Raw genomic sequence first — 59,855 nt, 5'->3', positions numbered from 1 at the left:
TTTCCTCCAAATCAAAAACTCATCTCTCATTCCTTACAATTCATTCATTAAAGCTTATTACAAATTTCATCACTTTCATAAAGCTATAAACTTGTACCACGCAATCTTAAAAACTGGTCGTGAACCTGATAAATGCACATTTAACTATGTTTTAAGGGCTATGTTAACAATTGTCCTAATGACACTTATTGAGGATACCAAAATTAGTAAATTTGTATTGAATTCAACAATTTTTTAACTTTTAAAAAGTTAAATTTATCACTTTTCACCATTTTCAAATACAATGTTTCTATTCTTTTGCTCTTAACCAATATCTTAAAGGCACTCTTTAGCATTTCCTTTGTTTTAAAGGTTTGTACTGGTGCTTTAGATTTTAATGAGGGTGTGAATATTTACAAAGATATAGTTTTTAATGGGTTGGAATGTGATTTGTTTCCAATCCATGACATTTGAAGCAAAACAAAACATAATAGTAAAACATCAAAAATACTATTACACACTATATCATGCATAGATATTAGATACTAATATGGTCTCCGTTACAGGTACAAAATACCAAAAATTTTAAAAATTAAAAGTACGTATAGGTTGATATAAAACATCAAAAACCAAATAAACTTTTGGTGATATCACACCACAAAAAAAAGCGTCAATTTCACTAATTTTTTTTAATGAATTACTACTATTATTGTTTTAAAAACATATGTTACGGAAAAAATAATTAATAATGAAAATTAATATAGTATTATTCGTATTTCAACTATGTGTTTAACTAGACTTCTATCATCATGCTTCAAATGTTTACCTTTTCTATCTATCCCCGTAATGCTTTGTTTAGAAGTTTGGGGAGCGGGGGGAAAGAGAGCTTTGTAGAGGGGAAAATAGAGCTTTGGGGAGTCGAAAATATAAAGAAATATTGAGAAAAAAAATCTTTACATTTTTTGAAAGAACAATTTTTTAGAGAATGATAAAATAAAGCTTATGATTAAACATGATCAGTTATTTGTTTTGATTTTTCATACAAAAATTAGTTTTCTTGGATTGAAAACAAATACTAATTTCTTTATCCTCTAAGTTTATGGAGTTTTGAATCATGTTTTAGTTAAAAATACTCTCTTTGATAATTATGCTTGATAGTAGTTACTTATTGATAAACTACTATTTATTATCAATAAGTAACTACTATCATCAATGCCATATTAAGTAACTACTATCATCAATGCCATATTGGCAATGAATAAGTGACTTATGCTATTCCAAACCACGACATTTGAAGCAAATTAATGAATTTTGTTCCCATAATATTATTGAATTTTATTGATTTTGTTCTCATGATATTATGGGATTTATTATATCCTTTGATATTGTTTTTCAAGCTTAAATTTTATCAATATGTGTACATAAGTATTTTAACCATTAAAATTGATAGTATGTTATTTTGAAAATAGTAGTATATCAATATGTATATTTATTTGAATTTTATGGATTTTTTCCATAATACTATGGAGTTTATTCTATCTAAAAACTCTATCACCATTGTTTTATGGGAAATGCTAACTTGTGCTCTTAAGGCATAAGTTAAGAAATTAAAGATGGAAATATTTTATTGGAAATTGTGTATTTTATATTTGAAAAATTTAAAATCTTGTCTTTTCAAGACAAAATTTATGTTTTAATTCTACTTTTAGCTTTTTAACTTGTGTCATAATGGCACAAGTTAGCATGACCCTTATTTTATTGGTAGTGTTGTGATCATGGCTTTGAATGTTTTTTTGTCAGAGTTTATAATGGATCTAGGGGTTCCAATATCACTTAAAATGCCAGCTCACCTACTCTTTTGGTGTGGTTCGGGTGTACTAAAAAAAATGGACCATCTTTTTAGTGAATGCAACAATGCTCAGATTAGGTTATGCAAACTGTGCTCTATGATTACCTTACCAAAGAATAATGTGACTGAATCGCAAGCAGCTATTAATACAATTACTCTGCCAGACAATTTCCAGCTTGATGAACTAGATTTGGACTTTGAATTAGGGTAGAGTGTTACCTTACCTTGTCTTATCATATTATTAACAAAAAATTATATACAGTTGATACATAGTTGGATGTGTATTAGGTCTTCTGAGGATTTACATACTTTGAGGAGTGAAAACATTACTCTTAAAGATCAAAATCATGTTAATATGCAGGATAATTACGTCACTATACGTTTCGATGAGGTGAATGCACTTTCATGTGCTTTCAATCCTCTTCACCTTGTATAACATGTTTTTTTTCTTCTACTAATTGTGTTGTATTTTAGAAGGATAATAACACACAAGTACTACCTGAGTCAGTACTAGTTGAGGGGCATAAGCTTTGTTGGTTTAGTTTTTATTTTTTTATTTTATGTCTTTTTGCCTTTAATAATAACGATAAAACCCCTAATAGATATCTTACTTGCAGTATGCCTTTAGAAAATATAAATTACAATGATTACCACGCACCCTTTTTAGCTGCTCAAGGATACCAAAATTGCCTCAATAACCACACCAACCCCTTTTCTCTTAACAAAAAAACACATGTTTTTTAAATAAATCGTAAGCCAACACGCCACTAATGCATATTTTTTTAGATACAACCTTTTTGGATAACATAAAGATAGCAGGGGCTACACGTAGGGCCAATTATACAAAAGTGAAAATTTGTCTTGTACATAACAATTACATACATTACTTATTGAGTAAGGCACCACAATGCATAACCCCAACCAAATGAAATACTAATAGCCAAGAATTTGATATTGTGCTCATTTATAAGTACAATGTACTTACAAATCTAAATTAGCGCAGCTGCAACCAATCAACTGAAAGCTTAATCAACATATATATTGTTAGGATTAATATGGTTGATATTTGAAAGAATTAAGATGGTCCCTTTGTAATCATCCAACACAAGCTAATCACGTCTACTTTGTAGGCATTAATTAGGATGGGTTAGCTGACTAAACACTTCCCTCTTGGAAAGGGATAACATGGAACAGGCTTATCTGGAGAAAACCAAAACTGGGGCCATTAAAGATTCCCTATAATAATAACATGTGTGAATCCATGCAAATGATTTATTCAAAAAACGCAAGATACAAACGATTTCTTAAAAAAAATGCAAGATATAGCTGTTGCAAGTTTGCCATTCTGCACAATAATGGATTATTGTAAACTAGGGGTTGCATGCATGCAAAATAGACCTGGAATGAGTTTAAGTATATACCATATGCTTGTAACTTGTTCAATAATGATATGCAACAGAGTGGTGAGAGTTAAAAGTTCAGGTTCACAGTATGCAGTTGTCATACCCCAACATAGCGATGCCACTACTCAGTCCACACGAACAGAACTTCTCCGATGATCGGTGCTAGCCAATTCCAATGGAGATTCAAAGAGAACAAGGTTTAGAGAACGACGGCTAGGGTTTCACAACTTTTTGTGAATTAGGTTAAGCACACAAAACTTCACCACAAGAGTTCTATTTATAGAACCACTTGTGTGGTCAACAAGCTAAACACTTATGTACACAGTACCTTATGGTGCACCATAGTTCACTTAAACACACCGTACCTTACGGTGGACCGCGTTTCTCTATAGATTATTGGCAATAATATTAAATCACATATTTAATACAATGAGAGGTATCTAGCAACACATCACTACTACCCAAGTGACGAGAATGTCGTGTGATATGACGAAACCTTTCTGTGATAATGATCATGTGTATAATTACCTTTTTGCCCTCGTGTCTATATTGGACACAAGGCATAGTATGTCACCCTTGTCTAGTTCAATATTGGGCCCGTAGACACTTCTCCTGTTATGTATGAGGGGAAAATTCCATTTAGGTCACTCATGTCCCTCGGCATGATTCGTAGAGTACCCATCAACCAACTTTATAGTCATCCAATTACAGACAACGTTTGAATGGTGATAAAGCACTCGACTCCAACATCTAGGGTACATAGTAATTTCAGGTCAAATGGTGGAATACACCACTATCACTATGAGAATATCATATGACACTTTCATAACTTTAACTATGTAGTATTCTCATGGTGGGTCAATCCAATATAAATATTACTCCTAATATTTATATCTATGTGAAGACTTGATAACCCTTTATCCAGGATCTGTAATATGTGATCATCAATCTATCCACATAAGAGTCTCTATGCTTTAATGATATCCCACTTTATAATAAATCATGACTACAGATACTTTAAGAATAATGTCCTTATGTTTAATGGGGTCTCACAATTAAGATATACTTAATGTTCCATTAAACGGACTAACTATTCTAGGGACTTTGTTGTTTTGAAACAAAACAAAATCAACAAATAAATGTCTTATTATTATATATTCACAATTTATATTTATATCAATATCATGATACAAAACCAAACCCATCAATATAGATTGGTTATTAGGGCTTACTCCAACACATACATACACACACACATTCATTCAAGTTTTAACTACGCAAAATAAACCGAAAATTAACCAAAATGTCATAAAATAACGCAAATGCGCAAATTTAAACAATTTTTTACACATTTCCGCAAAAGTGTCATGAAAACATCCAAATATATACAAATTCCAGGAAAACACAAAAAAAAAAACCTCATCCTCCTGTGGACTATGACTCCTACTCCTCCTCCGCGGAACCGGCACCTCCTGCAAAATGCTATACTTGGATCGAATGCCCTCCATAATGCCAGCAACGACAGGATTTGAAAACGCATTAGGATGCCCCATTGCACTCTCCACTCTGTCTATGATGTTACAAATGATCTATAATGGGTCGGGAGGCAGTCTGGCCCACGACTGCTCAACAATAACCTCCTCGTATGGAGGGATATGAGCTGTGTAGTCAGCAACAGACGCAAGGGCGAACATAATAGGATGGGATACACAGTAGAACCATTTTATGTACCCCACCTCATGCTTCCACACCCGTCCTCCGGAACCGAATCACCCCTTTCCTGCTAGTTAAGGACATGAACAACAAAATCCATGAGGGCCATAACCACATCCGCTGGTGCAAGATCCCCAACCGTCGTAGGAGGTCTGGGCTTAGTCGTACTGCCTCAGAACCCGTTCTGGCAAGTGACGGAACATCCTGCCTTTGCCGACCATGATCCATCAGGAGTACTAGAATATGTCCCAAAAGGCATCAAGTCTCGCCGAGACTCGTACGACCTCCAGATGACATTAGCATGCTCCATCAAATCAATTATGCATCTAAAGTGTCCAGGATCAGAAAAGCCCCTGATAGGTTTCCACCTACCCACAAGCGGGTCAGCACGCTCGTACTCTGGTTCAAGCTTCCTCGGAGCAAGCTGCTTGAAGTGCGTCATAACCCATCCCTGCAAACACAAACATACAAATTTATACCAGCACAAGTATCATACAAACAACTATTCATTTATGATACACTAATAAATAAAAAAATAATATTACCATAAGCAAGGTCATGTAACCACCAACGACCAGTCGCCCAACCTGTCCAAATCCTGAAGCGAAAGAAAGCAAGTGTTTTCCCGCCCCATGACCAGTCGCCCAACCTGTCCAAATCCTGAAGCGAAAGAAGCCATAGCAGATTAACGTTTATGCTGTTCTTGCCTGCAAAAATGGTGTAGCCAAGCAAGATCAACAAAAACGCCTTTATGCAGGGGGTCCTAACAACACTCTACTCCTCTACCTCCTCTTTATCAGCAGAGTCCTGCAACTGATTACACCTATTTAACAGTCTTTCGTAACACCTCTTCAGTTTAGTGTAACTAACATACCCACCACACTGTTTTTTCACCTTAGCCATAGCCCCCGCCTCTGTAAAACATAGGCCCTCCTGCATCAACTCTATGCGCTACTCATGAGATAACTCATCCTCCTCAATGAGTCTCCCAGTGATGGGGATGTCTAGAGGACACGCCACATCATCTAGTGTGACGGTCATCTCCCAATCAGGAAGATGGAAGCTGTTGGTGTTCTCATGCCATCTCTCTGACAAGGTACAAATGTGCATGTGAGTGATGTTGTCGTACCCAGTCTTAAGGAAGGGGCAAGACTGGAATTATTCATCGACACTCGAAACCAGTCATTTGCTTCTCCCGACACCGGCACTGTCAAGTTAATAAGATTAAGCTTCTTCCCGTGCGAGACACTGGTTACCGTATGCGACTTTTGAAACTGAAATATAAAAAAAAAATCACTAAAAAAATAATAAGTAAAATAAACATTAAACTTTTAAAAAAACAAACAACAACACCGTTAAAAAAATAATAAGTAAAATAAACATGAAATATTCTAACATAAATTTTAATTCTAAAATGAGGCTCGTAATTTAACTTCTTACGCGTCAATTTAAATGAGCGCGCGTAATTTAAATGAACACGCGTAATTTAAGTCAATTTAAATTGTTTTAACATAAAAATTTAAATCATAAAAAGTAACATATCATTAAAATAAAATAAAGAAATTATATTTACTTCGGGATCGACCTATAGCCTACATGCCACATGTTTACCGAACTTCGGTAGAAGCGACAACTCATAAGGCCCTCCAGGAAAGCCCTGAGGTCTGGCCTCGAACTCCATCATCTGCTCCTCCTGAGCCTCATCCTCCTGATGAGTCATTAATTAGCTAGTTTTAGGATAATATTTAGTTTCGTTTTATTTAGATTTGGTTTTATTTTATTACAATATTATTTCCTTTTTGAATTATATTACTTCAATTGCATATATTTATATTTCAGGAATGAATATTGGATGGATTGAGTCTTGGAGCAAAAGAAATGAGTCTGGAGCTGATTCAGAGCGAAAATACGAAGATTCGGGAACAAAAATATAAATCCCCCAAGTCAGAAGCTTGGCACGGCCCGTGCCAACATGTGGCACGGCCGTGCCACCCCCCAGAATGCCTTTTGCTGCTTTTGCTTAGGACTTAAGCTACTCTGTTTTAGTTTTTACCAAAAAGCCCATGTAGTTGCTTGGATTTTAAGTCGAATGTAAACTATAAATAGAGTAGTCTCCCATCACAAATATTCATCTTTATTTCTTGGAATTCAATAGTGTCAATTGTTTTCTTAATAAAGTTTTTTTTATTTCTTTACTTTCTTGTTATTTATTTTATGCTTTCTCTCTTCCTCTCTATGTCTACGATGAGCATGAGCGAGTAGACTTCTTTGTCTTGAGATTGTTGGATAAGTCTAATGACGTAATCCGAATCAAACCAAGCCTTAAACCTTAATTCTATGTAACCCTATAATTTCTAATCTAAATTCACCGTTTTAAACATGAATTAACCATTATCAAACTGTGGAAGCAAACGTGGAGGGTTTGATAATTGTTAATTCATCATCTCAAATATCAATTCATAAAGCGAACGCGGAGCTTTGATATTCGAACAAGTGAATTTAGACAAGGATTGCGAAACATGAGAATAGTCTAGGAAACCTTGAGACATATAAAGTTTCGATCTTCAAGGATTCCAAAGGCAATCACCCATGAGAATAGGTGTGGTTGTTGGAGGAACACACTCACTGACTTCGAGAGAAGCTTTGATACGCTAAAGAGAAACTTGTCTTTAGAAATTAGGACTAACGTAAAATTATAAGTTTAAGGGTTGGTTTGAGAAGGATTCGTCATTACGATGAACCAATAATCCCAAGGCTCCTTTTATTATTATATTTACTTTCAATCAACTGAAACCACCTACTTTATAATCTTTCTTCTCTTCTAATCACTCTCTAAAAGTTAATTGAATTAAACAACCCCCTAGCGGAACGATACTCTCTTTTATTACTACTTCGATAGACCGTGCACTTGCGGTTTATCCTATCACCTCCTTCTAGTGAGCCTGCTCATACTGAGGCTGATACGCATCATAAAGATGCTGATGCTGATACTACGTCGGGTCCACTATCTGGGATGCACCCGCCTGTGACGATGATTCCTTTGCATCATCAGCCCTACCAAACCTTGTGCCCCCACCTATCCGTCGACCAACCTGAGGAGGGCGTTGTTCATCCTTTTCTCTCTGTGCACTACTTGTAGCGGACTCCCTCCCTCCCCTAACTCTGCCAGGCCTCTGAGACATATCAACACAACATTTCAAAAAGCAAAAAATCAATGATTTTTTTTCATACGGACATTGTGTTATTTCTAACTATTCAACAACAACAGTTAAATTTCGACAGTGTCATTTCAATCCATAAACTACCACATTGCAGTGAAACATACTATACTCAACATTAACAAACCAATTTCTAACTAATTTCATCATTAACAATCTAAAAAACAAACAAATTTTCATTGAGACATTTTATCAAACACCTAAAGTTCAACACAATTTCTAACAATTCCTAAACTCTAACCTTACTCTAACCTACCACATTTCAATCAAACCTTCTCTAATCAACATCTAAACAATAATTTATAACATAATTCATCAAAAAAACTAACATGCAAACCAAATTGATATCAACCTAAAATTCAAAATTTCTCCAAAAATACCAAAATTTAAACCAAAAAAGGGCAATGCAAATACTTACTTGATTTTGTGGGAGAAATTGAGTTTGAAAGACGCAAGAATGACGAAAATCGCACTTGAAGAGAAAAAATCGCACTTTGGGAAATTTTTGAAATGTTTTGTAAGAGACTGTTATGTTTCTGACTTGACTTTGTTATAACAGTATGCAGCGTGACTTAAGTCACGATGGGCTTATAACCTGCGTGAGTTAACTCACGCTGAAAATACCTAACGTGACTTAAGTCATGCAGGGGTACTTTCGTCAATTCAGTTGGGAGTGTGTGTTTTTTGTTGTGAGAAGAGCAATTTTTCAAAAAAATATTTACTTCATACAAAGTGATTTGTAATGTGTTTGCCAACAAAATCAATAGTTTTCTCCTTACAATCAATTTTGTCGGTAATAAAACTATATGGGAAGAAACATCAGAAATTGCAAAAGACAATCTTATTATTTAGGTTGAGTATAAATCAACCTTACAAAATCTGCTTGTTAAGAAAGAAGTGACCAAACTTTATAATCACTATGTTGGAGGATGCAATGAAGACAACCTAAATACAACAATAAGACAGTTAGGGATGGACCGCAATGAAAACATAAATTCCTTCAATAAACAAATCCTCCTCACACGTAAAGTAGTTTTAGTCATGAGGGTATTTTAAACATTGATAAAAAAGAAGCAAAATGTTGATTAAAAGAAAACAAAACCCATAATTTTCGACCATAACAAGTATGCACATTTTCTCGCACAAACATGAGTACCAAAAAGAAATGTACTACTCTCTCTATCTCAGTTTAATTGTCACATATTTTTTCCGTTTCAAAATATTTATCACTTTAAAATATCATTACGCATTTATTTATCTCTTTTCATAAATATACAATTATTAATTAAATTTCATTATTAACTATTCCAATAATTATAATTAATAAAAAAAAGTATTTTAAAAATCACGTACACCACAAAAACAATAATTAAAATGAGACGGTGTAATCCGTCAATATATAATTACTATTAATGGAAGTAGTCTGTTAAATATATAATTAGTGTTATGACACTATTAGAAAGAGAAGTAGAGAGAATAGAGAGAAGAAAGAAGATTATATTATTCTCTTGTTGTTATGTACAATTATATTACAACGGAAGTAGTCTCTTAAATATATAATTAGTGTTATGACACTATTAGAAAGAGAAGTAGAGAAAATAGAGAGAAGAAAGAAGATTATGTTATTCTTTTGTTGTTATGTACAATTATATTACATTTGATCTCTATTTATGCAGAAGTATAATAATGTGACTTAAGAGTTAGGTACCGGTGGTGTGTGACTTGGAATATAAGTAATATATGGTGTCAATATAAGTACAAGGGTTCGTCGACATTCATTTATTCATAACAATTAGATTATTTTGGAGAATATGTTTGTACATTGTTGTCAAAATCCCGACTTAAATTCTAAAATTCAGGATTTTACGATTTTCTTCACCTTCAACGACTCAAATTCACAGTAGAATCCCAAAATAAGCAAAATTCATCAATTTTGATTACGATTTTACGATTTCATGCAAAATCCCAAGATTTTAAAGGGTTTTGAAAAATCTCGTCCATTTTTTGTAGTCATTTATGTATAAGTATTTTGTAGATTATAAACTGAGTGACTATATACAATTTATAACATATATTTAACATTATTTTGTTTTGATAAAACCCATTGATTTTGATTGCGATTTACAATTTCTTATATCGATTTAACAAAAGTAGTTGAGTAAAATTCCTCGATTTTAATTGCTATGAGTCCCGATTTTGATATTCCCTCTTGACAGTAAAGTTTGACAATCTAGGTTTGTACTATTGTTTGTTTCAGAAACACCACACCCTAGATTCAAATTACAAAGCTATGATGATGTTTCAGAAATTCCAGAAACCATACATTCATTAGTCTACACTTACGAACGCTTACTGTGATTTCCTTACAAAATGAGATTGAGAAACATCATGAATATTACATTATTAACATTCAAACATTCAAATTCACTTCACACTCACCATCACTACCTTAAACTCATTAATTCATGCAAACACATAAACCCTCTTCTCCAAATCCACACCCATTTCCTCCAAATCAAAAACCCATCTCTCATTCTATACAATTCACTCATCAAAGCTTATTCCAAATTTCATCACTTCCATAAAGCTATAAACTTGTACCAGACAATCATAAAAACTGGACTTAAACCTGATAAATACACATTTAACTTTGTTTTAAAGGCTTGTACTAGTAGTTTAGATTTTCATGAAGGTGTGAATATTTATAAAGATATAGTTTTTAATGGGTTAGAATGTGATGTGTTTATTGGGACTAGTCTTATTGATATGTTCTGTAAAATGGGTGATTTAGATAATGCACGGAACGTGTTTGATAAAATGCCGGTGAAAGATGGTGTTTGTTGGAATGCGATGATTTCGGGTTTGTCGCAGAGTTTGAATTCTGTTGAGGCGTTGGAGATGTTTTGGAGAATGCAGATGGAGGGTGTGGAGGTTGATTCGGTTAGTATCTTGAATGTGTCTCCGGCTGTTTCTAGGTTGGGGGATGTTCGTTGTTGTAAGTCTATTCACGGTTATGTGGTTAGGAGAAGTATTTGTGGCGTGGTTTCGAATTCGTTGATTGGTATGTATTGTAAATGTGGCGAGGTATATTTGGCTCGGCGGGTTTTTGACCAGATGGGGGTTAGGGATGATGTTTCTTGGGCGACGATGATGGCTGGATATGTGAAAAATGGATGTTACTTTGAGGGTCTTCAGTTGCTTGATAAAATGAGGCGTGATAATGTTAAGATGAATAAGGTAGCCGTTGTAAATGCTCTTTTGGTAATTGCGGAGACGAGAAACCTAGAGAAAGGAAAGGAAATTCATAACCGTGTTTTACAGATGGGGTTAATGTCAGATATTGTTGTTGCTACGCCTATAGTGTGCATGTATGCAAAATGCGGCGAGTTGAAAAAGGCTAGAGAATTGTTTTTGAGCCTTGAAGGAAGAGATTTGGTTGCTTGGTCTGCTTTTTTATCGGCTCTTGTTGAAGCTGGATATCCTGGAGAAGCATTGTCTATATTCCAAGTGATGCAGTATGAAGGATTGAAACCAGATAAAGCGATTCTGTCAATACTTGTTTCAGCTTGTGCAGAAATTTCAAATATCGGATTAGGTAAGATTATGCACTGCTATGCCATTAAAGCAGATATGGAGTCCGATATCTCTATGGTAACAACCCTTGTCTCAATGTACACTAGATTTGAATTATTTACTTATGCTATGACACTATTCAACAGAATGCAAAATAAAGATGTTGTGGTCTGGAATACTTTGATAAACGGGTTTACCAAATATGGTGACCCACATCTTGCATTGGAAATGTTCAATAGATTACAATTAAGTGGGATTCAACCAGATAGTGGAACCATGGTTGGTTTGGTTTCAGCTTGTGCCATTTTGGATGACCTAGATCTAGGAACATGTTTTCATGGATGTATTGAAAAGAGTGGTTTTGAATCTGACAACCATGTAAAAGTTGCTCTAATGGACATGTATGCCAAATGTGGGAGCCTTTGCTCAGTCGAACACTTGTTTCGCTTAACCAAGCATGTAAAAGACGAGGTATCTTGGAATGTGATGATTGCAGGGTATCTGCATAATGGATATGCTAATGAAGCAATTTCCATTTTTCTCCGGATGAAATTAGAAAATGTTAGGCCCAATTTAGTCAGTTTTGTGACCGTCCTTCCTGCTGCATCGTATTTGTCAGTACCAAGAGAGGCTATGGCTTTTCATACTTGCATAATCCGAATGGGATTTCTATCCAGTACTCTTGTTGGAAACAGTCTCATAGATATGTATGCTAAATGTGGACAACTCGGCTATTCTGAGAAATGTTTTCATGAAATGGAAAACAAAGACACTATATCATGGAACACAATGCTTTCGGCATATGCTATGCATGGTCAAGGTGAACTTGCTGTCGCTCTTTTTTCAATAATGCAAGAGAGTAATGTCCGTGTTGATTCAGTTTCCTACATCAGTGTATTATCTGCTTGTAGACATTCTGGTTTAATTCAAGAAGGAAGGGACATTTTCGCTTCCATGCGTGAAAAGCACCATGTTGAACCCAGTATGGAACATTATGCCTGCATGGTTGATCTTTTGGGCGGTGCTGGTTTATTTGATGAAGTTTCGAGTTTACTTAATAAAATGACAACAGAACCTGATGCTCGAGTTTGGGGCGCCCTTCTGGGAGCATGTAAAATTCATTCAAATGTCACATTAGGAGAGGTTGCCGTGCATCACCTCCTTAAACTTGAACCGAGAAACGCAGTTCATTATGTAGTTTTGTCAGATATTTATGCTCAATGTGGTAGGTGGAATGATGCGAGAAGGACAAGATCACATATAAACGACCATGGGTTGAAGAAAATTCCAGGATATAGCTGGGTTGGAGCTCACAAAAATGGTTCATTGCTTTCTTGCTAGTGACAAAGCTGACAAACACATATGCGTGCCTGATAATGATCTGAATACGGTATCAGATGTCGATAAACAAAACGAAGGAATTTTTTCTTTAAAAACCTTTTTACAATTAGAAATGGAAAAGAAGCCTACAAGAATCACCATGTCGAGTAATCATGAATCAGCGAGTGAGTTGACCAAATCTGCTTCCAAGAAAGCTTTTGATAATTCTTCAGCAGATAACAACTTTGGGAATGAATTGGTAAATGAAGCTATTGGCAGGTGGTCCTGGTCGCAAACTTTCTGAGCAGAAATACAGGAGAATACTGCCACTGTTTTGAACGTTGGTCAGATTTTACACCTCTTAAATGAGAACGAGATGGAAGGTGCTAGTATTATAATTTTAGTTTTTTTTTTACAAATATAATTTTATTTTATTGTTTCTCAAAGTTTAAATTATTTACTTGGAATGCTTCGTGAATCTGTGTTTATAAATTGTTTATTGCAGCCTATTTTGGAAAATATACGACTATCAAGAGATAGAAAATTACAAGAAATAAAAAAGTTTAATTTTCTAACCTTTTTTTCAGCGTACCATTGTTTGTTTACACCTGTATTAACTTGATGGTGTTTGGCACCTGAGCATTCAAGTTACTTGTTTTTTTAGTTCAATTCATGGATTCAAACAATCTTTGTTTGTTATTTAAGTACCTTCTTCAGTGATAATTGATATGATATTTCTTTTATTTGATAGAAGGAAGGGTTCTGAATAATTGAGTTTTATGACTGATTAATCCAGTGTGAATGGACAGTGCTCCTGTGAAATTCTTCTATACTTTTTCTTCCCAATTGCTTTTGAATAAAGAATTATAATCATTCTTTTGCAATCTTCTTTCTTATGATTGCTCATACTATTCTGTTCTGGGATTTCTTTCCTACTCAAAGAAAGGATCCTAATACTATTATGAGTTAAACATTTTAGGATGCTAGGTCCAATGTCTGATCATACATGATATTTGAAATCACGCAGGTGTTTGCAGAACTTAATGACCTTCATGAGAAAAATGCATCTACTGGATTGGAGTCACCAACACTGCTAATAATAGCAAAAGTTGTTGAGTTATCACCATTTTGGCCAATTCCTACAAAACAAGAATCATCTTTGATGTCGCTTTTGAGCTACAATAAGAGTGATAGTTGGAAAGTAATTCGAGTGCGGAAATACAGTCTTTAAATCTTTCAACTCCTTGATTAGAACCATTTGAAATTGACTCTCAATGACACCACCACAAAAGATAACGATTTTTGGGGGCATGACTTTGTTTAACTTCTCATAATGTGTAACAAGGTCAAGGAAAACTTCTCCAAAATTCAAAATTATCTCCATTCGATGCTCTTGAGCGTAAACACATGCTGCATAGCGATTTGCAGCTGGCCAGGTAGTAGTGGCAAATACCGCTTAAATTATGTGTCTGGTCACAGCGATTTGCAGCTGGCCAGTGTTTTATCTTGGTTTTCGGGTGTCAAACATTGATTACGTTTGAACCTTTTAAACCGGTGATATCTTATTTTTTCTTGGGAAGGGAAAAAGTAAGCAAAACCCTTGAGAATCGAGGTCCGGGAGTTGTTTTCGCTACGGGAAGGTGTTAGACACCCATAACGACTATAGTATCCTATAGGAACCGTCTTTAATTTCTACGCGTGCGCTTTATTTTTAAATGCTATTTTGAAAGATGATATTTAAACCTAAGAGTTTCTAAGTGAAGAATTGGAGGGAGAAGAATGTTTTTGGATTTTTATTTTAGTTGAATTGAAGGAATTTTGTTCCTTGCCTACGTACCCGTTTAAGGGATCAAATCCACCGTAGTTCTCTTCCAAAAATGTTTTTGTTTTTGTTGGTTGATTTTAAGTTTGAAAATGGAATTTGAAGAATAGAAAGAGGCCTCAAGGGCATAAGATTGTGAAATTGTGAGGTTGGAATTAGTTATTTGCAAAAACAAGTCAAAGTATGATTAAAGTTTGTTGAAATTTGATTAAGAAAATGAAATGAAAAATCAATGGGGTTTTGACCCCAAGGTTTATTGTAAAAAAGATTTGAGTGAAGTTTGTTCATATTTTTGGAAAATGATTTTTCTAAGTATAAATCCTAGGCATACATCTAAACATACAATCCTAAACATACATCTAAACATGCATATTCTAACTACATAGTGATGTGTGTGCATGTGTAGGTGCTTGTGTCGGTGTACATCATTAGAGTCCATTGTCCTTTACATCATACCCTAGATACATTCTATGGCCTCTTTGCCAAGAAAATTAAAAGTGTATAAAGGAAAAATATTACAAAACTCCTAAGTGTTTACATTCTAACTTTGGTACAAATTAAGTTGAAAGAAAGAAATAGAGATGAATATGGGATGAAATGAAGATGCTTATGAAATGATGAAACATGAAATGAAAAGAGTTAGTAGCACATGACAATATCAAAGGAAATAAAGCAAGAGAAACACTAGAATATAAAGGATAGAAAATGAGTGCAAACATGGCTAAAATTTGTTCATAGGATGCAAGAACCATATGACCTATAATTCTCACATTCCAATACATTTTTAAAGGTTTAGAAACAAGTCTTGGAATGGGAATTAAGGCAACATGATTTACTTGGCTTTTTAGAACAAATTTCAAGCATATTTGCATTATTTATTTACTCAAGTGACTTGTAAACTAAGTAATCTATCAAGATTCACAATCATGCAACAATATTAAACACAAACAGTGGTTAAAACCCCATAGAATCAAATGGCATAGGTCACCAATGTTCATCAAGCAATTGGAATTAAAATCAAACAAATTTCTATTCATTTTTTAGCATAAAATACCTCAACATAGTAGGAAAATTAACACCTTATTTTTGACTAATTTTAACATGTGAAAATTGTCACAAAATGCTACAAAACTATCAAGAAACCTATATGAATTTTTTGGGAATTTTTTAAAGGTTTTTTGGACTAAAAAGGTTCAAGAAAATTACTAATTCTAACAAAAATAAAGAAAAAATGCCTCAAGTATTTTTCACAGGCTTTAGCACAAAAAAAGGTCGCAAAAATGTTAAGGAAAATATCAATAACACATAGAAAAAGATTCAAAGATTTTTGTGAAGAAAATTGGACAGGTAAGGGTGCAAACAGCAAGAAACAGCACAAACATGCAGGAAAGGGGGGTGCATACAGCAACGCACACAGCATGGGCCTAAGGGGAACGAAAATGGGCTACAGAGGCTGGGTATGGGTCGGTTATGGTTCAACCCATGGGTTGAACCGGTTTGAGGGCATATATATAGCCTGAACCGGTCCAAACTCCCATTTTAACCCTCCTTTTCTCTCTCTAAAGCTTAAAATACTCTCCCTTCTCTCTAGGACTTGCAGATCGGAGAAGAAGGTGGAACGGCGGCCGGACGTTGCTCCGACGCGGTGGTTGGCCATGGCCGCCGCCGTGTCGGAGCTTAAACTCCATTTTTTTTGAAAATTTTTTATACCGGCCTCTTCCTCTTCTCCTCCTCGTTACGGATTCATGCTTAAATTTCACACATCAAGCTTCATATGGCCTAGATCTACAGAAAATGCAAAGAATCAAAACGAGACAAATGAAGAGTGAAATGATGCTTGTTACCTTGTTTCTGAATGCTGGAAGGTTTCAGGACGTTAATCTTTGCTTGATTCATTCACGTTTCGCTCTTTTCTTTCCTTCGACTTGTTTTCAGATTCTTCTTTCACGATCTGGACTTGTTGTTGCGATGTTGTTGCGGTTTGTGATGAAACCCTAGGGTTTTGGATTGATTTTGTTTCGGTCTTTGATGGAAACGGTTTGATCTTGACGAATCTGCTCCCGTTGGACTTGATTCGTTCTTGACACTGGTTTTCTTGATCCTTTCTTCTCTGATTCACCGCAAACTTCGAATTCCTCTTCTTCTCTGATCTAACGCGCCTCTGTGATCGGTGCTGGAGTTTGTTACGCTTCGTAACGAATTCGCACCTTGAATTGCAGGATTGGTGCTGTTCTTGCTCGATGATGATGATGATTCTGAGAGCCTCTGCGAATTTCGTCGAACCTTCGTGATTTTCAATTGAATTCGGTTAGAATTCGTCGAATTTGGAATCTGTTTTGACGAAATGCTTGCTGAAATGGATTTGTTATGGTTGAATTGGTGAAAATTGATGTGAAATTGAACTGATTCTGAGGATTTTGTGGTGATCTTGGTGCGGTTAGGGTTGAAGATGAAGATGAATCTTCATCTTGTTCTTGCTGGTTTTTGCAGATTTTCCTTTTTGATCTGAATGAAGGAGAGAGAGAAAAGAAAAAGTTGTTAGTGCTGAGTTGTTAGAGAGTGAATGGTCCCCTTGACCTTTTGACTGTGATGTGGCTTATATAGCTGATGACTGTACTGCCTGGACCAATGACAAACTGCCATGTGGCGTAACTAACTCTTGGACAAATAAAAGACTGACATGTGGCACTGGACTATGACTTGGACAAAAAATGGACTAAAATGCAATTTTTTTTTTTAGGAAAATAAAAATAAAATAAATTAAAATTGGTAATTGGAAAATAACGTAAAGTGAAACGATTAAAATTGACAGAACGGACTAAAACGAACCAATGGCCTAAATGAGGTACTTTAAAGTACCTCTCTGCCGAAATTTCGTGTGAAATGACCAAAATGCCCCTGGGGATAAAACGACTAAAAATGACTCAGATACGAATTAAAAAAAAATGGATTTTTAACAAGGAATTGAAGCAAAGACTCATTCAAGCAAAATTAACAGACTCAGAGACAATTTTTAGGATTTAAACAGGGCTTTAACACATGAAAAGACTAAAATGCCCCTAGGGGCAAAACTGACTCAAAATGACTTCAAATGCAATTTTAAAATGGATTTTGACATAGAATGAAACAGAGACTTATTCACACTACTTGAAAGGACTCAAACAAAATTTTGAAAGACTGAGAGAAATTTGACATAGGAAATGACTAAAATACCCTTGCATGTGAATTTTGCAAATAACATTGAAATAAAATGCAGAGAAAGATGCAATTGATCAGAGACAGTTCAGATGACTCAAGATGCAAGAAAAGAAGAATTGAGCAAGTATTTTTAGGTCCAAAATTAGGGTATAACAGCTGCCCCTATTTAAGTTTCTTTGTCCGGAGAGTCAAGAGACGAAGTCTTAGAGTTGACGGGACGAAGATACTTAAATATTAACATTTGCACTGCTTTTGGACATAAAAATACGCTTTCAGATTTTCAAAAGAATGAATGCCATGCAATACTTTGATTATGAATGCAAGACAAGCACATGGAGTCTACGGAACATGCCATGTCACTAGGGATTTAGGTGGACATTGACAGGGTAGACAATCCAGGGGATAGAAAATAAGGTACAAGTTGTTCTTTGGGTCGAACTAGCCACTTGACCGAGGAATACAAAACAAGAGATAGGTACAAGCTGTTCTTTTGGCTCGAACTTGGCACTTGACCGGAAACATAGACATATAGGCAGATACAAGCGGTTCTTTGGATCGAACTTGACACTTGATTGAAGATACAAACAGATAGGCAGACACAAACTGTTCTTTTGGATTGAACTGGCTGTTTGGCTGGAGACGTAGACAAAAGGGTTGATACAAGCTGTTTCTTTGGATCGAACTTGCTTGTTGGATTATCACCACGTCATGTGGGAAGGTGCAGACTGTTCTCTTAGATCGAACTTGTCGTTTGACCGATAACAAGGCATAAGCTGGGTACAAACTGTTCTTCATATTGAACTTGCCGTCTGACTGATAACAAAGCATGAGCTGGGTACAAACTGTTCTTTTGATCGAACTTGTCGTTTGTCCGACAGCATAGGTATATAAGCAGGTACAAGTGGTTCTTTTTGGATCGAACCTGGCACTTGACCAGTAACAAGATACAACTTGAAAGTCTGGTTTAACAAGATACCAATTGAGGGTAAATTGTCATTGACTTGATTTGAGGGTAGACATGACCATTTTTGTTGGCCCAAGAGTAAATTGAGAGTGAATTGACATTGATTTGAATTGCAAATTGACATTGAAAGAGAAATTAAAAGTTGAAATTGAGCAGAGACATAGACATAGACATTGGATTGAGAGTTGCAATTGAAAGAGACATTGGAAGTTGGAATTGGATTGAGACATAGACATTGACATTGAATTGGAGAGTTGCAATTGACTTTGAGATTGGATTGGAGTTGAATTGAAAATTGACATTGACATTGACATTGACATTGGATATTGACATTGACATTGACATTGGATATTGACATTGACATTGACATTGACATTGACATTGGATATTGTCATTGGAATTGAAATTAGAGATTGACATTGAAATTGGAATTGAAATTGGAGATTGGAAATTGCTTCGAATTTGACATTGAATTGAAATTGAGATTGGAAATTGCTTCGAATTTGACATTTGAAATTGAATTGAACTTGACAGTTGAAATTGAGATTGACAGTTGCAATTGAAATTGAAATTGGCATGGAATTTGACAGTTGACAGTTGGATATGCAACATGTATGTATGGTATAGCAAGATTGTTGGATGTATGAGCACATAAGATGCATGATTATGCATGTATGAATGCTTGAAATGCATGATTGGTTTGTAGTTTAGCAGAGAAGTTTCACAAAGGCAGACGAAACATTGGAAGATTGGGCACGTAGTGGCTCGTGCTGCAACATATTCACAGGGGAAAACCTCTTTGGAAAGACCGTCGTTTGAGAGACGTATCAAAACCATGGCTGAGGGCAATAAAACTTGTAAAGGAGGAACTCTTGGAAGATTCCTGGATCGAGGTCGCCGTTGCTAGGCGTGTCAGTGCTGGGTAAACATTGGATGTTCGCATCTATGGTCAATGCTTTTTCAATATTTCATTCTTTCATTTTTCATTTTCAAACCCCATTTTTGCCTGAACCGCCCTTTCGGGTTTTCGATTCACCGGGGAATAAATATTCTTTTCATTGCCCCATTTTTGCCTGAATTGCCTTCATAGGTTGTCAATCAGCGGGGTGCTCATTTTTGCCTAAGCCGCCCTTTCGGGTTTTCAACTTAGCGAGCTTTTTATTTTCATTTTTTCATTTTTTCACTTTCATTCTGTTTTTTTCATTCTTGCCATTGACCACAGATCATCCTGGGGAGTAACCTGCTTGTAACATGTATTGAAATAGACATTGACACTCATTTATTCATGCATGTTTCATTGAAATGTACCTTATTGCTCAGGTTTGCTTTCAAAATAGACAGGAAAAGGTTTTTCAATTTTCAAAAATGTTTGTTTCAGACATCGACATTATCAAATAGAAAGAAAATGTTTTGTACATAGCATTGAAAGTAGCAAGAAAATAGAGTTTCAAACAATAGAAAGGCTCAAATTGATGTAGAAGAGTGAAAGTCAGCCAAAGGCGTGACTTCACGGATTTACAAAGCTTGGAAAATGGTAATTTTATTGGTTGGTGATACATTGAACACGATGACCGCTACATTTCATAGAAATTTTGAATTCACCAGTACAGAAGCCTCTGATGAAGACGATCATTGACAGTTGCAGATGCCCCAAGGGGTGATGGTGATTTGCCAGATATAGTTACCTGTCTTTTATTGACCTCATTTTTGCATGAACCGCCCTTTCGGGTTTTCGGCTCATCGAGGCGCTCATTCTTGCCTGAGTTGCGTACAACCTCAGCGAGCTTTTTCATTTTCATTTTTTTTGTCCCTAACTTTTGCCTGGATCGCCCTTTCGGGTTTTCGATCCACCGGGAAGCGCATTTTTGCCTAGGCCGCCCTTTCGGGTTTTCAACCTACCACGCTGTTCTTTTCTTTCTAGACAAAGTATTTCTTGACTATATCGGCATTAACAGGATTTGGGAGTTCAACACCATCCATGTGTGTAAGAATCAAAGCACCACCAGAGAAAGCCTTCTTGACAACATAAGGACCTTCGTAGTTAGGTGTCCACTTGCCCCTTGGGTCGGGTTGCTGACTTACCCTTCTTTTCAATACAAGTTCGCCTTCCTTGAATTCTCGAGGTCGGACTTTCTTGTCAAAAGCATTCTTCATTCGCACTTGATACAACTGTCCATGAGCCATAGCATCCATACGTCTCTCTTCAATCAGATTCAATTGATCATACCTACTTTGACACCATTCAGCCTCAGTCAACTTTGCTTCCATGATTACTCGAAGAGATGGGATCTCCACTTCCAGAGGGAGAACTGCTTCCATGCCATACACAAGAGAGAAGGGAGTTGCCCCGGTTGAACTGCGCACCGTAGTACGGTAACCATGCAAGGCAAACGGTAGCATTTCATGCCAGTCTTTGTAAGTAGTGACCATCTTCTGAACAATCTTCTTGATGTTCTTGTTAGCGGCCTCAACTGCACCATTCATCTGAGGTCTATAAGGAGAAGAGTTGTGATGTTCAATTTTGAATTCTTCACATAAAGCTTGCATCATGCTATTGTTCAGATTGGAACCATTATCAGTGATGATTTTGTTGGGAACACCATATCGACAGATGATGTTATTCTTGATAAACTTGACAACCACTTGTTTGGTCACATTTGCATAGGAAGCAGCTTCAACCCACTTGGTGAAATAATCAATTGCCACTAGAATGAAACGATGTCCATTGGAAGCTTTTGGTTCAATTCTCCCGATCATGTCAATGCCCCACATAGAGAAAGGCCATGGGGAAGATATAACATTGAGAGCATGTGGAGGCACATGAATCTTGTCAGCATAAATTTGACATTTGTGGCATCTCTTGGCGTGTTTGTGGCAATCACGTTCCATAGTTATCCAGTAATAACCGGCTCTTAACAGCTTCCTTGACATGGTGTGACCCGAAGCATGGGTCCCAAAAGTACCATCATGTACATCATGCATTAACTTCTCAGCTTCTTGTTTATCAACACATCTCAACAAGACCATGTCATAGTTCCTCTTGTATAGGATTTCTCCGTCCAGAAGGAATCTGCTAGCCCATCGTCTCAAAGTTTTTTTATCCCTGTTGGAAGCACCAGGTGGATATTCACGATTCTGCAAGAATTGCTTGATGTTGTAGTACCAAGGCTTTTTACCATTCGCATCTCCATCAGCTTGATCCGGCATATTTTCAATAGTAAACACATGAGCGGGTCTATCAAGACGCTGCACTTTGATTACGGGCACATCATTCCAGTGATTGACACGAAACATGGAAGACAGAGTAGCAAGAGCATCAGCCATTTGATTTTCATCCCGAGGGATATGGTGCAGCTCAACCTTGGTAAAGTATGTCAACAGACGTCTTGCATAGTCACGGTATGGGATCAGCTTCTCATGATGAGTCTCCCATTCACCCTTTATCTGGTTAATAACAAGTGCAGAATCTCCATAGATGTCAAGGTGCTTAATTCTCAGATCAAGGGCTTCTTCAATGCCCAAGATGCATGCTTCATATTCAGCTATGTTGTTCGTGCATTCAAAAGTTATTCGAGCGGTGAAAGGAATGCGGTGCCCCTGCGGAGTTACAATGATGGCTCCAATTCCTTTACCATAAACATTAACAGCTCCATCAAACACCAATCCCCATTTGCTATTGGGATCTGGCCCTTCATTGATCAGGGGTTCTTCACAGTCTTTTGCTTTCAGATACATAATCTCTTCATCAGGGAAATCAAACTTAATTGGCTGGTAATCATCAAGAGGTTGACAAGCAAGATGCTCAGCAAGGACACTTCCTTTGATTGCTTTCTGAGCTTTGTACACAATATCATATTCAGACAACAACATTTGCCAACGCGCAATCTTTCCAGTAACAGCAGGCTTTTCAAAGATGTATTTGATTGGATCCATTCGGGATATCAACCAAGTTGTATGGTTCACCATATAATGACGCAAGCGTTTGGCAGCCCAGGCTAAAGCACAACATGTCTTTTCAAGCATTGTATACCGAGTCTCACAGTCGGTGAACTTCTTGCTCAGATAGTAGATGGCATGCTCTTTCTTACCAGTCTCATCTTGCTGACCGAGAACACAGCCCACTGAATCATCTAACACTGACAGATACATAATCAAAGGCCTTCCTTCCACTGGTGGGACAAGGATAGGTGGTTCCAACAGGTACTCTTTAATGCTATCAAAAGCTTCTTGGCATTCATCATTCCATACAACAGGCTGATTCTTTCTGAGCAATTTGAAAATTGGTCCACAGGTAGTAGTCATGTGAGATATGAATCTTGAAATATAATTCAGACGTCCGAGGAAACCTCTGACTTGCTTCTCAGTTTGAGGGGCCGGCATTTCTCTGATGGCTCGGACTTTGTCAGGGTCAACTTCAATGCCTCTTTGACTGACAATGAAGCCTAGCAACTTTCCAGATCGTACACCGAATGTGCACTTGTTAGGATTCAACCGCAGCTTGTACTTTCTCAGTCTTTCAAACATCTTTTTCAAATACACAACATGCTGCTCCTCATCACTTGACTTCACAATCATATCATCAACATATACTTCAATCTCTTTGTGAATCATATCATGAAACAGAGTTGTCATACCTCTTTGATAGGTAGCACCAGCATTTATCAAGCCAAACGGCATCACTTTATAACAGAACGTTCCCCACGGAGTGATGAAGGACGTCTTTTCTCTATCTTCAGGAGACATTCGTATCTGATTATAACCAGAGAAACCATCCATGAAAGAGAACACTTTGGATTGAGCAGTACTGTTAACAAGCACATCAATATGAGGTAATGGGAAGTTATCTTTCGGACTGGCTTTGTTCAGGTCTCTGTAATCAACACACATTCGGACTTTCCCATCTTTCTTTGGTACTGGTACGATGTTGGCAATCCACTCAGGGTATTCAGCTGTCATGAGGAAACCCGCATCAATTTGCTTTTGCACCTCAGCCTTTATCTTAAGAGCCATGTCTGGACGAGATCTTCTCAATTTCTGTTTGACAGGAGGACATTCAGGTCTTGTCGGTATCCGATGTTCCACAATCTTGGGATCTAGACCCGGCATATCTTCATAGGACCATGCAAAGACATCTGGATAATCATGGAGAAGCTGAGTGATCTTTCTTTTCACTTCTGGCTCCAGTGCGGCACCAATCTTGATCTCTCGCTTGTTTTCTTCAGTACCCAGGTTGACGAGTTCAATCTCTTCCTGATGAGGCTGAATGGCTCTTCTTTCTTGCTCCAGCAGTCGAGTGATCTCATATGGTATCTCTTCATCATCCTCATCCTCATCTTCAGCTTCATATACAGGGAATTCAAAATTTGGAGGAACCATAGGGTCACTGTGTTCAACGGGTTTATTATGGTTCAATCTGCATAATATGATTGGGATGATTTGAGAAAAATGTTTTTTATGCAGATTTTTGAAATTAATAAGAAAAGTATAGATGTTTTGGTTTTTTCTGGCATTACCATTATTTCCAAGAAAAAGGCACTAAAAAGTAAAAAACAAAGAGTCGTGAGAAAGACGACAACTTTTATTGATAACGGCAATGCCGAAACAAACATGCCCTTACAATGATATCACTTTCGCCTTGGGCGGAGCGAAAGGATTGTTATTTTGAAAACGAAAAACATGAGCAACAAAACACATTACATGGAAGCATGCATGACTAAGGGAACATCAACGGCTTCCCAATTTCTCACAGTGCCTCCTGGTATAACAAATGTAGGCACATGGCTTCTTTCAGCAGCATCTTCAGCAATAGCATTGATGAACCCAGCACTGTAGAAAGTTCCTGTTGAAACACCCGATGTTGGGGAGAATCCAAGGCCTTCTTTGCGCTTATTTTCCAAGATCTGAATTACCTTGCCCCAGCCGGCAGCTTGCCCTTCCCGAACAGCCTTCTGGGCATCTTTCAGTGAAGCCATGCTAGTACCAGCCCTCCGGGGCTCTGCGCACTCGACAGTCAAGCCTTGAAACGATGTCCCTTCAGCGGACCCTGCTTCAACACAAGAGAACGATGATACTTGGCTAACTAGATATGCTTCCTCACCATGCACAGTGATAATCTTACCATTCCTCATGAACTTGAGCTTCTGATGCAAAGTGGAAGTTACTGCTCCAGCGTCATGGATCCATGGTCTTCCGAGGAGACAACTGTAGGAAGCATTGATGTCCATGACTTGGAAGGTAATCTGAAATGTTTCGGGACCAATGGTAATTGGCAAGTCCACTTCCCCGAGAACATCCTTGCGGGATCCATCAAAAGCTTTAACCAGATAGCTGCTACCCCTCAGAGAAATTCCCTGATGGCTCAATTGCCTTAGTGTGGATTCAGGCATTACATTCAGAGACGATCCAGTGTCTACCAATACGTTGGATATCATATCAGACCCACAGTGCACCGAGATATGTAGAGCCAAGTTGTGGCGTTTCCCTGCTTTGGGGAGCTCATCATCACCGAACCCCAAGCTGTTGCAGGCAATAATATTACTTACTATCCCATCAAATTGATCCACAGAGACTTCGTGGTCAACATAAGCTTGCTCCAGTATCTTCATTAACACCTTCCTGTGAGCTTCTGAGCTCATAAGTAGAGACAAGATGGATATCTTTGATGGGGTTTGTAGCAGCTGGTCAACAATCTTATAGTCACTTTTCTTGATAAGCCTCAGGATTTCGTCCAGATTGGACTCTTCAATAGATTGGCCTGCTGGGCCGGGATTCTTGTCAACAGGAGGAGCAATTGGTGGAGTTATTGTGGCAATAGGTGTCACCACCTTCTTTTGAAACAAGGGTGGACGAACTTTTCCACTTCTCAGAGTTGTAATTTCACCGGCAACATTGTCAACTGTAGCTGGGGATACCAGAGGCACCTCCATCCCGTTTTCAATCATGGTTGCATTGTATTTGTAGGGAATTGCTTTGGTAGAGGTATAAGATACCGGACCAGGTAGCCTGATCACCAAAGGCTCAACATTCTTTGCCTGAGATACACTTTCGACAGGAGAGTCATGGAACACTGGTACAATCACACATACATCACTGGTAATCAAGTACTTGTCATCCATCAGACTCTGGATATCGTCTTGCACAACACAACAACCCATAGGATTCCGAAGACATTCTGAACAAGAAGCATGATCATGTTTGAACAGAGAAGCCTGGCAAAGTTTGACATGTAATGGCACCAAAGGAGTAACGACATTGCGGACATCCAACATGGGATCCTCTTGAGGAACGGGAACCCCTTCAAAGGCCTCAATCATGTTAACAGCAGCATGGTTTGGAAGCGGATTGTCAAGGACATGAGGAACACTGTTCTCGAAAGTCAAACGTCCTTTTTCTATCAGGTCTTTCACGATATATTTCAGAGCAAAGCAACCTTCGACATCATGGCCTTGAGCACCCTGATGGAATTCACATGTTAGGTCCTGATGGAACCTGGGAGGCAATGGATTAGGCGGAGGCTTGCCTGGTCTAGTAACACAGTGTCCCTTAGCCAATAGAGTTGGGAGCAGCTCACCATACCGCATTGGTATTGTTGGAAAAGAAGGTTTGGGTCGGGGACCCTGTTGTTGCTGCCGTTGCTGTTGAGTAGGAGGCTGTTGTTGTGTTTGCTGAGGGATAGCATTGACGGGCATTGGTGGTTGACCCGGTGGTAGAGGATATTGCTGATAAAATGGTGGGAAGAAAGGGTGTTGAGAGTATTGCATGTAGTGATAAGGTAGAGGTAATTGTGTAGCAGCTGCAGATGGGTTACCAGACACCATTCCTACGTCAGATTCTTTCCTCTTGTGATGACCGTTACCGTACTTCTTTGGTGCACTGTTTGAAGATTCACCCTTTTCAAGGACAATAATCCCATCTCGGACAGCCTCTTCTAGGCGAGTTCCCATTGTAACCATATCAGAGAAGTTGTTCGGAGCAGAGACTATCATTCTCTCCTTATATTCCTTCTTTAGAGTCTTCAGGAATGTCTGCGTTAATTCTTCCTCATCAAGTCGAGGAGAAACACGGGCAGCTGCCCCTCTCCACCTCTGAGCGTATTCACGGAAGGTCTCATCTGATTTCTGAGATAGGGCTTTGAGAGAGTCCCTGTTTGGCCTCAGACGGGTATTGAACTCATATTGACCTTCGAAAGCAGCAGCGAGTTCCTCAAAGGTATGGATGTTATCTTTGCTCAGACTAGTGTACCAATCTGCTGCATCATCTGTCAAGCTACTCTGAAAGCAGTGGATCATCAGTGCATCATTGTCGGCGTAGTTAGCCATCTTTCGGACATACCGGATAACATGGTTATGTGGGCAAGAAGTCCCATTGTACTTGTCAAATTCTGGCTCTTTGAATTTCTTAGGAACCTCAAATCGGGATACCAAGCATAGATCACGAGCTTTAGCAGGAGCACCATTGTTTCCTCGGCTAGCCTTGACCTCACGGAGTTCTCCAGCCAACTCCCTTAACTGTCTCTTCATAGCTTCTATTGCGGGATCTTGTCCACGCGGAGTATCAACATCAATCACCTGCTGCACAGTGTGTACAATAGGGTCGGTAACAACAGTGGTTACTTGAGGCATAGCAGTAGACACAGGAACCTGTCCTTGACCAGCAACACCAGAGACACCAGCAGCAGTATTAGGAGAATAGTAAGCTGAGAGGCCATAGGGACGGCCGTTGGGCATAACAAAACGAGCATCAGTAGCCACAGTAGATAGCGGGATAGAGGGAATCACCTCAGCAGTAACTGGAATAGAAGTGGCTGGCTGTTCTTGTGAGGCCATCATAGCGGACATAGCGTCATGAGCCTTGGCCAAGTCTTCTTTCATAGCGGCCAATTCGGCACGGAGCTGAGCATTTTCTTCTTCAAAGTTAGCCATCATCCTTCTCTTGTGAAATCTTGTCTGATGAATTCTATCTGGTTGGTAGACTTTGCGAACACGAGCCACTTTTCAGACTGCGGCGGACAAAACCAGGAGGCAATGAGCACGAGAGAAGTTCTTTGTGGCCAATGAATGCATATGATGCATGAAATGTGTTAATGCATATGCAAAAAGACTCTTTTTGTGTTACCGAAGGGTTTTAGACAAATTATAAACTTGTAAACATTACTAAACAACAATTAACATAAACGGGAATCAAACAACTAACATATAGTTTTACAAGACAGTTTCAACATAAACAAATGGAAATAACAACAGGAAATGGAAATCCTCAAGCATAGGAAGTGGAAGCGTCGTCCTCAGAGTCGGACTCATAGCTGCAGTATCGCGCGTAGAAGTCACGGGCACCCCTAGCCCTCTTAGAGTCTCTCATAAGCAACCTATCTTTCTCTTCAATCTCTCTCTTAGCCTTAGCTAACTCTTTCTTCAGTGTCAAGACCTCATGAGTCTTCTGCTCATCCTTTCCATCCAAAGTCATGATCAAGTTCTCAGCCTCATAGTATCTAGCTCTCCACTGATGCTTCTCCCGACTCTCCATAGCTAGATGTTCCTGATACATCTCCTGGGTAGGTGGGAGTAGAGGCAAAGGCATGGTAGGAACAGATGCAGACACATATCTCATAGAGGGGTAAGGCATACCAATCTCCTCAGCTTGGTTTATCACCCACTGTGTATAGGCCTCATGAGCAATACCGGACCTTACACCCATATGCTTCACTTCTTTCTTCCGAAGCTTAGTCCAAGCTTCCATGAAATCCTCTATAATTCCCGTGGGAGCATTGGAGTAGTGAAAGAAGTAGGGAGCTGTAGCAAGATTGATGGGCTTATCTTTCATCGGGAAACCAAATTGTCGCAAAGCAAGTTCCGGGTTATAGTTAATTCCATCCCGGGTACCAAGAAGAGGTACATTAAGAAACTTTCCACCACCAAAGATAATTTCTTTAACCCTAGAAGCGGGAGTGAGCCAAACCACTTCATTAGGAGTGAGAGCCATAATCCTTTGTGAAATAGACCAATTCTCCGGATTGTCGTGGAAAGACTTCGGAAGGTGCGAAATAAACCACCTATAGAGGAGAGGCACACAACAAAGAATGTATCCACGACCCTTGCCAGAACGATCATGAATAGCATGGTATGTGTCAGCTAGCAAAGTAGGAACCGGATTCTTGGAGCAGAAGATAATAATAGCATTCATGTCCACGAAGCCATCAAGATTCGGAAAGAGAATAAGCCCATAGATGAGAAGTGCAAGAATAGCCTCAAGAGTGTCCTGACAAGTGGTATTGAGGTTGGCTTTCCAAAGGAGATACCCTGAAGTGAACCCTCGGATGCGTGCCTTAGTGACAAGATTCTTGGAGACATCGGTGGTCTTGAGATAGAGATCCTTAGCAATAACCAATGGAGTAGGAGGATTTTCAGGTCCTGAGAAAGGTATCCCCTTAGCAATAGATAAACCCATCAAGGAAGAATAAGCCTCTAGAGTAGGCACCAACTGAAAGTCGGGGAAAGTAAAGCACCGATACTTCGGATCATAGAATTGCACTAGAGTGTGCACAAGCTTCTCATCCACATTAGTATGAAGAATAGGAAGTAAAGCCCCGTAACGACGTCGGAAACCAGTCGGATCCTCAATCTTGAGTGCCAAATCTCTCAAACTAGCCAAATCCACTTCCTTAAACTTGTAAGACTTAGTCATCTTCGTTCCTACAATGTTTACGAATTCAACTTGTCTAAGCCCTTCGATAACAATGCATGACAAAAGTTTTATGCATGTATGCATGTATGCATGAATGCATGATTATGTTCAAGTTCGGAGAAAACATGGTGGGTTGAAGTTCAAAGTCGAGGAGTCATGGGTGGACACGGTGTCCGGTGAATCTAGGGCTTTAGGAAATAGTAACCGGGTTCTAAAAAGGTTCCCAAGTTGCAACCTCTCCGACGTATCTCATGATGTCACGAGACAACACTCGCTCCATGATTATACGTGGAAGGTCTAACTTGAGTGTAGTATCGCGTGACGACTAAAACTCGAGACAACACTCGGTTTAGCCTCCGCACTACATCCTAGAAAAATGGCCATGGATGGGTTTGGTTATCTACAGTTCATAGCATCATAGAACAATTAGAAGTAAAGTGCCTAAACGCGACAACACGCGCCGACAACATCACCCCTAAAATGCCTCAGCTATGTGGGATTGATCGCATAATCCAAAACACGAGGCAACCCCCGGAATGGATTGTCGATTATATCCCTCCTAAATCCTAAGTTCACTCAGCCCGGGTGCAGGACTTTTGATATTCTCACCCCACACGTTTGCAAGAAATTAAACATTTATTCACATAGGAAAGCAAGTAAAGGAAGCAAGTAAAAATACAAGCGCAAGCGTAAAAATAAAGACTAGGCGTAACTCTCGAATTCTCCCCAGTGAAGTCGCCAGCTGTTTTATCTTGGTTTTCGGGTGTCAAACATTGATTACGTTTGAACCTTTTAAACCGGTGATATCTTATTTTTTCTTGGGAAGGGAAAAAGTAAGCAAAACCCTTGAGAATCGAGGTCCGGGAGTTGTTTTCGCTACGGGAAGGTGTTAGGCACCCATAACGACTATAGTATCCTATAGGAACCGTCTTTAATTTCTACGCGTGCGCTTTATTTTTAAATGCTATTTTGAAAGATGATATTTAAACCTAAGAGTTTCTAAGTGAAGAATTGGAGGGAGAAGAATGTTTTTGGATTTTTATTTTAGTTGAATTGAAGGAATTTTGTTCCTTGCCTACGTACCCGTTTAAGGGATCAAATCCACCGTAGTTCTCTTCCAAAAATGTTTTTGTTTTTGTTGGTTGATTTTAAGTTTGAAAATGGAATTTGAAGAATAGAAAGAGGCCTCAAGGGCATAAGATTGTGAAATTGTGAGGTTGGAATTAGTTATTTGCAAAAACAAGTCAAAGTATGATTAAAGTTTGTTGAAATTTGATTAAGAAAATGAAATGAAAAATCAATGGGGTTTTGACCCCAAGGTTTATTGTAAAAAAGATTTGAGTGAAGTTTGTTCATATTTTTGGAAAATGATTTTTCTAAGTATAAATCCTAGGCATACATCTAAACATACAATCCTAAACATACATCTAAACATGCATATTCTAACTACATAGTGATGTGTGTGCATGTGTAGGTGTTTGTGTCGGTGTACATCATTAGAGTCCATTGTCCTTTACATCATACCCTAGATACATTCTATGGCCTCTTTGCCAAGAAAATTAAAAGTGTATAAAGGAAAAATATTACAAAACTCCTAAGTGTTTACATTCTAACTTTGGTACAAATTAAGTTGAAAGAAAGAAATAGAGATGAATATGGGATGAAATGAAGATGCTTATGAAATGATGAAACATGAAATGAAAAGAGTTAGTAGCACATGACAATATCAAAGGAAATAAAGCAAGAGAAACACTAGAATATAAAGGATAGAAAATGAGTGCAAACATGGCTAAAATTTGTTCATAGGATGCAAGAACCATATGACCTATAATTCTCACATTCCAATACATTTTTAAAGGTTTAGAAACAAGTCTTGGAATGGGAATTAAGGCAACATGATTTACTTGGCTTTTTAGAACAAATTTCAAGCATATTTGCATTATTTATTTACTCAAGTGACTTGTAAACTAAGTAATCTATCAAGATTCACAATCATGCAACAATATTAAACACAAACAGTGGTTAAAACCCCATAGAATCAAATGGCATAGGTCACCAATGTTCATCAAGCAATTGGAATTAAAATCAAACAAATTTCTATTCATTTTTTAGCATAAAATACCTCAACATAGTAGGAAAATTAACACCTTATTTTTGACTAATTTTAACATGTGAAAATTGTCACAAAATGCTACAAAACTATCAAGAAACCTATATGAATTTTTTGGGAATTTTTTAAAGGTTTTTTGGACTAAAAAGGTTCAAGAAAATTACTAATTCTAACAAAAATAAAGAAAAAATGCCTCAAGTATTTTTCACAGGCTTTAGCACAAAAAAAGGTCACAAAAATGTTAAGGAAAATATCAATAACACATAGAAAAAGATTCAAAGATTTTTGTGAAGAAAATTGGACAGGTAAGGGTGCAAACAGCAAGAAACAGCACAAACATGCAGGAAAGGGGGGTGCATACAGCAACGCACACAGCATGGGCCTAAGGGGAACGAAAATGGGCTACAGAGGCTGGGTATGGGTCGGTTATGGTTCAACCCATGGGTTGAACCGGTTTGAGGGCATATATATAGCCTGAACCGGTCCAAACTCCCATTTTAACCCTCCTTTTCTCTCTCTAAAGCTTAAAATACTCTCCCTTCTCTCTAGGACTTGCAGATCGGAGAAGAAGGTGGAACGGCGGCCGGACGTTGCTCCGACGCGGTGGTTGGCCATGGCCGCCGCCGTGTCGGAGCTTAAACTCCATTTTTTTTGAAAATTTTTTATACCGGCCTCTTCCTCTTCTCCTCCTCGTTACGGATTCATGCTTAAATTTCACACATCAAGCTTCATATGGCCTAGATCTACAGAAAATGCAAAGAATCAAAACGAGACAAATGAAGAGTGAAATGATGCTTGTTACCTTGTTTCTGAATGCTGGAAGGTTTCAGGACGTTAATCTTTGCTTGATTCATTCACGTTTCGCTCTTTTCTTTCCTTCGACTTGTTTTCAGATTCTTCTTTCACGATCTGGACTTGTTGTTGCGATGTTGTTGCGGTTTGTGATGAAACCCTAGGGTTTTGGATTGATTTTGTTTCGGTCTTTGATGGAAACGGTTTGATCTTGACGAATCTGCTCCCGTTGGACTTGATTCGTTCTTGACACTGGTTTTCTTGATCCTTTCTTCTCTGATTCACCGCAAACTTCGAATTCCTCTTCTTCTCTGATCTAACGCGCCTCTGTGATCGGTGCTGGAGTTTGTTACGCTTCGTAACGAATTCGCACCTTGAATTGCAGGATTGGTGCTGTTCTTGCTCGATGATGATGATGATTCTGAGAGCCTCTGCGAATTTCGTCGAACCTTCGTGATTTTCAATTGAATTCGGTTAGAATTCGTCGAATTTGGAATCTGTTTTGACGAAATGCTTGCTGAAATGGATTTGTTATGGTTGAATTGGTGAAAATTGATGTGAAATTGAACTGATTCTGAGGATTTTGTGGTGATCTTGGTGCGGTTAGGGTTGAAGATGAAGATGAATCTTCATCTTGTTCTTGCTGGTTTTTGCAGATTTTCCTTTTTGATCTGAATGAAGGAGAGAGAGAAAAGAAAAAGTTGTTAGTGCTGAGTTGTTAGAGAGTGAATGGTCCCCTTGACCTTTTGACTGTGATGTGGCTTATATAGCTGATGACTGTACTGCCTGGACCAATGACAAACTGCCATGTGGCGTAACTAACTCTTGGACAAATAAAAGACTGACATGTGGCACTGGACTATGACTTGGACAAAAAATGGACTAAAATGCAATTTTTTTTTTAGGAAAATAAAAATAAAATGAATTAAAATTGGTAATTGGAAAATAACGTAAAGTGAAACGATTAAAATTGACAGAACGGACTAAAACGAACCAATGGCCTAAATGAGGTACTTTAAAGTACCTCTCTGCCGAAATTTCGTGTGAAATGACCAAAATGCCCCTGGGGCTAAAACGACTAAAAATGACTCAGATACGAATTAAAAAAAAAAATGGATTTTTAACAAGGAATTGAAGCAAAGACTCATTCAAGCAAAATTAACAGACTCAGAGACAATTTTTAGGATTTAAACAGGGCTTTAACACATGAAAAGACTAAAATGCCCCTAGGGGCAAAACTGACTCAAAATGACTTCAAATGCAATTTTAAAATGGATTTTGACATAGAATGAAACAGAGACTTATTCACACTACTTGAAAGGACTCAAACAAAATTTTGAAAGACTGAGAGAAATTTGACATAGGAAATGACTAAAATACCCTTGCATGTGAATTTTGCAAATAACATTGAAATAAAATGCAGAGAAAGATGCAATTGATCAGAGACAGTTCAGATGACTCAAGATGCAAGAAAAGAAGAATTGAGCAAGTATTTTTAGGTCCAAAATTAGGGTATAACAGCCAGGTATTAGTAGTGGCACAGCGATTTGTCATGGAAGTGTCGATGTTCATTCAAAAATTGTGAAGAATACCACCACTGTCAAAAAAGATTCAATGAGGCATCTGTCTCTAACAAATTTAAAAATAAAGCTAGGGCTTGGGACATAATCAATGGTATACCCACAAGAATATAAATTATTAATTGTTAACATGAAACAACTTCATTATATAGGGATGTCAGTGGGTATAAAAATCTCTTATAGTTTGATACGAAGGTTTATGCTCAGTTTTAATGAATGACATTATCATCATCATTACATAGTTTTATACCCGGTGCAAGAAATCTCTATAGCACTAATACTTTTGATCGAAAGAATGTCATGTGTTCGATACGGACATCGATGCATGTGATCACATTGAGTTAAATCCTTTTCTTAAATTACCACGATGTCGATGTGTGTGCTTCATAGATAGAAATTAATATCTTTAGACTATAGTAGCATTTTTCTTTATATCAACAAGGTTGTTATACCTTGAAGTGAATGAGTTTGAATTTGGGTTGATGGTTGTTGTATTACATAGTGATAGGAGGAGACATTGAAGATGAACATGTGTGGTTGAATGAGGAAGAGGGAGTTGGCCTCTGTTGGATTAAATGGGAGCAAATGAAGTAAATGAATGAGTAACTTACGTAGTGGCAACAATGTGAGGGAACCAATTTAGAGAGTGTTCTTAACAACATGATAAAGAAGTAATGAATCTTTCTTTTGACAATAAGAAGGGAAGAATCTTGGTCCAAAATGCACTCATTGTGCCGATTAAAAAGAGTAAGAAGTGACGGTTAGAAGAATTTTTGGCAACAATGTGAAGCACTTTAAAGAGTGTCGTTGACAACATTCACACATTTTGCCAAGAATCCATTTTTTGATGGTAAGAGGTAGACAAATTTTGTCAAAGTAAAAAAAGAGAAGTAAAGAATGATATGAGAGGAAGGTGTGAGTTAGACACTATTTTTTTTTTATTTTTATTTTTTATACTTTTTTTTTGGTAGTGGCCGGGGTTTGAACACCGGACCTTGCATATTTTATTTTTTTTATACTTTTTGACATGAGTCAAATTTTTTAAATGAGATCCCATTTCAAAAAATAGCTCTAACGATGATAGTGTCCAACATTTAAACATTCAACAGTCTAAAAATTTGAATAATGTTTGACTTAAAAAAAACTAAAAACAACTTCAATATCTATAGTTACGTCTAGCATGGGTCTAGGTCTAATTTTCACCTTGCAATCCTTAACCTCAGTCTGATGCCATGTTAGATGAGTTTAGATATGATCCCAAAAGGTAAGAGTGTCCAATCACATTACACATCCAATAGTCCGAGAACTTGAGCAATGTGAAACTCCAAACAAACTACAAACAACATCAATACCAACTTCAATAAATTAAACATATACAATATATTTGATCATCAAATTAATAGATAAATAACTTTTTCTTTTAAAAAAAATACTATTTCATATCATTTATATAATTATAACAACTAAATATTATTTACCAAATGTGTCAACAAAGTAAAATTTATTTATTTTTTTCTAATTTTTTTATGACTTATAATAGTGAATATTTATCTTTCAAAAAAAAAAATAGTGAATATTTAATATTTTATGATAAAACGTAAAAAATGAGTATAATACTTATAAACAATGAAAATATGTTTTTATTTATGATATTTTTCCTTAAAATATAGCAGACGTAAATATCTTTTGATTCATAAAAAACATTGTTAATCTATTGATTTGTAGATCAAATATATCAAAACACTCTGATCCCCCCGCTTATGGTTGGTTATTGTCCTCTACTTTGTTTATTTTATTTTATATTTTATTTTCTAACAACATATATAAATTAGAAGGGTTTAATACACACGATCAATCAAAACATTTTAAATTGTCACGTCAATTAAATTATTGCTTTGTTTTTAATTGACGTGACAATTTAAAATATTTTGATTGACTGTGTGTGCAAAATTGTTTTGGACTGTCAACCCGCCACAATTAAACTCAGATTAGAAATAGCATTTTTTGGTGTAATTTTGGGTTTGATTTTGATTATTTACATATTTATCAATCTTTTATTCTAATTTTTGCTTGAAATTCGTAAGCAAATATAACAAATTTGCATTCATGCAGACATTATGCAACAAAAAGCTTTGCATCATATCCTCTAGCCATCCATCGTAACCCTCGATCAAAATAAACATATATTGCATCATATTCTCCAAGCATCTCTCAGTTTCTTTCTACTAAATACTCTCCTAATTCCGGCCACATCACTGACGTTTTTCCCTGCAATGAAGCACATACACTCCTCATATTAGGTGTGTCAGACACACGTCGGTGTCCGACACCAACGTCTATGTTTACACCGAATCATGTCATTTTCTCAAATTACAATCAGTGTCTGTGTCTGTGTCATGTCAGGTGTCCATACTTTATAGGTCCCTGGTCGTGGTTATGAGGACATTTTATGTGAGCTATCATTTTCAATCTCGGGTCTCCATATACTCTCCTTCCCCGTACGTTGTGAATTCTCAAAGTTGATCGGTACATGCTTTGTAGCTTATAAATTAGGGTGATAACATTTCATCTGTCTTTGTTTCGATCTTGCAACAAATTTAATGTGTTTCAGTGTAACGTGGTACTTAGTCAATTTGAAAATGTGTTTTGACTAATTTTCCACGAGAGAGTGATTCACCAATGTATGAAATAACTCATGGTTGTGAAGTCCACTTTGTCGTCGTAACAATTAAGTTAAAATTGATAACACACTTTTTAGTGGCAGTTGCAGTTGAACTCTTACGTGACTTATACTTTCCACCACTTTTTAGTAATAATAATAACAAACATTCTTTTCCTCTAAAAAAAAAAAAAAATCATTCTTTTATGTACCCTCTCGTGTATCAAGTTACTAATAAGTTATAAATGCGTCAGTTAAATCTACGCATAATTTTTTTTTTCCCTTTCCATCATAGGGAAAATCAATTAGAAATTATTAATAAAAAATAATACCCGATATTTTGAAATTTTAAAGATCTGATTTGAATATTATTTAAACTGGATGTTTTGTTTCTAAAACCTCTAATTTGAATATTCAAACTGCATCTTTGAAGCTTTAAAACTTCTGAGTCGATATGCGATCCAGATATTAATAAAGCTAAGTGACTGTATAAAAAAATGTTTTTAATTTGTTAAATTTAAGAGTATTTTGAGAGTACCATGTATTTTGGGGATGTAAGTATATAAATGAGGGGAAGAGAAATGGTCAAATTTTAATAGAAGTGTCGTCACTAATATTGGAAAATTGCTCTTCTCTCATACAAAATTGTCCACTCCACATAAACTGACCAAAATACCTACAACTTGAGTTAACTCACGTTTCGGTATAACCAACGTGGGTTGACTCACGTTCGGTTGAAACTTGTGCTTTTATTTGCTTTTACACATACATGCTGTGAGCCTAAGTGTATATGCCTTTTGTATAACCTCCTAATTGATTCCATAATCATGCATGGTAACTTCTACATGGCATGCTCAAGATGGAACAAACCAGCTTATATGTGTTTTTTTTAGGGAAGCTTGTATGTGTTAGTGCTTCGTTCTTTTGACTCATTTTAGTGCTTAGTAGATTTGGGTATCTATGATGTTTTCCATGAAATAGTAGTATTTTCTCTAAGTCTTTATGTGCTTGTAGTGACATGTCAAACTTAATTTGTTGAAGTTCGATGTACGATATGACATATGGGTTCCTGTTAGGTGCTAAATATATTACAAAAAATGAAAAGGTAAAATGAATTATAGTTAAACTTTGATTTTAACTTATTAACTCCAAGTCCTCTAAAAAAATCATTTACTCTTAAGTAAAAATTTGGAACAACATGGTACGAGGTAGTTATTGTTGTTACTTACTTGGTTGTGATTTGGTTTTGGTGAAAGAAGGTAGAGGAAGAGAAGAGAAGCATGATGAAGTGGAGACATCATGGTTCCCACGTGTTCACTTCTTCTTCTTCTGCCTTTCTTTGGCTTTACCAACACTTTCTTTGGACATCATGATAAGCTTTGGTGAAACATAACTCACGTTGGGGTTGGATGTGAGTTAACTCGCGTGCAACGTGACTTAACTCACGTTGGCTCAACGTGACTTAAGTCATGTTAATGCTACCGAACGTGACTTAAGTCACGTTAAATGTATTTTGGTCAGAACACTTGAGAATGAACACAAATGTATGGAAGAAGAGCAATTTTCCTAATATTGGGTCATTGAAGAATAGTTGTACCTTGTTTACGTTTGGATTTTTGGTTGACATAAATAATTGCTTTATGTTGGAGGTACTTACTTTCCACACCTCCAATACACATTTGAAAACAAAACGTGAATTATTTGCTTACCAATACACTTTCAAAAAATATGGGATTCTTTTAGCAATGTAGGGTGGTCAATGTTAACCCTTCAATGCAAAAAAAATTCACAAAATGTCTCTTTAATTCCACCCAAAAAAATTGAGTCCTTTGTTTATCTCACCTTTTATGTTTCTTCTACTTTCCCTTAATTGAGATTATTATTTACTAGCGATCTTTTGTGATCGTTGGTTTCGATCCCAGGACTAGAAGGTTGGAAGGACATAGGTCCAAACCAACCATCTATCGGGGGAAACCGACTTTGGGATCGAAAATAATCAATTGTAAAATCCAACGACTCTACAACCGATTGCCCTGTACAATGATTCTAGAGGATCATAACACATGTCAAATATTGATAATAATAGCTATTCATGTATGTTTTTTTATTTAAAAAAACTGAATATTCGATCCAATGAACGACTAATTAATTCAAGAGACCAATCCCACTGTCTACTAGCGGAGATCCTCTTCAAAGCATGAACAAAACTCTATATGGACTAGCCTACATAAATTTGTACAAATATTCGAACCTGATACCAATAGAGGAACACACTTCAAAATCTTAAGCCTACACTAACAGGTCAACCCAAGTGCGCATTACTTATTCATGCATGTTTATTTATTTTATTTTTTTTTAAAGAATGCATGTTTATTGTTTAACCAACACTTACTGATTATTGAGTAATTCAGGACCCTCATGACACCAAATCAAGCACTACTTTGATGCTCAATTCCAATGAAGTCCATGCACAAGGTTACAAGCTAGTACCATTGGTTTGTGTCATGGGGGCCAGCTAGTTATATGATCAAGGACATTATGCATAGTAGCCAGCATGGAGGACATAACCTTTCACTAAGAAATGATCCTGAAACTGCTGACACACAGATTGTAAAGTTGAATTCAAAATTATGTGAATCAAACAAAAATAATAATATGAAACTACCATTGTGTAATGTGTTCTATGAGAGGAGCAAAGCAGTGAAAAGAAGTAAGTTGATGCTGTAAAAAGAATTAAGTCAAAACCATTTAGGAAGGTACCACCATTATTATAGTTGGCAATGATGGTAAGATAACATTGACAAGAAGAAAAAACCAAATCATAGTAGGCCAATATGTTTTTTTACTACTTATTTAATTGTAGTGTGCTGAATGAATGAACATATGAAAACATTAATAAAATTATATGGTTTCTTTCCAAGCAGAACATGTTTTTTTCCTAGGATCAAATTGATAGTTAGATGATCTTAAATTAAGTCAATATGATTATAATTTTAATCATAATCATTTTTATCGTAAACTATAACTAAGGTCGATGGTCCCACTTGCGCTCAAGGTTTTAAATAAAGGTCAACGAGTGCAATTGAGGTTGCATCATTTTCATTTGACTTCGATACTCAACAATATTAAGGATTCTGGAACGATCTCAAGTGTTATAGGCTATATATAAATTTTATCGTAAACTTTCACTATGGTCGATGGCTCCCCTTGCACTCAAGGTTTTAAATAGAAGTCTGTGAGTGCAATTGAGGTTGCATCATCTTCATTTGTTCGTGATACTCAATAATATTAAGGATCATGGAACGACCTCAAGCGTTACCATGACCACTATTAAAAACCCCGCTTCCGATCATACCAGCTGTAATTTAAGTTTGTTTGTAAAGTCTTTTGTTATCCTGCTAGGTAACTTTTAATTTGGACCAGTAAACGTTGGGGTCCAACTTGGACCAGTTGAAAGCTGACCTTTGATATATTAATAATTAATACCTACGGTTGAGATTGATTATTTGGTACTTGTTATACAAGTTGAATGATAAGTAAGTCTTGTGTAAGATTGACTACATTGTAACATTTTTGTCATTTTGTAAAAATAGGTTTATGACATGGATCTTTGTCATTTTGAATAACTTATTCTTTAAAAAACTATTTTTACCATTAAAAAACTTAACTTTAAAATAAAAAAATTTACCAATTTTTATCATTGAAAAATTTATTCTTTAAAAACCAATTTTTATCAATTTTTACCATTAAAAAACTTGTTCATTAAAACATTACCATTAAAAAAACTGATTCTTTAAAAAACAATTTTTACCAACACCACAAAGTGGTATTCAAGAATTAGAAGTGTTTAGTGCTTAAAGTGCCTTGTTCGGTAAAACCCTGAAGGTGAAGGAATTATCTAGATCGGTGCCGCGCTTAATTACTACCAGCGTTATATACTGTATACACAACAACTAATTTTGAGTGGTCTGTTTCTGAATCTAGCATTTAATGATTTAATTACTACCCAGCGTTCCTTGATTGTGGAATATCTTTGAGTATATTATGGAAAATCAATTTTACAGCTTACTTGGGATTAATTGGGGAAAAGTTCAAATTAAGACAAACTGTGAATTTGTTGTTCATTATTGCCAAATAGGAAATACAGCAAACCATTCGCAGAACACAAATCAGATGTGAAGATTGGGGGTTTTGAAAGATAACAGTGAATTAATCAAAACCCATAGTTTCCTTGTTTAGTTGCAAAATTGGGTTTTGCATTCATCACCTCATTTTACATCTGAAATTGGTTGTAAGTTAATAGATCTGAAAAAAGTTGTCTCTAAGTTCTAATGAAAAATTCAATTCGAAGCGTTGGGGTTTGTTGGATCTAAACAAAAAATAATAACTTTTTTTTTTTGAGGGAAAAAAATAAAATTAAAAAATAATAACTTTTAAAATTAAATTAAAAAACGGGATTGCTAGTGTGCTTTTGGATAATAAGGTGTATAGTATGCTTTGACTGGAAGGAAACCTACAATAGTAGGTCATTTAACTGGTGTAAGTTGGACCAAAACATACACTGGTCCAAACTAAAAGGACCCATCATGCTATATATAAACTTACTTTAGGTTGATAGTTCTCAATGAGCTTGCATGACCCTTATTCCAAATTTAATTTATATCAAAAAACAAAAGTAGTAATCCATAGCTATATGAAAATATATGATGAGAGAATACATTACTAGATAGTTGCTAGCTTCCTTTTAACCACTGACACACACCAATTGTATTATGTAATTGGATGTTTTTCATATAAGAGGTTAGACAATGTTTATTTTTGGTCATAGCCAAATAGTACCATGTCCTAAAGTGAACATTAAACTTTAACCAGAATAATGCCATAACAAACACATGATGCCAAACTTACAATAATGTTAGGCTTTGGAAATTGAAGGGTATACAAGGTAACTTTTTAATTTTTTCTTTGTTTTATTGTGCTAATAAAGTAACTTTCTATTTCTGATTTACTCACTTAAACCAACTTTATCATAAAATGCAGCACACTACAAGAAACATTACATTTTGCCAGGGATTTTGACAAGGGTTTGAAACCCCTGGCAAATTTGCCAGGGAAAATGCCAAGGAGAACTGCTGGGAAAAGACGTGGGACCCTATGAAGAAAACCAGGGCCAAATCCCTCACTTTATGCAGCCTACCCCTGGTTTTTTTTTTGGCGCCACATTGAATTCAAATTGGGAGACAAGAATCTCTGCAAAATGCAGATGATTTGACTAGTGCATGCAATATGCCAGGGAAAATGCGACGGCCAGGCCCTGGGATGGGATGGAATATCTGCTTTTTGCAGATGAGTTGACCGGTGCTTGCAGAAAACTGAAAAAGCTATGCAAACTGCAAAATGCGAGGGGCACTCCGTCGTATTACCCTTGGCTTTTTTTTTGCCCTATATAAGCATGCACCGGTGCTCATTTGCAGTTAACACTTAGAAAAAATTTCATCTCATTATCTCATATAAACTACTCTTCTCCAGCAACACTAAACCTCTTAAATTTGGTAAAACTCTTTTAACTTATATTTTCATGTTTCTATATTTTGTTACTACTCCACTAATATTTTTAATTTCATTTGTATCAGTGTCAAAGTTATACCACCTCCTGTGTAGATCCTTGCTATAAGCAGCTTGTTCTCTGGATCTGTTATTTGTCAAGTCCCAACAAGTTAGTAGTTTCTTACTTCAAAATAATGTTGTTATACATGCTGGTTGTTGTAGATGATTTTTTTGGATTTGTTATTGTTATTAAATATATGATATTGTTTATTTTTTATGTATATGATGTTATAATTTTTTGCCTGGTAGATCTGTTTTTTTTTCCTGCAAATATATTTTGGATTTTAGGTAATAAATTAGTTTATGTTAGTGAAAAATATTGCAATTAGAGAAAAATATCATATTATTATCTCTGTAATTTTTATTTATGATTTTGAATTTTAAATGCATGTATTGGTATAATATGTATATGTTATTTTTTTAAGGAAATATGTATATGTTATTGTTTTTTGGAAATATATTGTTAGATTAAATTATTTGTAGAAATTATATATGTTTTGATGTTTAATAATAAACTGTAATTTTTTTAAAGAAAAATAGCAACTTTTTCTTAAGAAAAATAGAACCTGTTTATTTTTCTAAGAACATTTCGGTACTGTTAAGACAAAAAATTAATTTCGGTACTGTTTTAAAACCAGTTTATAAATTAAATACTAATCAAAGCCAAGGAAAATAAAAATACTTAATTATTAATTAAAAACTAATCATTGTACGTAAAATTTTATTTTATTTTTTGTGCGTAAAATTTTATTTTATCGTTTTTCATGCCTATTAATTAGACTTAATATTATTAAGTGTGATATTGTTTTATTTATAAGCATTTAATTGTATTATAAAATTAATTTTAAATTTTGTTTAAAATGTATTTTATAAATTAAAATGATTTTTGAAACATTTAATTGTATTTCAAAAATAAATTTGAAAAAAAATCGATTTTTTAATTAATTTAAATACAATTTATTAATTAAAATTATTTTTATAATATTTAATGAATTGATAAAATATTCGTTTTTATAAATAAAACATTTTTTTTTAAAATAATATACACTTTGCCAGGGGTTAAACCCCTCACAAATCCCTGGTTTTTTGCTGATTTGATTTGACCTACCATCAGTCAGTCAGTGCGTCAGTCAATGCGTCAGTTAGTTGCAGAAAAAAGTGAGGGAATTTGCCAGGGGTTATGACAGGGAAAAAGCCAGGCCATATACCAGGGGTTGAGCCCCTCGTTTTTTTCCCAGGGGTGTAACCCCTGGCAAAGGGTTAGCGACGAGCGCTTTTGCGAGTGCTTGTGCCCCTGGGAAATTCCCTCACAAACGTCCAGTTTGCCAGGGATTCTGTCCTTTTGCCAGGGATTTTGCCCCTGGCAAAATGTAATGTTTCTTGTAGTGGCATATTTCAACCTTTCTGTAACCACCATCAGAACTTTTACAATATTGGTGATCTTCAATACCAAATGGCTATAATAAAAATATTTTAATTATACAAATATCCACAAGTATTCATAATAATGAAGTAACAAGAATTACAAAGAAAAAAAGAACATGTATCCTATACATTCACTTTGTATAAAGAATAAAAAAACAATGATCTGTTGTATAAACTACATTTCAATATAACTATCAACCTAACTAAGTATTGATGGGAGTACACCTGCAGGGATGTATGTGTAAAAGAATGGTGCTACTATGAAGCATTGACACAGATACAGACACCAGACACACGACAGTGACAGGTAGACACCAATAACAATTAGAAGTGTCGATGCCGGTCTCGGACACTAGACACGACACTGATACGTAGGCACCAATATAAAGGTGATTAGATGAAATAAAATGCACCGGTGTCATGTCGGTCTCGGACACCAAAAATGTCTTCAGTTAGAAGTGTCGATGCTACATAGGTGCTATGAACTCTCATAGTTTCCCCCTTGAAAGGAGCTTGAAGGGCTTTCAAAGGGATCAAAAAAATGCAACAACCATCCAAAGTGGTAGGGTAACTTTCATATACCAGAATCTTGTGTGAATGTGCAAATCAGGATTGAGCATGTGAGTCATTGCACATGCACTCAGGGACAGGATACTTGGTAACATCTCTCCCATTTTTGTTAGTCCTGAGCTCTGGCTGCCCTAATGAGTCTTGGTGTAGTTCCTTGATAATCCTGTTGAACTCTTCTTCAGAGAGTGAAGAATTTAGAAAATAAGGAAGCATGTGTCTCTTGTTTGGAGTTATATATTTCTTGTGTCCAGTAAATGCCCTGTGACCCTGAAGCACCGACAAGACACAAACATCAGACACGACATTGACACTGTCACGTAGAAACCAGTAATAATTTATGAAAATGTAGTGACTGAATGTAATCACATGTGTCAGATACTAACACGAGTTGGACACTGATGTGTGCCCTTGTCGAACTTGACAATCATACCTGAATCGCACGGCCCATATTTCCTCCATGAGATGGCATAAAAACATCACTCTTCTCAGAGACTATGTAATCTATGGCAGCCATTAGAGAAGCTTTCCTTACAAATGGTTGTAATTCTCCTGGCAAGGCAAGATCTTCCTTATTGTAAAAATTGGGAAACTCTTGAATTAATGGAAGTAAGGCTTCTTTTCCACCCAATGGTTTCCCTCCAGCCCAATAAATTTTTGCATCTTTTGGAGCTCCTAGAGCTTTCAGTAACCTAAATATAAAACCAAAAACATCTATCGTGAAATCTTGTTTTTTACACTCAATTTTGATAATCCATATAAAACATAATAACTATATTCTAATAGCAGACTTGGACATGAAGCACAAACACGGACACATGACATGACACGGATTACGACACACATACACCGATAATAATTTGAGAAAATATAAGTGTTGTATGTAATCGCGAGTGTCAATATTGTGTCCGTGTTTGACATCAACTCATGATGACCACCCACGTCGGTGCTACATAAGTGACCTATTGTAAAAGGGCTACTAAATCATTCTCTTTAGTAATAATAAATAGATAGATCGATCGATAGATAGAAGAATTACCTCATAACTTCGATAACATTCAAAGGACAAAGTCCAGCCATTTTTCTTTGATGGTAAGTCATGTTTGATCTCCCAGTCAAGAGTTCTGGTCTTTGTATTCTCTCATTGTTAATAACCTCATCATACTCAGGAGTTAGACCAGGGAGACAACCTGTCCTCACCCAAACATCTTTTTCCATTCTTAAATGAAGAGCAAGGTAAGGTCCTTTGCTTTTCATTCTCTCTGCGATCTTGTTACCGAGTTCCTCAATTGGCTCAGCAAATCTTAATGCATTAAAAGCAACCTGAAAATTTAGATGACAACTTTCAAAGTCTGCAATTACTTGTCATATAATCAAATTTCTAAAGGGTCTTTTCAGTTGTTTTCTTGGATTTTCCTTGTGGTATGTTAAGAGCTAACTTATTTTCTCGAACGCAATCATCAATCAAAATACACTTCCTCGTGTTCTGACAAATAGCATTGTTCTTTTTATTTTCTAAAACCATTCAAGAAAAGAAGAAACTTTGCTATACCTTGCAACGAAGCTTCTGAAGATCGGAAGGAAGATCCTTTGAAAGCCTTGAATCCAAGCCACGTAAAAGCAAAACACCTTCTCTATTGAACTGCATAGTACAACAAGGATCATATCATATATAATGAGTAAAAGGGGTCTTGTTCAACAGCATCAATACACCTTACTTTTTCCATTCAAGATGAATAATATGCAAAAGCTTATGGTATTTTTTCTACTCAACAATTGCAGGCAACAAATTTGTAGGTACAAGGGTAGCCTCTGATTATATTAATTTCGGTTTCATACTTAACCTATGTAACGAACACTTCAGATTGAAGACGCGTTTGGTGTATGACGCTAACAAAACACCGAAACATACTGTTACAATCAACTATTCGATTTTCACAAATTATTGCTAATGTGGACGTGTCAATGTCGGTATTGTGTCCGATGACCTTGTCTGAAAATGACATCTATGAAATTATTCAACAAATGTACACTGTAGGACACAAAATTATTCACACAGGAACAAGTAAACAAACCAAAAAGCAGTGAACTATTCTTACTCTTCTGAGATATCTTGCACGGATCCAACTCGGAGTGGCATGAAGTGGAGGCCTTCCTTCTACTGGCCTTGTCATTATGTGTGTTGATGGCAATGCTGAAACCACTCTCACATCATTTGCAAGGACTCTTTTGAAGTGTTCTAAATCAAATATGTCACCAAATTCACTGCAACCAAAACGACAATGACATCGGTAATAAATTGAATGTAATCACATGTGTCAGTGTTCAATACCGAAACATGTCAGACACCAAACACGCCTTCAATGTGAAGCGTCAGTGCTAAATAAAATTCAACATAGAAAACGAAAATCATCGTAAACTACGAAAAAGGACGATATTTAATTTATTTAATCTATACCTTTCATCACCCCAAATAACATTGACTTGCAAAACAGGAACAACCAAAGCAGCACCAAGAATCCTAGCAATAACAACAGCATCAACAATCTGATTCCTCTGTTGATTCATCCCACCAGAAACAACAACCATAAGATACTTTCTTCTATCCTTCAAAACCCCTTCACTTTCTCTCCTATAATCATTACTAAAACTCAAACAAGGTTTATATCCCAAACCATTTGGTTTCTTCCAAAACTCACTCTTCTTCTCAAATCCACTAGACCCTTTTGCTTGAAATTGCACATGAGAAACCAAAAACTGTCCTCTTTCTTGTTCTTGTTCTTGTTCTTGTTCTTGCAAAAACTCGTCATTATGGTCATTTTTCAAAGATGTTTTTCTCTCTTTCTGCAAGAGAACACTACTAAGACCAAGTTTGGAAAATGAATGATGATTTGATATTGAGAACTCTTGATGAATCATTGAGCATGGTTTTTGAGGAAATGGGGTGTCAGGGTTGAAACCAAACTTGAACATACCAAAGAAACCAACAAGAAACAGAGCAAGAAACCATAGTGTTGATTTTCTCGTGAAGATGGTTGTTCTTGAAGACTTCTTTGGAGAATCAATGAGAGATTGAAGAGAAGAAGATGAAATGGAGTTTATGATTTGTGATGGAACTGATATGTATGATAACTTCTTTGCATTGTTCTTGGATTTTGCCATTGAGTTTCAGAGAATGTGAGAGAGAGACTCTGTTTTTTCTTCTTTCTGTTGAAGTTCTTGAGAAGAAGAAGAAGAAGAACCATAGAGAGATTCTTATGTGTTTGGTGTGTATTTGTGTCTTTATATAAAAAGAGTTGTTAAACTCAATTTGAAAAAACAAAAAGAGAATCTTAAATATAAGTTTTTATTTTAAATTATTAGATAATACTTTAATTTTTAAAAATATCTTATAAATATTTGTGTGTATCTGTCAAGTATCTGATAAATTATATAACTTAAATTAAAATAATTAATTCCGATATTTCGTGGTTACGTATCTGAAAGTATCCACTGAGTATCGATATCTGATACATATCTGATACAGGTACGTCTCCATTTTGGAGTATCCGGACTTCATAGACTCGTACCAAACCAAATTATATCGGTACCATTGTGTTCACCTTAAAAAAAAAAAAAATCTGAGTTTGGTTCACTTAGTTTTATTTTTGAAGTGGGATTTAGCATTGTTCATGAATTATTGACCATCCAAAAAAAAAGGTTTTGATGGATGGGGTGGGTGTTAATGTGGTGTGTTTGTTAGGAAATTGATCCTAAGGCTTGTTTATGAGTTTAATAATATTTCATCCAATGAGGTGGATGTTCATGACATTAATTTATGTGTTTGTCACATCATCATAATTTTATAAGTGTATTTTAAATTTAATTCTATGTAAGTATAATGCACTAAAATATTTATAGAAGTTGAATCCATATCTTACAATGAGATGAATTTAACTATTGTTTTAACTCTGATGAGCCCCAAAATTTAGAGGTGTTTGTGGTACATCTTATTTCATTAACTCTCTTACTCTTCTTCCTACCTTGTACACTCTTCCTCTTCTTCTCTTCTACTATTCCCTCAATCCAATTATCCCAATTACCCATAATTGAACCAATATGCATATCTCTCTCTAATTTTGGCCATTAGTAATTCATTGTGCAGTAGAAAAGACCAAATAAGAACTTTAACTCATACACAAATTCAATTGAAAAATACATGAAATTAGTGCAATACGAATAAAATGAATTGGAGATGTGGTGTCTTCCTTTCTTGTAATCATGGTACATTGGTTTTTGTTACTCATGGACTCTCCAACAACTTCTGAGGGGAAAAAAAAAGAATTTTAATAAGAAAAGGCTCATATCTAACCCTATATATATTACACATATACTAGTATTAATCGTGGCGTAGCTTGGCCTCCAGCCCTCGAGAGCACACATCGAGCTCCAGATACTTACAATATTGTATTAATGAAGAAAAAATAAATTATGAATGAAAAAAATAATACTTCGTCCATTCTAAATTATAAGTTGTTTTGATCATTTCACACATATTAAAAAATATTATTAATTTTTTTTGAAAAAGAGAAATTGTGAGTTATCTACAAAATTACTCTTAATTAGTGATATAAGAAAGAGAAATTAAAAAAATAATAAATTAAAGAATTGAATGAATAGAATGTAATAATTTGTTAAAAGTATACTAGAAAAAATAAAATAAATGTTTCATTGATATCGTAAAATGATTTATAGTTTAAGATAATCTTTTTCCTCAAAGCACCTTGTAATTTACGACGAAGGGAGTAAAATATATGTTTAGAATTTTGCTTAACAAAAAGAGTATATGTTGTAAAAATAAAAATAAAATGAACAAAGGAAAACATATATATTTTTTCGCTTACCCAAACATAATTTATCATCACACATTGGGTAAAAAATAATAATCATGAATCATGACACCTCAAGCTTCCACCATGTCGCATTTTCTAGTCAACTTAGTGGGTTGTTGCATTCTTATAAAGAAATTCTAATCAATTACGTAGCATATATAATATTCTACTATTCTAAGAAAAAACTTGTTCAAAAACAAGCAAAAATAAATACTTAACCTTTAGAATAGATTGACTGCATGGGATTTAATAATTTTACTGTTAGTATTTAGAAAATCTAATGTCATTAAAATACACTAACTAAAAAAATTGAGAAACAATGGGGTTGGTATGTATATTGTACATGAATATTGAGCCCATTTCACTTGTTCACTCCCTTCACAAAATATATGTTAAATGAAAATAAAAATTTCATGACTTTCCATACATAATATTAATGTTTCTAAAATATACAAAATGAATTCACCCAAACTCTAGCATCTACATACATGCATAGACTTAGTGTATATGTATGATCAAATATGAACTTAAATTTAAAAATGTATGTACAAGCTAAGCATATAGTTGACATGTAAGTATCGCAACTAAAATTTTAAAACATTATGACACCATCATACTAACCTCATGTTTAGCGCATGATCCCATTTTGCTTATAACATTATTAAAAAAAGTCTCATATATTTGTTTATTTTACCACAAGAATTAAACCCAATTGTTTATTGAATGCACCAATATTCTTAAAATCTATTTGCTTTAATCATTTCGTTATCAATAGTGATTAGTTGAGCTGAATTGATTTGTACATAAGTACATTCAACATATTTGGTTGAAGTTTGATTTTTGTAATGAAGTGGTTCTCAATTTAATTTTCTATTATATATTTTTAACTAATACCAACATTAATTTAAGAAATTTAAGAATTATTCCACCAATATAAACTAGACAGGTTTCTTTCATGGGATTAATTAGTAATTTTTCTAATTTATCACCATAGTCGACAAAATGAGTTGAAAAATGATCTTAATTAGAAATCAAAAATTGATTGTTACTTCCTAACTATATATCAATTGATTAATAGTATATTACACCTCAAGAATGATATAATACTAGATTTAGGTCACCTTATTACGTGACTATTGGGTGGTTTAGTTATAATAACTTCTAACTACTTATATTTTAAATTTCAATAAATAAAATTTCACTACTTAGGCACGAGTGGGTGTAATAGTCATGTTACTTGTCTATATGCTCACAACTCTATATTTGGGTTCTGATTCTAGGTACCAAGAATATGAATATTTATTTTCCTTTTCTCATAAAAAAAAAAAAAAAAAAAAAAAAGTCTATGCAGATTTATATATTCTTAGATATTTTTCTTTTGTTGATGATGCAGTTTGCACTCCAACAAAATACTGAAGCTCAAGTGGAACAAACGGTTTGATCTGTCATCATATGATAATTAATTGCAATTTTTTTTTAGCAAGTTTAATTAATTGCTATTATATTTTTGAGTAAAAGGGGCATAATAGATGGTACCAAAAAAAAAAAGGACCATGATGGAAAAACATGTTTCTTTCTAACTTACATAAGAAGAAATTTTATAGTGGACCTAGATTTAAGAACATGCTAAAAACTTGCATATTCGAATGCCAGATCAAAAGAGAGCTACATTCTTAAATTATCACTATTAAAAGTTATCTTCATCTTGAAGTTGGAAGTTTTGTCTCAATTATTGTAGAGTTTAATTATATTGTACTTGTAAAGAGTAATATACTCCACTTGCGATGATGCTAGGTAGAGGCACCAATTTCTAGTAATTTGGAAAAGTGATGGTTTAAGAATGATCTCAAGGTAGGTATTTATAGTGTTTTTGGCCCTTTTTAGTCGTAACAACCTAAGGGGTTGTTTACCGCGGTCAGCAAGTTAATTCCATATACGGGGGAGTGAGTTGACGATATATGCCTTTATCTTTGATTTCTCGCCCAGGGCTTCGTCTTTATTTACATGTCTTGCTATGTGTATTGTCCTCGGATAAGGACAAATGGGAGCAGATAACGAACACTATGTTCCTTATTGTAAGGTTGACGGTGGGGGGCACTCACGTGCCACCCTCGTCCTATTGCTTAGTTTGGGTAAATCCAAATATACTAGTCCACAACTTCCCAAACATGAATCTTGTTAAGGGCGAAGTGGTTTGAAATATATAATATATATATATATATATATATATATATATATATATATATATTTTGCTTCTTAAGCATAATTATGTTTTCAACAGTTTCAGTTTCATCTTTAGTTTTAGATGTGGAAGCTTCTGAAAAAGATTTCCTAGAAATATTACTAGGAACAGAATAAAAATTGTTGGAAGAATATCTAGAAGATATACTTCTTGGTATTTTACAAATTCTCATGATCTTCTAATTGGTGTATATATATATATATATATATATATATATATATATATATATATATATATATATATATATATATATATATATATATATATATGGCGATCCACAACCCCCCAATCACGAGTCCTAAGGGGCGAAGTGGTTTGAAATCCATATGGCGATCCAAGTATGCTCTGACACTATATAATTATTTTATATAACTCATGTTTTCATATCCGTTAATTAACGTGACAACACATCATTGAATACAGATGTAAAATACTTGTACACTGACCGAATATATTAATTAAATTCTTTTTTTTTGACAAAATTAATTAAATTGTTATTATCACAATCAATAATATGTATGACTTTAAAAAAAAGTTATAATTAAATATAAACATTTGCAATTATCTAACAATTATCAATATTGACCGTGTATATGAATCAAATTATACTATTATATATTTATTTTTTTCATTTGGCAATAAGTATTTCATAAGGACCAAAACAAAAGCTCAAAGATAAACCCTTAACATTTTTGTAGTAAAATACTATATTCGTTTTTCTCACTCTTTTAAGTTTGGCCTCAATAGAAAAACGTTTCTGGTGTACATAATTCACTGTTTTATTAAAAATGATAAGAGTCTATTTTGGACAATTTTTTAAAGTCTATTTAGAATTATAAGCACCTTATAATTTTTATTTTTATCAACATAAAATTACTATGTGCAAGAATGGATTGAATATACAAAAAGGTAGTTAATTGACCAAAATCACAAGAGTAACTCATTCATGATTTAAAATCTTCAATATGAAGTATAAAGAATGGAATGAGTCTTTTTCAACCCATATTTTTTTTTGAGGCATTCAACCCAAATAATTGTAAATTGTAATAATATGATATTGGAGTTGTGGTTGAAACTAATATCATGATTACTTTTGCAATTAGGTAGGAATGGTTAGAGGGGGTCGACGAAACTTACCAAATTTGCATAATTAAAAAAGGAGTATTGTACAAGCTAGTTCAATTGGGTTGCACTATAATGGCTATTGTACCATGGGATTTCGATAGTGTAAAATTTAGTCAATTAACTCTTTTTTTATGATAACACAATGTAGATTTTGAATATGCAACTCATTAGTGAATAATATTTCACTTTGAGTATATTTTAAGAAAATAATGTGTGTTTGAATGTTATCCACAAACCAAAATACCACAAAATTCATAGGCCACCACCGAATAATGTGAATGGAAATCTAAAAAATAATGCACTTCCTCACATGGCTTACAATTTGCAAATTATAATATGCAAATTCAAAGAGGTGAAGTAAAGCATTTTTCATAGAGATCTACAAGAAGTATATGTTGGGAAATAAGCCATGTGAATGGATTAGTCCGTTCTGTGTTTCTTGATCAGAATAATCTTCTTGCATGGATTTGGATCTTTGAAATTCCCTAGGAAGTTAACTAGGTTAAATTAAATAAGTTTCATTCGGCTAGAATTTGAATCTTATTAGGAATCCAATAACCGATCACCATTAATGTGAGAATAGTCTTGGTTTCATTGATATATTAGTACTATTAGAAAGAGAACTAATTTTATGGTGATTATGAAAATTATGCTACTAATTTTTTAGGTTCCTTGTGAAACACAAATTAACTTTCCCAAAGTGTTCTAATTGATATTTAATAGAAAAATTCACACAACTACCCGCATTAATTTTTTAAAATTAAATGAAAAGTATATTAGGAATAATAACATTAAGTAGTTTAAAAATAGTTAATTTTTTTTCTAATAATAGTGACAAAAATTTGAGTATATTTTTACTTATACTCGCTTTGTCTCTAAATACAAGCATTCATTTGACAAAAAAAATTGTTCCTAAATTTAAGCTTTAGGGTGTGATAAAGACCGAAGGAGTAAATAAGCACTTATCTTTAAAAACGAAGGGAGTAATAGTGACCAAAGGAAGAACTACTATTTATACATAGTGAAAATAACCGGAAAAAGCTAACTTCCACGAACAACACTTCTTCCATCGAAAATTGCTTGTCCCCCACGTCTTCACTAAGGAAACCGCTGCTTTTGAAATTTGAATTCTTCCTTTTTCGACAACAATTATTTGGCCTCGACCAATTTCCTTCGACTCAAGTCCTGTCGAACTCCAAGGCTTATTTAACTCTTTCAAATGCTAAGTCCAGACCCTGTCAAAATCTCCATGCTGAAGATATTGACTTTAATTTCTGAAAGAACAAAAGTCAACACATGTTGATTGCATTAATTGAGCCTGTCGAAATTACATGCTAACACAAACATCTAAGAATTTCAAGCAATTTCTAACAATTTCTACCACAATTCAATCAATTCTACTCTAATCAACAATTTCTACTCTAATCAACATCTAACAATTCAATTAAATCGCAATAAATATGACAATAATGGAGACAATTTATCCAAAGAAAATATAACAATTCAATAAAAAAAATCAATGCAATAGGATAATAAGTACTTACTTCATTTTGGGATTGTAATTGGCGTTGAACGGCTTAAGCTTGGAGAAAATCGCAATAATGGAGATCAAAACCGCAACAATGGAGTTTTGTAAATCCCTATGGTGCTGTTCTTTGTTTTATAACAAAATCCAACGTGAGTTAACTCACGTTGACTCAAGTGATATACCGAACGTGACTTAAGTCACGCTGGTAATACACCTACGTGATTTAACTCACGTAGGGGTATTTTGGATAGTTCGGTTGGGAGTGAGCTAAACTTGATGGGAGAAGAGCAATTTTCCGTTGTTTTTACTAATGCAGTTACTTGATTTTATGAAGTTAGGCCCAAGCAAGCTAATGGACCTACTATCCATTGTGAAAAAGTCTTTCTACTTTTCACGCCTATACCCCCACTCACTGTTTCTAAATTTCCCTTTTGAAATGATATTTAAAGTAAACATGTTTAAAATTTGCTAGAATTTTTTTAACTTGAATACTTTTAAAGGTTTAAATTATCGGGAGCTGTTATGAATTGTTTAAATTAATATTCTGAAATAAAAAAAATAAGAAATTTTTATACTTTTTTAATTTAATATTAAGAATTTAAAAAGTAAATATGAAAGATATTTTGAGGGACATAGCACGCAAATAAGGATGTTATTGATAAAGATCTAGAATTGGTTCATCGAAGAACCTACATGATCAAAACTTAGAAGTGCTTTAATCAAATATTAAATATAAAAACGTATGTATAACCAAATGAAAAATGATTATAAAATTGTTATTTACACCTACATATTTGATGGACACAGACCATCACCTTTAAGGCCAAATATTAAAGAGTTTTATATGTTAAAACTTAACCTAATTATCAAATCTCTTTCAGCTAACCCCATATAAATGTTAGAATTTTGCTCTCCACCCAGCACGTTTTGCTCGCATCCTGCAAGCCTACCAAAAATACCCTTACGCAAGTTAACTTGCGCAAGTGTTAATTTCTGCGCAAGTTAACTAACGCTATGTGAGTTAACATGTGCAGCGTTAGTTAACTCACGCTGCGTGCTTCCTTAAACAAGGCAGAGCACCTCATTTCCTCATTTCTCATCTAAAATCTCAAAAAATCTCAAAAATCTATCTCAAATCACCCAACTCCAAAATTCCTTCAAATTCAAATCAAACAACACTCCAATAACAAGTAAGTTCTCATGATCAAACACCATTAACCTTTTATGTTTCCATGTTAGATTTTTTCTCTTAAATTAGAAATTTTTTAGATTTAGAGTTTGTTTAAATTTTGGTGTTTTTGGAAGGAAATCATACAATGTTAGGATGTAAATGACTTGTGTTGTTTAAAATGTTTAGATGTTTGCATGTTTATATTTTTTTAGAATTTTTTTTAGAATGAGGGTTTGTTTAAATTTTGATTTTTTTTGCAAGATATGATACAATGTTACATGCAAATGAGTAATATTGCTTAATTAATTAGATGTTTGCATGTTTATGTTGTAGTTATCATTTTTAGGGTTTATGTATAATATGCACACCAAGTGTTTGATTAAATGTTTGAATGAGTTTTTCATTGATTATTTTTAATTTCTATGTGTGTAGATTTGAAACAATGGCCGGGTGGATCGACGTTCATGCAACATTCAACGGCGGAGAACCTCAGAGGTTGAAGGTTCGGTGCCTTGATGTATCGTTAAGAGATCTCAAGGATCAACTGAATGAATTCAACCAATGAGTCAACCCAAGAGACACAAGGAGGGTGCAAAATATTCTGTATAAACGTCCAAAGCTCGACGAGGGGAGCGTATCATTCACTTGGGTGGAGTTAAAGAACGACGAAAACGTGACGAGCATGTTTTGGGAGCACACCAAGTTCCAGTGGATCGATATGCGGGTGACGTTGCTGAGATCAACTGAAGATATCATCAACAGCTTGATTCCGCCAGAAGATCGTCATTAGTTAGGGTAAGGTGCATTCAAACTACAACATTTGTCTCACCTCTGAAATGGGGTAATTCGAACTTGCCAAACGGCGAGGACTCAAGCATTTCGCTCAGCCTTCATGTTTTTCCTTTGAAAAGATTAAATTTTTGTTTGGCTGGTTTAGATGAAGGTATTAAGTGTCAAGGAATGGACCTCATTTCGGTGGCACTGGAATACATTCATCTAAATGAAGCCTAACAAAAATTTATTCTTTTCAAAGGAAAGCATGAATGCTGAGCGAAATGTTTGAGTCCTGTTGTTTGGCAAGTTTGAATTTACCCCATTTAAGAGATAAGACAATTGTTGTAGTTGGAATGCACATTCCAACTACAACAATTGTCTTCCTCTGGATGGGGTAATTCAAACTAGTTAAATGGCAGGACACCGACATTCGACCGGGAGTGTTTTTATTCCATTCTAAATGTTAATTTCTTGTTGGCTTCGTTTAAATGATGGTATCGAAGTGTCAAGGTCTGGACCTCATTCCGTTGGCTCTTAGATACTATCATTTAAAACCAAGACCAACAAGAATTTAACATTTGGAATGGAATAAAAACACTTCTGGACGAATGTCGGAGTCCTGCTTTTTAGCTAGTTTGAATTGACCCCATTCAGAGGTAAGATAATTGTTGTAGTTGGAAGTTACATTTCCGAATGTAATGTAATGATAGTTGACGTACATGTCTTTTATGTAATGTAATGTAATGATACCACAATGTAATGTAACGTAGATGAAATTATATCTAAATAAAATTGTCTAAGAATTAATGTTGTGTACTTATCAAATTTATTTATTCAATACGCCATTTTTATTTGAATTAATGTTGTGTACTTATTATAATTTACTTATTCGATACGCAATATTTATTCGAATTCACGCTATCGCAATATTTATTTGAATTCACGCTGTCGCAATATTTATTTGAATTCACGCTCTCGCAATATTTATTCGAATTCACGCTCTCGCAATATTTATTCGAATTCACGCTCTCGCAATATTTATTCGAATTTTATTCAAGTTTATTTTATTGACTTTATTCTTCTAATTTATTTTTTTTACTTTATTATAAAAAATATATTGCGTTAATTGGACGGTTCTAAAAACTGAAGCACAAACGTTTCTTGGACGGCAGTCAATGGTCTTGACTGTTTTTTACACGTTTTCCACTTGTTTTGACCACGTTTTTTGACTCATTAATTGCTATATACCTAATACCCCCTATAAAAACCCTCACATACTTCCTCTTTTCTTCACATTTTCTCATCCCACTATCCCCCCCCCCCCCCCCCCCCCCCTCTCCCTTCTTCTTTGTTTCTTATTAGTTTCTCGGGTGGTTATACCACTTTAGGTATATACCAGTGGCTTATGGGGAAAGTAGTGGTCGGTCCGGTCGGGAAAAGGGCATCTTGATGTCGTTTTCCCCAGGGCTGAGCACTATTTTCCCCATGAGCTATTTGGCATATACCGAAGAGGGTATCAAATAAGTTTTGACCTCAAGAGAGCATAAAAAAAAAGAAGTAAAAATCAGTCTCATTTGCGCGACTTAACTCGCGTAATGCGTGACTTAACTCACGCATAGGTTACAACGTGCGTTAGTTAAGTCACGCTACGTGACTTAACTTGCGCAAGGGTATTTTTGGTACGCTTGCAGGGTGCGAGTGGAGAGCAAAATTCTAAATGTTATGTTGTAGTGGCATTGTCAATGCAAGAAAGAAACAGCGCTGTGGCCCCAAATCTCCATCGATCACACTCTTTTCTTTATCCTTCTTGTGTTAGCATAGAAAATTATCCCCTTGTTATCCAACAATAAATCATAAATTCTTTCTACTCAATACATGATATACATGAGAAATCTCAGGTTATTCATTTTATTCCATTATTTATTGTATCATTTCTTTCGTATTTTTTTTATCTTCTCATGTTTAACCTTATATCGTTGTTTATATAGTATATCAACTACCGAGGCAACAAAATATAGATCATGAAAATTTGTAATGTTTTCTTATATTTATTTTATGAGTTGGTCTATTAATTTTTTGGCTAAAGTGCAACTTTGGCCCCCTATCTTTCAAACAGTTGCGATTTTGGCCCCCTAAATTTGAAAACTACAATTTTGGTCCCCTATGTTTTAGCACCTTTGCATATTTGGTCATTTTGGTCAATTTTGACCGGTCAACGCCCATGTGGCATGCCACATGGGTAATTATTAAATTAAAAATAAATAAAAAAACATTTTTTAATTAAATAAATGAAAAATCTAATTAAAAACATTTAAAAAATCAGGAAAATTGAAAAATTAATAAAAAAATTGAAAAAAATTCTGAAAATATTAAAAAATTCTGGAAAAATGAAAAATTAATAAAAAAATTGAAAAAAATCTGGAAAATTGAAAATTAATAAAAATGAAAAAATATGGAAAAAATTTAAAAATTCTAGAAAAATAAAAAAATCTGAAAAAATTTAAAAATTCTCGAAAAATTAATAAAAATAAAAAATGATTAAAAATAAAATAATCTAACAAAATGAAAAATAATGAAAAATTCTGAAAAAAACAAAAAAGATTAAAAAATTTTGGAAAAATGAAAAATTAATAAAAAAATTGAAAAAAATATTAAAAAATTTCAAAATTTTCGAAAAAATTAAAAAGATTAATCATGTGTATTTATAAATCGAGCTTAGGTTTTTTCAGTGTATTTTTATGTATTTATAAACCGAGAATAAGGGAAAAAATATGTGTATTTATAAACCGAGCTTAGGTTTTGTGTGTATTTTTCGAAATTTCAAAATTTTCATTAGTATTTTTTCCGGGAATTTTTGTGTATTTATAAACCGGGAATTTTTGTGTATTTATACACTGAAAAAACCTAAGTTCGACATATATACTAATGAAAATTTCGAAATTTCGAAAAATACTAATGAAAAATTTTAATTAGAATTTTAATTAGAATTTCGGCACGTTTCTAATTTTAATTAGAATTTCGAAATTTCCATTAAAATTTTAATTAGAATTTTAATTAGAATTTTCATTAGTATATATGTCGAGCTTAAATTTTTTCAGTGTATAAATACACAAAAATTCCCGGTTTATAAATACACAAAAATTCCCGAAAAAAATACTAATAAAAATTTCGAAATTTCGAAAAATAAACAAAAAACCTAAGCTCGGTTTATAAATACACATATTTTTTCCCTTATTCTCGGTTTATAAATACACAAAAATACACTGAAATTTTTTTGGAAATAAATACACAGAAAAAACCTAAGCTTGGTTTATAAATACACATGATTAATCTTTTTAATTTTTTTGAAATTTTTGAAATTTTTTTATTAATTTTTCATTTTTCCAAATTTTTTTAATCTTTTTTATTTTTTTCAGAATTTTTCATTATTTTTCATTTTATTAGATTATTTTATTTTTTAATCATTTGTTATTTTTATTAATTTTTCGAGAATTTTTAAATTTTTTTCGTATTTTTTCAGATTTTTTTTATTTTTCTAGAATTTTTAAATTTTTTCCATATTTTTTCATTTTTATTAATTTTCAATTTTAAAGAATTTTTTTATATTTTTATTAATTTTTCATTTTTCCAGAATTTTTTAATATTTTCAGAATTTTTTTCAATTTTTCTGATTTTTTAAATGTTT

General features: G+C 35.0%; 2 protein-coding genes and 1 long non-coding RNA gene across 3 annotated transcripts; 2 read left to right on the top strand and 1 right to left on the bottom strand.

Annotated features, from left to right (window-relative positions):
- Nucleotides 1-10,459: 10,459 nt before the first annotated feature.
- LOC146936327 (Pentatricopeptide repeat (PPR) superfamily protein) lies at nucleotides 10,460-13,211 on the top strand. Its single transcript, XM_085751248.1, has one exon. It carries the CDS (start codon nucleotides 10,533-10,535, stop codon nucleotides 13,074-13,076), a length of 2,544 nt encoding a protein of 847 aa, XP_085607374.1. The 5' UTR covers nucleotides 10,460-10,532; the 3' UTR covers nucleotides 13,077-13,211.
- A 28,697-nt stretch (nucleotides 13,212-41,908) lies between these two features.
- On the top strand, nucleotides 41,909-42,682 carry LOC146936326 (uncharacterized). The gene is made up of 2 exons (XR_015030551.1): nucleotides 41,909-42,412; nucleotides 42,494-42,682. It is a non-coding gene; the product is annotated as an uncharacterized LOC146936326 (long non-coding RNA).
- A 1,208-nt stretch (nucleotides 42,683-43,890) lies between these two features.
- On the bottom strand, nucleotides 43,891-47,716 carry LOC146936325 (O-fucosyltransferase 20-like). The gene is made up of 6 exons (XM_085751247.1): nucleotides 46,918-47,716; nucleotides 46,559-46,724; nucleotides 46,012-46,101; nucleotides 45,499-45,782; nucleotides 44,893-45,151; nucleotides 43,891-44,729 (listed from the first exon to the last, which is right to left on the bottom strand). The coding sequence occupies exons 1-6, from the start codon at nucleotides 47,619-47,621 to the stop codon at nucleotides 44,499-44,501; spliced, it is 1,734 nt and encodes a 577-aa protein (XP_085607373.1). The 5' UTR covers nucleotides 47,622-47,716; the 3' UTR covers nucleotides 43,891-44,498.
- Between the last annotated feature and the right edge of the window lie 12,139 nt (nucleotides 47,717-59,855).

This window comes from Medicago sativa, chromosome 3 (genome assembly GCF_051527215.1).
Source record: "Medicago sativa cultivar Bolivia chromosome 3, Bolivia_mono, whole genome shotgun sequence".
In the NCBI taxonomy this organism is placed as follows: Eukaryota; Viridiplantae; Streptophyta; class Magnoliopsida; order Fabales; family Fabaceae; genus Medicago; species Medicago sativa.
This window is presented reverse-complemented; position numbering and strand designations above follow the sequence as displayed.

Excerpts from the sequence above, each read along its gene's own strand:
- LOC146936327 (XM_085751248.1), top strand. The coding sequence starts at position 10,533 with ATGAGATTGAGAAACATCATGAATATTACATTATTAACATTCAAACAT.
- LOC146936325 (XM_085751247.1), bottom strand. The coding sequence starts at position 47,621 with ATGGCAAAATCCAAGAACAATGCAAAGAAGTTATCATACATATCAGTT. Across the intron at positions 45,783-46,011 it reads TTCAGAAGCTTCGTTGCAAG|GTTGCTTTTAATGCATTAAG; the intron begins GTATAGCAAAGT and ends CTAAATTTTCAG. Across the intron at positions 45,152-45,498 it reads AATGTTATCGAAGTTATGAG|GTTACTGAAAGCTCTAGGAG; the intron begins GTAATTCTTCTA and ends TTTTATATTTAG.